Genomic DNA, 72,089 nt, shown 5'->3' on the forward strand with positions numbered 1-72,089 from the left:
CAAAATTAGAGGGGGGTCTCAACATTCTTAGATGGCTTATAACTTTGGTGCCTTTTGAAAAGTTTTCAAATGATTGTAGACCCAACCTTGAACGTTTGTGCAAAGTTTGAATGGATTTTGTAAGTTGTATGTGAAATGTCCACTTTTTGAAGACCACATTTAAAAAAGACTGATTTATTTCGGGTCATTTTGTGCAGCCCCCAAAAAGCTGAAATAACATGAGATCAGAGGGTTTCACTACCTGATCTCCCCTTTCCCCCTTGCTCACACACCCTACTGTCTCCTCTTACCCCAAGCATACTCACTCGATCCTCCACCACATTCACACACACACGCAAACATGCAACGAGTTACATTTTCCCCTCATTTACATACCTGCCCCTCACCCTCTCCATTCACAAACATTCCTTTTACATACACACACACACTCACACACAGACAGTCACTCACACACTCACCTCTGACTGCTGTGACCCCTCCTTTGCGTCCCGCCGGGCCTGTCAGCCCCTGTGCGCACCCGTGTGCATCACAGGGCTCACAGTTTGATTAAAAAAGTCTGCTCTGTCATTTTTTTTAGTCAATTTAAAAAAAAAATGTATTCACTTTGTACCATTTTGTCAAGTGAGGGCGAAGTTTTATCACTATTTTTTGCACATACACTTTGACACTTTTCAAAAAATAAAACATGGACAGATTTGTTGCGAGGAGCATTGACAAGGACCCAAAAGCATAGTTTTGCAAATGTGTCAGTGTTTAATTTTTTGAAAAGTCCCATAATGTAGGTACACAAAATAGTGATACACCTTTGGTGACTGAGGTATAGCTTGTGGTCATGGCCAGTGGCCAGATTGTCTGTGTCATGGCCATGACTCGGACAATCTGGCCACTGTCCATAGTCATGAGGGCCTGGTAATAGGTCTAAAGTGGGCATGACCACCAGGGACTGGCTAAGTGATAAAGTTTTTGAAATCGGGATAGGTTTGAATGGGAAAAGAAATTCTGGTTGTTTCTACAGCCCAAAGTTCTGGACGGGATTGGAGAAAATTTGCGCGAGATGGTTTTGCAAAAGTGTCCTGTGCTTTATTTTTTCGGTAGTGTGAAAATGTAAGTGCAAAAAATAGTGATATAACTTTGGTGCCTGCGCAGTGGGCCTGGCCCTCGGCAAGAACAAATGTCTACTCTAATTTGCTTGTTGGGGCATGCAGCATGGCCAAGGCCCATGTCTGAATGGGAAAAATGATTCTGCTTGTGGCTGCAGCCGAAGTGCTAGACAGGATTGCAGCAAGCTTGCAAGTGGAGCACCAACAAGGACCTGAATGCATGCTTTTGCAAATCTGTCCTGTGTTTTACTTTTTTTGAAAGTTTCAAAATGTAAGTTCAAAAATAGTGAAAAAGGTTTGGTGCCTGGGCAGTGGGCCTTTTCCTTGGCAAGGAAAAATGTCTACTCTGATTTGCATATTGGGGCATGCAGCACGGCCGAAGCCCGGTTCTATGTGATTTTACCAAAGACTTTTTATTCAATGCCATTTTTTACCAAAACAAATTTACCGAAAATTCTGTTTTATAATACATTTTATTTGGGGGGACTCACCCCTCCCCTCAGCCCCCTGTTTGTGCATATTTTTAACCCTCCTAACCCCCTTCTCCACCGGTTTTAATGCCTTACCCCTATATATATATATATATATATATATCTTTTAAAAAACTGTACTTGATTTGTAAATGTGTGTCGGTAAAAAATGCCTCGGATAAAAGGTTTTCAGTAACATGAATGGATACTCTGAAGCCCATTCCCCATAGATTTTGTTGTCTGGCCATGGCTGAAAGCTGTGGGGGATAACGGGTGTAATTTGGTGGGACTGGGGTCATGGTGGAGCCTCATGGCAATTCAACCATGACATACATCCCCTGTATGTGCTGCTGATAACGTGTAAGGGGGAAGCTGTGTTATAATAGGGGTGTATGTGAGGGTGTGTGATGAGCTAAAACCATAGGTATTGATGGATAGGGACTGCCAAGAGCAACTGAGTTATGAGAATGTTGGGAGGTCCAGGCTTCCTTATAGAGGTGTTTGGTTCTAGAAGAGGAAGCGGTTGGAGGAGAGAGAGAGTGAGAAAGTGCCAAGTTCATTGGTGTGCTCTGGGGGTGGGGTCTGTGAACCCATACTTGATTGAGCTCAGATGAATCTTTAATAAAAGAAGATAAGGAAGGTACCAACCTCTTCATGTAGTCATTCCAGAGGGCAAAGCAACTTTAATAGTTTGGTTCATGTTGTGTGATCCAATTCAAATGTGTCTAAGCCTATGCACACCTTTCTCTGTAAGTACATTTTGCGGTTGGAAAAGCCCCTGAGAAGAACTAAAGGAATTTATCCAAGAAATAGCCAAGAACTATTTGAAAATCACCTTTTAGGGCCGAACAACCTATCCAGGAGAAGGAAGTCATTCTCCTGGACTTTTGTTGGTTTCCCTTAGTGGTAGGGCCAGAATAGATTAGTTTTGAAACAGAAGAGACACTGTTTACTTTTCGAACTTCACAACTTATAATGAGCACACTAGTTAATTTTGTTAGGTAGGGAAACCCGTAGAATAGGGATAGATGGGCCATGTGTCTATTATTTCAATAAACCACTCTTTAAATATGACAAGCACTAGTCTGTCTCCTTCTTCTGACCTACCACAATATGTATACACCCATTGACCTGTCGTGGCCATGCTAGACCCTATGACTATTCTCAACCACTACCTGCCCCTCCTCATCTAAAGCACCATTCCCCCAGGATTGCTTTGAGCTATCTATCTGCTTTTAAGTGGAAGCAGGTGATATTTCTAAGCAATCATGGTAAGGTAATGGTGTGCTTGCAACTATAGACAAGCTGCTGGTGTAAGAAAATGTCTCAACCAAGTGTGCCCTCAGGAAGTTGACTTATAGTCAATCTGTGTGTCCTTGCACTGAAGTTCTGTTAATAATAAGTATTGGCATATGCAAAAGTTTTGGCTCTTCTTTAGGCATTACATAGGCACCTGCCAGATAGGCATTTTCCAGCCAACATCACACCATACTATTTGCCAGCTATTGCCATTTTATGGCCAAATAGAAAATGACTCTTCTATTCCATACCAACATAAAAGCTAAAACCGCTTGCTTTGACAATGCTGGTTTAACCTTCAACACTATACTTGACTTGCATGAAGCAAACGTAAACACTGTCTTTTGGAATCATTTTTTAACCTTTCCTGCACACAGGTAGTTCTTATGACATTAGCTTTGTTTACAGTACATTTAGACGTTCATGAGAGATGATGTGCTGTAATGATACGTCACATGATTAGTGTAGAAATGCTGTAATATAACTTTGTATTTTTCAGATAGTGTAAAGTGCACAACTCAGGAATCCCAAAATGGATGCCCAAAGACTCACAACAGGAAAACAAGCCATTCACATGATATTCATATCCCCACATCAACCACAGCCTTAACTGTTAGTGGAGGGATCTGCATCCTATGGCTGCCTGATGTTATGGACCTCTTAGCATTGACAGTGCTGGATATTGCTGATGGGAGCTATAGTCCAAAACATCTTTACCAGCAGCACATAAACATGGACAAGAAAGGTGCTAATGTTAAGCTACTGCTCTGATGGTTTCAGGTTTGCTGTCTCAGTCTATGAGTGCTGCAATTTGAAGAATTAGTGTTTTCTGCTATGTGGCATCTATACATTTAGTGTTGCTGTAGGCTTTCATTTTGAATCTTGCTGTTGTTAGTGTCACTACGCTGCATCTTTTTCCACAGGGATAGTGTTGTAGGTCCGCATTTGAATCTTGCTGTTGTTTGTGCCACTACCCTGCATCTTTTTCCACAGGGATAGTGTTGTAGGTTTGTATTTTGAATCTCGCTGTTGTTAGTGTCACTATGCTGCAACTTTTTCCACAGGGATAGTGTTGTAGGTCCGCATTTGAATCTTTCTAGTGTTTGTGCCACTGCTCTGCATCTTTTTCCACAGGGATGGTGTTGTAGGTCCGCATTTGAATCTTTCTAGTGTTTGTGCCACCGCTCTGCATCTTTTTCCACAGGGATAGTGTTGTAGGTTTGCATTTTGAATCTCGCTGTTGTTTTGTGCTACTACTCTGCATCTTTTTCCACAGGGATAGTGTTGTAGGTTTGCATTTTGAATCTTGCTGCTGTTTTCTGCCACTGTTCTGCATCTTTTTTCACAGGGATAGTGTTGTAGATTTGCATTTTGAATCTCACTGTTTTTTGTGTCACTACGCTGCATCTTTTTCCACAGGGATAGTGTGTCACATCCCCGGTCACACATCGCACTACCACCATGTCCCCATGTAATTCCCGATGGCGGTTGGACTACAGCTCATGTTGGCATAGCAAACGACTCAAGAGAAACTCCTTTCCGACACGAGCCCCTTACCTCCAGTGGCGGTTACCATGGAGACTGTCCACGCCATTTCATGGTTTCCGGATTGGTGTTGGTCCCCGTCGTGTTAAGCGGCACGTGATCAGGAAGTAACAGGCTCGATTGGTTACACGAGACGTGAAGCACGCATCATGTGATCAGGAAGGAAGCGTAACACGTGACGCGCTCACGTGACTTTTATGCTTTTCAAAAGGTTCGAGCAAACGCTCACACTTCGCTTCACAGCTGCTTACGGAATGTTTTGTAGAGCGTTTTCCTGCTTCTTGTTCCTTGGATTCCTTGATCATGGACTGCTTTCACGGACCTGCTCTGCTTCTCCTCGATACCTTTACTTTGGCGATCTTTCCCGGATCAAGATACAAACTAGTTTTTTTCCTTCGGATTTGTTTTTGGATCATCCATTGTTATTGTCATGACCGGCTGGTTTTCTAACCACGGACTTCATCTTGGACTGATTATGGATTTCCTATCGCAGTACTTTGTTCATGTTTCTTGGTAAAATCAGGTGTTTCTTTCTATCAAGAGTGCCACATTACCATCTGCTGCCTACCACCGTCGATAATCATAGAATCCTGCCCAATACTTCACCCAGGTTATCTGACCACTGCCATTGGGGTAAGAAAGATTGTGACTTGTCCTTGTAACCATTCACTGTCTTGTCTTGCTTTCTCTAATCAAGTTGCTTGCCTTACAGTGGTCAGGGGGTTCACTTCCGGCGTTCCTGGTTCCAGGCTGACGACACTCCACACATGTGGCCCCAAAGATTGCACGGGCAGTTATATTCTATACTTGTCCGTGTGGTACTTGGGGACAGAGGTTTCATCATCTACACGGCGACCATCAAGTCTTGACATAGTGATTCTCCCGTACGTATAGCACTCCATCTCAATGGAACATAGCTGTATCCTCCGGGGGCACAGCCACCCACCTGCATACATCTGCATCTATTCACTATTCGACTACATATCGCACATCACCTCTGCCATTCGAATGCAGCTGAGTCCCAAGAAATATACTTTGGCCCAACTGGGTATATAATCAGTCTCCTTTTCTCGCCTGCTCTACTGACTGTCTATCACAGCACTCATCCACTAACCCGATCTCATGGCCACCGCTTCCTACATTTGTTTGGCTAAAATGCACACATGCATTCTAAGAATCCTCCTTTCATTTCTCATACCTCAGTCCTCCAGGGGCGTTCACCCCACAGCACTTTCAGGTTTCAGGCTATACCAATGGCATCAGGTGCTATGCAAATGCCATATAACATAAATCTGCCAATCAGCAAGACCATGCTCATCTTGCTTTTCAAAGCAACAACTCCCATGTTCCCAGGAGCTCAGCTGGTGCTTATCACTAAATCAATGTTCTGGATAGGATTTTCTACAGCAAGACATGTTTCTATGTATTACTAGGGGTAAGGTATAATTAAAACCTCCCATACATTTCTGAAATCACTATTCACACACTGTTGAGCCAGAGGTCTCTTTTGTATTTTAGACTTTAAGGGTTTGTCCTTATCACAGTATTAATGAGCCACTTTGCTGTAAGAGCAGTCAGAGACAGATAGGTGGGAGAATTCAAGTGTGGGCTGCATCGGTGGCAGGGGGCTAAAGTGTGCAGTGAGAGTGAAGTGATTAGAGACAAAAAGTGAGTTCAACTTCCTCTGCCATGCTGTAAGTAAAGAGCACAAGAGCAGTGTGACTTTGTTGCTGGTGGTGGGATGTGCGGGTGTACCATAACATGTAGCACTGGGAAAATGGTGCTGCTAGTATTACCCTAAATACAAATACTGCTGTAGGTCTATGTTAATGATATTTGAAATAATGTCCCACACACAATGTGTCCTTTGTCACAGCGAGTAACCTTTGGTTTTTGGCCAAAGTCAGCACATGCAGGTGTGGGCGCTAGGAAATGAAGGTCAACTCAGTTACATGTCCCTTCATCGATGTACATTTTTTCGAAGTAAAATTTTGATGACAAAAAATTACTTTGAAAAAAATCATCGATTTTTTATTTTTTTTATTTTGGAAGGCCCCCAGCCACCCCTTTCCCTATACTCTCACCACTACCCCAAGCACCACCCATTTGAACCCTTACCCGCCTCCCCAATATATTTCGATGTGTTTTTCAAAACACTTTTGTACGAGCCTGATACAAATAAAATATCAATATCAATAGAATGCATACTAAAGTGTGTAATAATGTGTGCAGTATAACAACAGTTGAAATAGTACTGCATCCGCAAGAATTTATAACTCGAAAAAATATGAAGTAATAAAGACAGCAATATCAATATGACCCCAAAAGCATTTTAGGGTCACCTGGTTGACGATCGCCGGTAGGCTTGCAACCCTGCTGCAATTGCTGTTACAGAGAGCAACCGGCACATGAGTGGCTGTTAACTTGAGAGGACGTCTATGTCACACTCTCCTTCCCCTTACAGCACACTTGTGCCCAGGGATAGCAAACACATGTGTGGGTGCTTCAACCCCTGTTGAATGGCAAGGACCGATCTAGTGATAAAAAAGATAAACAGCACCTCGAAAGGCTTTGTACGTCCGTAGTGAAGATAAATTGGCGTCACAATAGTGCCAATATGTGTAGACGATATCCTGATAGAAAAAGCAATATGCAAAAATGACGCTCTCAGGTACACCAGTCTTATTTCTGCTGCAGCTGTTCCCCTGCAGGAGTGTTTCTCTTATTTCAGCTGTCTTGACCTTTCTTCTGCAAACTCTTTGTTCTATATTAATCAGGCCTTGAGCTGGGTAGTAATCATGACTTTAATGGTGCAAACACATAACAACATATATATACAGTCAATTTCCAGTGACAGTTTACTGCAATGTGTTAGCTGTCCAAGTCTCTTGGGTTTTATACAGTCTCTGGGTGCTGGGGAAGGTCGCCAGTTCCTAATGGAGAAGGTGTGCCAGGAGCTGCTTCTGCTCTGTCGCTCTGTAGCCCTTCTTGTCAGGGCTCCCGCTTCCGGTGGCTTGCTCACTTCTCACTCCAGATCTCATGAGAGCTCAGCGTTGCCGATTCTTGCGAGTGGTTCTACATACCTCCCCTTGATAACCACAACAAATGTTTTATTGCATCATATGGTCATTATACTTCACCGGTCTTCTGCGCTTTCTCCTCGGCCAGTCCTCCTTCTCGGCCTCACCAACCGGCATGCGGGTTGCTTCAAACATTACCTACGGCAGCTCGGTCTCTGTCTCACTTTCTCTGGTGGGTACCCTCTGTGCATCCGCCTCTGGTTCCCCAGCTGTCTCATGGTCATGGTGTTCTCGAGTGCTTGTCTCCTCTTGTGCCTTCTTGGTTGGCTGATGCCTCCCAAACCTTGCCACTCGTTCCATGTTCCATGTGTGGCAATCTTGGGTGTGAACATGGTTGGTTCCTCTGTGTACTACCTTGATTGGCCGGCTGAACTTGGATCCTGTCACTTGATCTTTGATCGGCATCCATAGTTTGATCCAGTTCTCCTCTCTGACCTCTTGACTTTGGGTTGCTCTTTGCTGATCACTCCATTTAGTCATCTGAGCCTTGCTGTTCTTTATCCTCCATACTACATATTCCATATTCACCTCTTCATCCTCCCTTGTGCTAGCCAACCATGGAGGTACCAGCGTGGATGCTGCTCTCCTCTCTCTCAGCATGCGGAAGGGTGACACTTGGGTGATGCCATTGGATGTCGAACGGTGAGCTGCTGTGGCTTCTTTGACTGTTTTCACCGGATCCATTCTGGATGTCATTGCCAACTGTATAGCTCCTTTGATAAACCAGTTCGCTCTTTCCACTAGCCCGTTGGCCTGGGGGTGGTACAGCACAGCTTTTATCTGTCGTATTTTTTTTTTCTTCATGAATGTCTCCATTTCTTCTGAGATTAATTGGACTCTGTTGTCAGTAACAATGTCCTTGGGTAGCCCTTCCCTCTGAAACATGGATGTCAATACCTCTATAACAGTCGAAGTGGTGATATTTGGTACAAATTCCGCTTCTACCCACTTTGATAAATAGTTGATCATGACCACTCCGTATCGATGTTCATAAGACATTGCTTCCAGGAGACCAATAAAGTCGAATCTCAACTTTTGCCAAACTCCTTCCGGATCTTCAGTGGATACAAGTGGCGCCTATCTTGTCTTTAACCTCTTATCGCTGTTCAGAGACTCGTGCCACCTGTCGATCATTGTACGAATGTTCTCATCCATGGATGGCCTCCAGTAGGCCTCTCTCACAGAATGTCACATCATGGTATTCCCTAAATGTCCAGAGTGGACCCTACACAGGATTACTTTCCTCATGCCCACTGACGGAATCACCTGATCACTCTTGATTACCAGTCCTTCCGCCTCAAATATCTCTTCCACCACTTTCCAATATGGCCTCATGCCTTCTGTGATGACCCTTTCCTCCGGACATCCTCTCCTGACCCATTCAGTGAGCCTCACCATTGTGTGATATTTGCAAGCTTCCTCGTTCCAATGCCCCTCGCTCATTTTCATGAATTTTGTACTCTTCAGATCCAGAATTGACGCTACTACGCATTCGTCCTCCAGGAACGTGGTAGCCTTCTCTCTGCTCCCTGGTAACCTGGACAGAGAGTCTGCTTGGGCGTTCTTCAACCCTGCTATGTGCGCTATATCATAGGTATTCTCCTGGAGCTTCACTGCAATGTGCGCTAGCCGAGGCATGGATGTTTTTGCCTCTCCGGGGCACAACATGTGGATCAAGGGTTTATGATCCCTGACTAGCTTGAATGCGGTGCCCCAGATGTAAGTTCTGAAGTATTCCACTGTCATTGCGTAGACTAATATCTAATTTTCCTCTGTCAAGAAGTTTCTTTCAGCCTTGGATAATGCCTTTGTCACAAATGCCTCTATGTGTTCAGTGTCTCCCCTCTTTTGGGTCAGCACGGCTCCCAACCCATACGCACTGGCATCGGTGGTGATGATCGTGTCCCAAGCGGGATTGAACATTTGTAAGCAGGGGCTTTCACAATCCTTCCCTTTATGGCTTTGAATGCTTCCTTCTGCCCCTGTGACCATGTAAGCTTGGCTACTTTCTTGAGCAGATCTCTCACTGGTGTAGTGACCTCTGAGAAATTTGGAAGAAACTTTGCGCAATATTCAGCAATCCCCAAAAAGGATCTTAACTCATCCTTGTTAGCCGGTTTCGGGGTTTTTACAATGGCCTGTACAAGGTTTTGCTTTGGACTGATGCCCTGACAGGATATCTTGTGCCCTAGGTATTCCACCTCATTGGCCCACAGCACACATTTATCATACCTCAGCTTCACCCCTGCAACTTGTAATTTGGTGAGGACTTTCCTCAGCACCGAATCATGCGTACGTTCATCTTCAGCATTCAACAAGATATTGGGCCTCATTACGACCCTGGCGGAGTGGGTTTGCGCCAGCGGTATTCGCGGCGGACCCGTCCGCCCTACTACGAGTTCCCGTAGCGCCATGGAGCGTTTTCCGCCTGGTTTTTCCGGGCGGAGAAATCCATGGCGCTACGGGACCTTGTTGTTAATTACGCCACCGTATTTTACGGTGGCGTAATTAACGCCTTCCCCACTCCCATTATACCCTATGGGGCAAAAATGGGAATGGGGAAGGGTAAAATGGGGAATGGGGAATTACCGCCCCGCCAAGGTCGGAATGGGGCGGAAAATCCGCCAACCCCCATGGCGCTATCGGCAGCTTTCCGCCGTGCTCCATGGTGCATTTTGCACCACGATTTCCGCCAGGGTCGTAATGAGGGCCATTGTCTTGGAAATATGAGACATTTCCCATGTCCCATGGCAACAAATCCATCATCTGCTGGAACGCAGAGGCCGCTGATGATAGACCGAATGGCATTCTGGTGAACTGATAGGTGCCAAACAGGGTAATTAACACAGTTATAGGGCTTGAATCTTTATGCAAGTGTGTTTGGTGATAGGCTTCCCTCATGTCCAGCTTGGAAAATACTTTGGCTTCCTTCATCATTAATATCCGTTTGTTTATGCTGGGGAGAGGATTGCTGTCTATAATGACTTCTTAATTAAGGGTGCAGAGGTCTATGCATACCCTCAAGTCTTCTGAATTCAGTTTTTTTATTAGGACCACCGGACTTAACAACTCGGATGCTCCCACCTCCTCGATGATGCCTTCTTTCACCATGTTTTCAACTTTCGACTTCAGCATGTTTCTCGCCGTCGCTGTCACCGGACGCACATTATTCTTTACAGGGACTTTGTTGGTTTTAAACACTATCTTGTGAACGTAATTCTTGATTCTTTCCGGCCCTTCAGAAAACAACTTGGGGAAATCTTCTTTCGACACTGGCACTCCTCCTGCATTGATTGCTAATACCTGAGCTTTCATGTTGGGATCCAGCTTAATCTTCAGTCTGGCTTCATCGTCTCACTGCAAGACCACTGGACCTTCCTTGGCCAAATAAACCCTGGTCCTGGTTTCTCTTCCTTTAACCTCAAGAAAGCTGTTGATATAGCCTAACAAACTTACTGAGGCACCTCCAAAGATGGTGGGCTTGTGTTTGGTGTTTGGTGCTGGCTCTCGAGCTGTTGACCATTATGCAGCTGGGTCTTCCTTCCTCTTCAGACGAACTGTCGTCTTACTCCCCTTCTTCCGCTTGTATGGTGGCCACCTTTTGTTACGCCACATACTTGCGATTGCAAAATGCCCGATCCTCTTGCAGACAAAGCACTCCTTCTCGGTCATTGGCCAAATTGTTTGTACTGGTGCATCTGTGACATTTGAGGGGCCCCTTTCTCACCATCTTCCTTCTCTGGGTTCAGCTAGTTGCTTCTTCTTCCTCCCTATAAACGCAACAGCCTGGACGTCCACCACTACCGAGGCGCCGGCAAACTCTTTGCACCTGCCTACAGTTTCATCGATGGGTCTCGCAATTTCAATGGCTTTATCCAACTAAAGTTCCTTCTCTATGATGAACGTGTCCTGCACCTTCCTGCGATTTGTGTTCACTGTAAGAATGGCGCAAATCATACTCTCAGCATTATCCCCACAATTGCGAAGGGCAGCTAACTCACGTCCACGGGTTCAGAAAGCTCTTGTTTGCCAACGTAGAACCTAATCCTATGTATTATGGTGTTCTCCTTGCTGGCAAATCTTCTTACAATTCTCCTCACAGCTTCCTTGTACACATTATCATCTTGCCCCACCACCACTTCCGGCGTAAGGCTGGCAAGCAAACACTCTTTCTCTCTCTCTCTACTCCCAATGTATTTAGGAGTATCGCTCTGCACCTCGCAGCCGTTCAGCCTGCACCTCCCAGCGCATCCACATATGTCATAAACAAGGGCTCTCATTGAGGCCATGGAGTCGTCGGTCTACCTGGAGTTTGCAGAAAAGGTGGGGGTGGCGTCACACCTTGCATGGTGGGTCACGGTGTATCCATAAATCCTTGTCACAATTATGTTGTATATTAATCAGGCCTTGAGCTGGGTAGTAATCTTAACTTTAATGGTTCAAACACATGACAGCATATATACAGTAAATTCCCAGTGACAGTCTACTCCACTGTCTTAGCTGTCCAAGTCTCTGGGGGTTTATACAGTCTCTGGGTGGTGGGGGAAGTCGCCAGTTCCTAATGCAGAAGGAGCGCCAGGTGCTGCTTCTGCTCCATCGCTCTCTAGCCCTTCTTGCCGCGGCTTCCGCTTCCGGATGCTTCCGCACTTCTCACTCCATATCTCGCGAGAGCTCGGCATTGCCGAGTCTCACAAGTGGTTCTACACTCTTCTTCTTGAAGTTCTGTTCATCTGCAATCTAGATGCACTGAACCGTCTCTCATTTACTTCAGCTGTTCCTCGTTGCCCACCAATCACTTTTTCAAGTGCATTGGTCCACCTCTACGGAGTCTGTCTCCTGATTCAGACTATGCGCCCGATGGCGTGGACTCTACTACCATGTCATGTGCTCTTTCTTTGTCTCACTTGCGCTTACCAGCCTCCTACTGCCCTTATAGTCCCTCAGTATAAGACACTGTGCACTGTGACGCTTCTGTGAATTCGGCCCTCTGTCTCTGATTCATTCTGTGACTCGCCTGCAGTCTCGCTCTTTCTCCTGTAGTGTATCTCTTTTGTTCATGCAAAATTCTCCCTTGCAGCAGCTTATTTTACCCTGCCATCACACCTCTACAGCATACGCCTCCCTGGTTGGCACTTTTTTATTTTGGACTGACACTTGCTTCTTTGTATCTGAGCTCTTGTCCCTAACACCCTTAAGAGCTTGCAAGGAGGGCAGAGGGGCTGATGACTACCCTATTGAATGTGATACTCAATCACACACATTTTTCACACATATGAAAAAACATAGCATTTGGCTCAGCACATGTCAGGCTTGAAACACTTTGTAGGTTCTCCCTTTTGGCTCTTCAGCATTGTTGTGGTTTTATTTTCCAACTTGTAATGCAGGACTGCAAGTACCAGAATGTAAAGTGATGGGAGCTTGAAGGCTGAAGCAGGCGAGCATCTCACATCTGACACAGGACAGGGTGAGCTCTCTGTATACTCTCCACGACTTGGTAAACCCCTTACTTTTAGTCATTTATTTAGCAATGTAATTTGCTGTTACGTATAATGTACTGAAAAGGTGCAGTCCCTAAAAAACCAAAAAACAACCAATGTATAAACAGATAGCTCTGATGTGGGACTGTGTTGTCGGAAGTGGTTGCAGTTACTTTCTCTTGTGGCTGCAGTGGGGCTTGATGGCTGGAATAAGCACGGCCGTCACGCTTCTAGGTTCTTTCCTCTAACCTGGAAGTGATAGATCGGCTCCACTTACTGCGCTGTGTGTTCTTCACTTCACCGCCGTGGCCCATGCTGTTGTGCCTTTGGGACTTGTGCCTCTGCGCCCCACACCTCATGAGACATCTCCGAAGAGGCAGTTGAGAACCATTGATGATCCCTGAAGGCAACAGTGTTAAGTTGGCTGAGGCCTCTGGTAATCGCAATAAGGGACATTTGGAGAGGGTGGGGTCACAGGATACTACTACAGATTATACTGTGCGATACCAGTCCTTTGAGTGACATTATTTTAGTCTGGTTAAGATTTGCCAGTTTGTTTTGCCTTTGTGGTTGTAACTTGTCTAGTGTTTGTGCTATGCCCAACTAGAGTGTTTGCCTTACAAATTAGGTCCTGTCCGTTAAGTGAAACTGGCCTCCAAGCTAATATGGTTGAAAGGTGTGGGATGTCTTGACCCACTTTTGCTCTGCCATGCGGCATCCCTGTGTTCCCGATGTTGCCAGAATTATAAAAATGGCCGCCAAACGCTTGTGCGCGCCAAAACCTTTGAAAATCGCACTTTGCAACATGAAAAGATGGCTGCCAAATCTACCATGCATGTTGTCAGTGGTGGAACAGAGATCTCACTCCTGAAACATGTCACTGGGCTTCACAACAAGTGAAAATGGAGCACAGAGGAAAAAGCAGTGCTTTGCTGAAAGAAATCCAAAATCTTGCTTTTAAATCCCTTTTTCTTGGTTGCTGAAACTGCAGAATGCTGGTACAAAACACCCTCAAACATCCAATATTCTTGCTGGGTTCTACAATTCACTTAGTTCAAGAAATCATTACAAACTTACAATATCCTGAAAAGCTGAATTTGTCATAAAAACATCCACAGCAAAAGTTGCCTGCCTGTGGAATCTGTCAAAATCTGGGCTCAGTACACGCGGCCGCCTGATTGACAGCTGACAGAAGCCTGCATGTTAAAGCTTAAACTTGTACAAACTGAAATCAAATGGTTGAAAACTAAGTGACCTGTTACTGAGAGTAACCAATGTTGTAACTGTTTAATCCCATGGTTTGCAATCTGGAATGCGTTTTCTACCTGCTTGTTTTGAAATTACAAGTTTGTTTTAAGCATGGAAAAAATGCAACAGAATGACATTGAATTTAAGCCTGACTAAAAGCAACCAAACCAGTATAACAGCTTCCCCCACAGAGGCCAGGCCTCTCTCTTCTGCTTCCCTCCACCAGGAAATCACACCTAAGTGATGATTATAAGGTGGGAGGAGAATGTGGGCTGCAGTGGGAAGGAGACAATGGACATCCTCTAGCTACAGGAAACTGCCAAGGGTGAAGGGTCATGAAATGGCCTCTGCCCAGGAGGAACTTGGAGGAGACTGCTTCTGAACTGCAGGGAGATAGAAGAAGGCAGAGAAAAACAACAATTTGTTGCTTACAAGGACCAAAGACACATTTTAAAAAGACTGATAACTTATGTGTAAAATTGTTAAAAACACAAAAATAACAGCGTTGTTAATGTAAATATCGACTGCACACTTTAAAAGGCACCAGAACTCTGACATGTTCTAGGAAGAAACGGCAGAAAATGTGATATTACACAAAATGTATTTTTGATAGAAGCATGGAACTTCATAAACTTATGCCCATGTTTAATGCGCAGATTTGTAGAAATTTGCTCCGAAATTGGACATTGTGTTCTGGACAAAAAGGGCAAAATTCTGTAAAAAGCAGACACAAGATCTTACAGCGACAGGGTTTGGAGGAGTATCTGCTACACAAAATATGTAATCTGTATATATGATTGTTATAGAGGTCATACATGTGGAAATATGTATTATACCAAAAGTAGATTTTGTGTTCAAGAGGCTAGGGGTGGACTCTAGGCCTCATAAATTCACACCATTAAGGTGACACCCTGTTTTTCTCCTCCTACCAAGGCAGAGAGGAGACCCTGACCAATCCCTGGCAAAGGGGCGCGCTTAGGATAAACCAGCCCATACACCCCTTTATCATAAGCATAAATAGAGAGAGCTCAGCACTGGAAAAAACACAGACGGATTCACCCACTAACCGATTGCTGGCTGAGCACCCTGGAGCAGAACCATCCATCTTCCTTGCTCCAGACTCCAGAAACTTGGCAAAGCAGAAAGGCCCATTCCATTAGCCGAACCATTTTCAGGTAGGCCTTAAATTTCCAGAACCATATCCAACCCCAGAAATCTAAGGGGAACAAAAGAAACAGCCGGACTGCGCTGTACTGCTTGCCTGCTAAAAGAATTATCATCAGAACCAAAAGATCCAGTCCAGTTGTGCCGTGCGGTGTCCAGATCGCCTTGATGTGTCCAAATCGCCTTGACGCTGCCAGTCTGTCCTGACCAGAATCCCTGACCAGAATCCCTGACGGTTCCATTTGAAACACATATGAAAAACGACCTCCACTAAAACGTCCATAACATCTTCAGTTATGATGCTAGAAACAAAATTTCTGCTTGTAGGTAACATCCACAGCTTTAATTCGCATCCAGAACTGCATTCCAAATCCATATAGTTCTCCCGTAATCGTGATTATCGCGCACACAAAGGTTTGCTGCAAATTTCAGTTTAGGGAATTTTTGACACGTGTAAAACAGCTTTTGATTGCTCCCAACCTCAGTTTTAAGATTTTACATTGCTTCTTAGTATTAAATCATTGCTAGTGTTTGTCTGTAACTATCCAAAGTGGCTCCCATAAGAATTTAAACAATTTCAGCAATTTAAAACATATTTAGTGTTTTACCCAATCCTTTCCCAAGATAACTTTAAAAACCCTTTTTGACAGCTTGCCAATCAATTCCGTTTTCTCTTGTATTGCTGGGGGGAAATTGGGATTGATATTTTGTTTGAATTCTGCCATTCCTGAATACCTGCTATCTCTTCTCATCTCTTTAGATTGCCTGTTGGCGGGTTGAGGGGTGTGAAGGGGGAAATAGTAACCACACTGTTATTTGATCTGAACACACACACAAAAGTATTATTTCTGTGCTGAATTGTTTTGCTCACTATTACTCCTTGTGTATTAAAGAGATTATTTAGTGTTACATCACCCCATTAGTGATTATTGTATACCCATTAAACATAGTGTGATTGAATTGTAACTACATAAATAAATATTTTAACTTTGCAAACCAGCCTGATTCTTGGTTCAATGTGACCAGGGGGGTTCCAGGAGAGGGGCGTGATATGAGTGGTACATCGTTCAGAATAAAAGAACTTTTAGACACAAATAAATAAGGATTTCAGTTGTGCATTACATGCTAGGCGTTGACTTAGGTGAAGTGCCGGATTGAAATCACTTAAAGATTGGGGGCTCGTCACGAGATCCTGAATTAGACATACCACTTGTGACAGTCTAACTCAGCGTGCTAACTGACGGGGTACATACACCTTGTTGGGCTACCACACTGTGCTACACTGTAAAAACACCCTTCAATAGAAACACTCATAGGAGTTTGGCCTGTTTTGCAAAGGTAAAAGTAACCCAGAGATAAGTCAGAAGGAATTAATATTTCCGGAATGGTGACCCCAGTGGAAATCAATATGGCAAAAGAACACCTACTGCACAAATTGTTTGTCATGGGTGAATGGACAGAGCAGGATGAGAATGTTTGGTTGCAGGAAATCAAACAACAAGCCACTGACACAGGATTAGATACATGGCAGGACCAGGGTCCATTACACTATGGCCCCAAGGGTAAAAGAAGAGCAATGTAAAATTGCCGAAATAGCGGCGTACCTGTACCTCCACATTGGAGAAATACAGGAAAAATATGCCGAAAACCTAGACCTGGCAAAAAGGCAAGTACAATCCCTAGATAAAGCCCAAACTCATCTGGACTCTGCAGAGCAAAGGCTACAAGAATCAGAGAGTGAAACCAGACAGTACCTGACAAAAGTAAAAGAACATTTGGATCTCCTGCAGCAAGAGAGGGTAGAGCAAGACACCAAATTACTGATACTGCAAAAAGAGTGTCAGGAAAGATTGGACTCTCTACAACAGTGCCAACAAAAACTGGCACAACAATTAATTTTTAATAGAGTTTGCGCAGAACAGATGGTCATCTTACAAGAGTAGATAGACCAAGCAAAAGAAGAAAAAAATAAATTAATTCTTAAAGACCTTGAATCCCAAACAGAATTTGATGAAGAGCGCCAGAAAGCTGGTGCATTAAAAAAACAAAGGGATGACCTGGCTGCACAGAGGGGTACTCTAATTCAGGAAAGGGAAGCCATAGGCCAGGAAGTCAACTATTTGAAACCAAGGTGGAAGAAAATCACCTGGCCCTTTAGGGACTGGGTGAACTCAAAATGGAATATGAAAAACTGTTAGAGCACACCAGGAGGGTGGAAGATGCTCTGGCAAAGAATGACCAGGCCAGCAAGGATCAGACTCAGAAGGTGACCCTCCTGCAGCAAAAATTGGCCCAATACTCCAAAATTAGGCAAGAAGCACAGAGAGACAATGAGGCTCTCTGTGAGAAAAATGACAGGCTCCCTAGACAAGTAGCCATGCAGGAACAATTAATAGAGACCACTAAGGCCTTAATAGAAGAACAAAAGGGTCAGATTCTTGCAGGCCAACAGGGAGTAGGGGCTGAGAGAGATGAGGTCAGATGGGAGAGGGAAACCCCTGAGCATAACCTCAGGAACCCTGGCACCAGAGACCTCAATCTCTTCAATTCCATGGACTCTGCCACCCCCATGTCCACTGGCCCACCTGAGCCAAGGGCCATGGGGATGGTAGACTTCACCCAACGAGGAATATGGGGCTTATAGGTCAGCGCCTCCCAGAAATGGATGGGCGGGCATCTATGTATAGGTTCCCAAGTGCTAGAGCCATCTTCTCTGGGGGATGATCAGAGAAATGGATCCTCAGAAATATAACTTACCCAGAGATCAGACGGTAAAATTTAGTGGGGAATTCCATGAGAGTAGGCCCACGAAGAGCATACTAAAAACCTCTTCCCTGCTAAGACAGTGGTGGGGGGGGGATACTCAGCCAATCCTGGCAGCAAGGAAGAGTCAGAAGACTTGTCTGAGCGCCACAGGTCCCAAGAAACTAGGCCCCCACATTCTGCCAGACATTCCTAAGCTTGCAGAATCCAGGAGAGCCTAGAAGACCAGACAGCCACCTCTGGTAGCAGTGCCTCTGAGTCAGAGGATGAGTGGACCAGGGTGACCCGAACTAAAGAAGCCAACAAAGTCAAGAGGGCTTTATTCAAGGATCCCCTAAAACAAATAAAAAGCTATTAGGAGCGTCATCACGCCCTACCACAAGAAAGCAAAATATTTGGTTTGGGAGCACCTTGAGTTATTTGAACAGATGATGGAAACTTTCCATCTGAAGGACAGCCAAAGCTGTATACAGTGGTGGTCGGTCAAAATATCGAAAAAAAACCTCGAATGACAAAAAGGTCGAAAAAAAATCTCGAAAAAAAAAAGTCGAATTTCTCTTTTTTTAATTATATATTTATTTTGGGGTCCGGGATTTAAAAAAAAAAGGTAAAAAAAAATAAAATAAAAAAGGGGGTTTGGGGGGGAACCCCCCCATTTCGAATAAAAAACGTCATAAAAAAAAATGTGCCTTTTTTTTTCGGCCTTTTTTTCGAGATTTTTTTTCGAGATTTTTTTTTTCGGTCTTATGACCATAAACCGTATACAGTATCTAAAGTGGACATTTTCTCCTGAGTACTCCAGCTTCTTTGCGGGGCTGGAGGATCAGAACCATTCTAGGTGGTCCACCTATAGGGCGCCATCCTAAAACATTTTTCCATTCATACGAACCCTCAAGAGGCTCGCAAGGCAGCCTAGAACTTACAATGTGGGGAAGACCAGGCCCCGCAAGAATTTGTTCAGGAATTAAAACGTGCTTTCGCGCAGACTACTACTAGAAGGGTGCGCACTGACAGTAAAGAATTTGTGAACACCTTCTTTCATGCTCTCCCTAAGTATATTATGACCCAGCTAGTGAGGGACTTCCACAAGAAAAGATCACTAGACTGGGTCATTGAACAAGCAACGCGCATCTATGAGGTGCAGAAGCCGTTGGAAAATAAAAATAGTAGCAAAAGCCCCAAAACAACCAACACCCCTGCTGCTGCTAAAGTGGCAGAGGTGAAGGTTGCCCCCATATTAGATCGGGAGATGGGGGGCCTAAAAACCTTCCAGCACAGAATCCAAACAACCCCAAACCCAGAAAGCCCTCGGGCCAATCCCAAACAGGGAACCAGGGAAGTAACCCCACAAATGGGACCCCTAACTCCCCTGACTACATCAGCCCACACTACAAGGGAAATAGACCCATCCTGGGTTATGTGTGGACTCCTTCAGCCCAAGGAGGGGGGAGTCCAACCAGACAGCAGGAAACCCAGGGAACTTCCCTCCTCACTTTCCCCAGGAGGGCAGTAATCCCCCAAATGTCAGACCAAATTTCTTTCCCAGGTACCCGCAAAATTTCAACCCCCAAAACAACCCATCCTTCTTTCCCCACTTTCCTGAGCCCAGACAGCCCAATCCGGGAGAGGGGAGGCCAAGGGTGGAGGGGTACCCAAACCTCCTTAACCATGGGTATTTTGCAAGAAGGGATAGCTACCCTTCCCGGGATCAACCCAGGGGAGACCTGAAGACCCCGTACCAGCCAGAGCGGGTGTCCCAACTAGAGCGCCAGGTCCAGAACATGGCACAGGATCTGGGTCGCATGCTGAGGGCTCAACAGAACCCTCCGATGAGCATGGCGGCTCAGAATGCCTCAAATCCAGGGTCTGGTGCTCCAGAACAATGACTGGGGAAGATCCCCAACAACCCACCGGTTCCCAGGGAGGAGGCACAAGGGCTAGGGTGGTGTAAAGCCTTGGAGGAAGCTTCCTTCCCGACTTGTGAAAAGCCCCTGGAAACCCAGGAACCGGAACCAAAATTTCCTGTCCCCGAAAGTCTGAAACCCAAGGAGCAGAGGGCAGGTAGGAGAAATAAAGAGCCCATGAAAGACCAATTTTGAGGAGGAGGTGCACATCTTCTAGTTTGAAGGAGAGGGATCCTCAGAGGATCCTGGGAAAAGGATCTTCTCCTTCAGGGATGGGGGAACTCCTCCCAAAGAAAAATGAGTCCCAAAAGATCCAAATCCAGACTGGGTAGATGTGGGGACCGAGTTGAAACCACCCATCATCAGTACCCAGAATGACCAGCACGAAAAAAAAAAAAAAACCTTCCCACATATCTAGCTGTCACCTTTTTCTTACAGATTCACAATATCCCAAACAGAATCCTGCCCAAATCACCTCTCTGTCAGTATCCAAAGCAAGGAAATTAACCCACCAGTTCTCCAAAAATGTACATTATCTTTGCCCCTTTGAGGAAAAGGAGGGAAGATTTTATGCCCCGGTCCAAATACAGAGGCAATGTACAATTTTGGCACTGGTGGACACTGGATCCCAAGCCACCCTTATGTCAAAAAGGGCCTTTGATCAACTGAATTCGGGAAGGAAGGTAGAAGTACCAAATTCCTCTCACCCCTCTTCCTGGACAACTTCAGAACTTTTACAGGAAGGAAATTTCCGTCAAGGCGACTGCGGATTTGGGCATTAAAATTGGTTGACACAAGGTGAAGCACCCAGTCATAGTTGTGCTCCAGAGGGCATACCTTGTTTACTAGAAAATGACATCCTGTGTAGGTTGTCTCCCCTCTTGATTGTGTAAACAAGGTCCTCTGGACCCAGACTAACCAACCAATAAAACTGAAACAGAGCGTCAACCATGTTAGTTTAAACGGCACATGCCACATGGTTGAACAAAAACCTGACCAAATAGAATTTCACTTTCTGAATAATCAAATCCCATACGTGACAGTAATTGCAGCAGGACAACAAACTGGTGATGGGGAGACCTCTCTTTTTCTGAAAATCAACCTTCCTTCCAATCTAAGGTGGCATTCCACACTGGAAGAAAACACTCTGAAATTCTATACAAATTCACAATCAGAAAATTCCATTCCTATAGCCCAAAAAGATGAGAAATCAGCTCAAAGCTTGGCTGATATTCAGAAAATTGGAGAGCAGTTGTTCATCCCTATTCAGTTAAATGAAGGGAAGGACTCTGTTCTCACCAGAGTATGTGTGAACAACGTTAAGAGCTTCATCAGCGAGGCCATGTTCCGCAAACTCCCAAAAGATCCAGCCATTCCCACATTTATACTGTTAGACAAATGGGAAATGGACCTGGAAACACCCAATTCCAAACATCTCCTGCCTAGCAGGTGTATGCTCAAAATTTCCATAGGCAACCAGAGCATAGTCCATAATTGTTGGGTCGTGCGAGATGTCCCTGCTGCATTTCATTAAGGCAGTGACATTCTCAATCGCTTTGCCATTAGTTTGGACCTAATAAACTTCAAAGCGTGGTCCCGATTAGCGGGTAATCCCATGGACTTTGATGACCCAGAGAAAGCATTTCGGTCAGCTCAACTGCTGCCATATGCAGTTGAAATTCAGATTGGAGAGGAAGTCACCATCCCAGAACGGACCCGACAATTCTCACTGGAAGTAAAAATTAAAAGAGGACAGAAACTGAAAAACACTGACGCCTATGTCCATCTCAATGCTCATTTCCAACAGCAAGGGTTGGGGGTAAACCCAACACCACTAGTCAACATAGAACACAACACCATTCCAATAGAGATGGATAACCGCGACCTAAAGAGTATCACTCTGGCCGCAAGCACCATTATTGGAATGGCGGTTGATGACTGACATTTTTCCATAGATCTAGGTAATGAACTGTTAGGACCAATCCCCAAGGACTGTTTTGACAGTGATAATGACGATGACACAACAGCAGACAGGATCTTCACCCGGCATGGGGGGAATTTCCTGGTGTACCCTATCTGCCCTTATAGTAAGGAAAATGTGACCTGTGACTTCAGAAGGGATGAGGTGATCTTTCAAGTCCACGAGGACTGCCTTCCCCACCTGAAGCTATCAGTCCAAGTCAGCACTTTGACCCGGGACTTCTCCACCCAGCTGGAGGAGGCCGCTGAGATAGCCAAACCGGAAGTCTTTCCAGGCTTCAGGCAGATGGTTGAAGAGAGAGTCAACCTAGTTGATGCCTGTGAGACTATGGCGCAAAAGCAAAAATTGAAACAAGTTTTCTTAGATTTTCAAGATCTCTTTGCGGTGGACTCATATGACTGTGGTCGCACAGACATCCACACAACAATTCCCACGGACCATGGCATGACTCCAGTATTTGTGAGGCAATATCGCTTGCCTCTCGCATCAATGGAGTCCCTTACTGAAATAATTAAGAACCTTGAGTCCCGTGGGATAATTTTTCCAGTCCACAGCACCTTCAATAATCCATTGCTGGGAATTTTGAAACCAAACGGCCAGTGGAGATTCTGTGCCGACCTAAGGGAGCTCAACAAACGGGTCCATACTTCCCGATGGCCTCCTCCCTACATTGACCAAGGGCTGGCCCAGATCCAGGGGTCACAGGTATTCACTACAATTGACCTGACCAATGGGTACTGGACTGTACCTGTCAGTAGGGAGGGCCAATACAAGCTGGCCTTTACCTTCGGGGGGCAGCAGTACACGTGGACCCGGACTCCCTTTGGATACATCAACTCCGGCAATTAATTTAACAACTTTCTACACAAGGCCATGCCAGACCTGGGTGAGAGGGGTAACCTTGCCTATGTAGATGATGTCCTGGGAGGATAGCTCAGCGGCAACCTGTTCGCCTTGGAAGCAAGACGACACAAAGCAACACAGGTTTGATCCCAGGGTCCATGCTTAGAAACCTCTGGGTGTTTAAGCGCGTTATAAATACGCAACTAAAGACAAAAAAAAACAATTACGCAAAACAATGTAACAGCACCTTGATGCCCCGGGCTGTGTGAGCACTTTAAAAAAAGGCAAATAAATAAACTAAAACAAATAAATAAATAAATGTTCTAGTGAAAAAGCTCAACTATGGAGGAACACATAGCGGAGCTCCCATATGTTCTGACACAGTTGAGGGCTGCCGGAGCAAAACTCTCCTTTCAAAAGGCACTGTGGTGCAGAACCAGTGTCAATTTCTTGGGGCATGAGATAACTCCTCAAGGTCTCTGTCCCCAGGAAAAGAAAGTGGAAGCACTCCAGAAATTAAAAGACCCCACAACTCTGCGGGAACTAAGGAGTCTCCTTGGACTAACTAATTACAGCAGAAAGTTCATTGAGGATTACGCAGAGATCACAACACCCCTGATCCACCTTATGAAGGGGGGGGGTCAAGTGGGAGTGGGATCCAGAACAAGCCGAGGCAGTAAGACAACTCAAAAGAAGCCTCTCACAAGCGCCTTGCCTAGCTTATCCTGTCAAAAACAAGGAGTTCTTCTTGGAGACAGGGTTCTCAAATACATGCTTGACTGCAGTATTACACCAAAAGCATGACAAGGTCAATAAAGTAATCTCCTATGCGAGTAAGATTTTATCCTCGGTGAAGGAACAATTCAACGATTGTGAGAAGGCACTCCTGGCAACGGTGTGGGCATTGAAGAATTACAGCTCGTTTATCCAGGGGGAACACATCATAGTGGAGACTCCACACAAGCCTTTGCAATGTCTTCAGAGTGTCAGAATCCGGGCCGGAAATGTAAGTAATTCCCGAATTACTTCCTGGATTCTGTCAATGCAATGCTTTTCTGTGGAGGACAGATATGGCCAAAACAAGAAGAGTCCCCTTGCGCAAGGTCTGGCTGACTTGCATGATTGTGCCAGAGAAAACTGTCTCGAGGACGAAAGTCTTAAAATCAAGGACAACATGGAGGCATACCTTAATTCCCCACACAAAGTCTATGAAGAAGACCAGTGTGAGGGAATGCCCACTGTCTATGTGGATGGATGCTCCTACCATATTCATAACAACAGGGAAAAAGAACTTGTGGCCGGCGTAGGGAATGCATTGGTGAATGATGCCCAGAACCCTCCGCTGGGTACAAAATCGGTCCCCGAAGTAGTCAAGTGGCAGAGTTGATGGCTGTGCATCAAGCCATCCTCATTGCTGTCCAACACCAACTCCACAAACTGGTCATAATCACAGATTCGGATTATGTAGGGAACGGGTTCGTGGAGCACCAGGTTAACTGGAAAACGAGAGGCATGCTACGTGCTAATAATAAACCATTGAAACATGGAAAATTAATCCAAAATATTGATGATCTGGTCTCCTCGAATGGGACCATCTACTGGAAAAAGATTAAGGGTCATTCTAAAGTAGAGGGACCAGACAAAACTGGAAATTACCTAGCTGATCAGCTGGCCAAAACCACAGCCATCCAAGGGGATCTACTTGAGGTCGAGTCCCTGTTGGGGAAAATCCAGGTCACTGCTATCACTAGGTCCCTGACAAATGCTCAAAATGAACTCTCAACTGCACAATGGAGTAAGGAGACCCCAGATGCTGATTTGATTACGGCTCAAAAAGGGGATCCAATAACTGGTAAGTTTTATCAACACATTGAGGATCCTGAGAACTTTCCCCTGACGAATACCGATTACATAGGGAAAGAGGACCTCAGAGTGTTGATGGCATGTCCAGAAATGTTCTGAATCCAAGACGGTTTGTTGGTAAGGTGATCCATAGCTGGCCATGACCAGTGGGTGGTCCCCACCTCATTCCGAAGCCTTATGCTAAGTCACGCCCATGATGCAGCCACAGCCGGTCATCGGGGGTTTCATACAACACAAGAAATCTTGTGAGAGGTTGCATACTGGCCACACATGGGGCTGGACCTCGACCAATACTTGAAGGGGTGTCTTGTGTGTGCACAATTTCAGCCAACATCACTCACACATTGTGCTCCCCTCCAAAAGAGGGAGATGACACTGCCTTGGGCAGATTTACAAGTCAATTTTATCAGGCCTGTGATTCGCTCCTCTATGGGGAACAAGTACATGTTTACCGTGACATGCTTATTCAATAAATGGGTGGAATGTCTCCCGGCCCCAAATTGCAAGGCAGAAACAGCAGCTGCCCTGATGATCAATCACATCTTCTCATGTTTTGGACTACCCCAAAGGATTGAGTCAGACCGAGGTAGTCTGGACCGAGGTAGCCACTTCACTAGCGAAGTGATGACAAAGATGTGGGAGATACTTAGGGTCAAAAGGAAACTACACATTGCCTACCGGCAAGCCTCTAGTGGTGGAGTTAAGAGATACACCAAGACGATTGTGAGCATATCAAAAAAGTTTGTGGCAGATTCTGGCCCAAGTTGGGACATTTGACTACCTCTTGTCCTGATGGCCATCAGAACTACCCCTTCTTGTGCAATAAAAATGTTGCCGTTTGAGCTGATGACTGTACGAAGGATGGTGCTTCCCCATCATAAGCTCTACAGAACCCAAGAGCAGACCTTGATAAATGCCTCCACAACTCATGAGTATGTTGAGAATCTGAGAAAACACCTTCAACATGCTTTTGCCCATGCTCAGCGGAATCTAGAAAGATCTGCAGACTTTATGAAGACCCACTATGACCTCAAGACAACTAAAAAAGAATACCAAGTAGGAGACCGGGTCAACTTGTAAAATTTCCAAAGGAACCAAGCCAAACAGCGCAAATTCCTACCTAGCTGGGGGGTTCCTTTTGAAATTGTAGACAGAATCTCACCAGTCGCCTACAAAATCTGCATCCACAAGAGCAGTTTGGCAGAAGGGGAAGACAAGTGGGTCCACATCAACCAGCTGAAGTGGTGAGATCCTAGGCATACTCTGCAGCAAATGGAGGAGCCATCCGGAAACCCAGAGGGGGACATTCCGGATCCCTAGAAAATTCCAACTGTTAAAACCATTCCACCTGTTAAAATCAGTATTAATTACAGGTGGGAAATATTGTCAAGTGTATGTCAAATGTATGCATCTGCCCCACTACATGAATAGTGGTGGGGAAATGTTCATAACCATGCTCTGTTCTGTCTTATAGTACATAAACCATGGATTCTAAGCACCAAGGAGGACCACTCGGGGACCGGGAGGAAAGACCCAAAGGGCCCAGAGTATCACTCCATACTCCCACCCGGAACCAGCAAGGAGAACCTGTCGATCCAGCACAGATGGGAGAAGCAGACAACATTCTCCATCTGGACCAAAAAGAAAGAAAGAACCTCCCAATCTTGTGACATCCCCTTGTTGATGGGCGGTCAAACTTAAGTCGACAGGGGGGGCTCTGTGGGATGTCTTGACCCACTTTTGCTCTGCCATGCGGCATCCCTGTGTTGTGATGGTGCCAGAATTATCAAAATGGCCACAAAACCCTTGTATGCGCCAAAACCTTTGAAAATCGCACTTTGCAACACGAAAAGATGGCTGCCAAATCTACCATGCATGCAGTGGTGGAACAGAGATCTCACTCCTGAAACATATCAGTCGGCTTCACAACAAGTGAAAATGGAGTGCAAAATGGAAAAGCAGTGCTTTGCTGAAAGAAATCCAAAATCATGCTTTTAAATCCTTTTTTCTTGGTTGCTGAAACTGCAGAACGCCTGTTAAAAACACCCTCAAACATCCAATATTGTTGCTGGGTTCTACAATTCACTTAGTTCAAGAAATCATTTCAAACTTACAATATCCTGAAAAGCTGAATTTGTCATAAAAACATCCACACCAAAAGTTGCCTGCCTGTGGAATCTGTCAAAATCTGGGTGCAGTACCCACGGCCGCCTGAATGACAGCTATCAGAAGCCTGCATGATAAACCTTAAACTTGTACAAACTGAAATCAAATGGTTGAACAGAGTGACCTGTTACTGAGAGTAACCTATGTTGTAACTGTTTAATCCCATGGTTTAGAATCTGGAATAAGTGTTCTAGCTGCTTGTTTTGAAATTACAAGTTTGTTTTAAGCAAGGAAAAAATGTAACAGAATGACATTGAATTTAAGCTTAGCTAAAAGCAACCAAACCAGTAAAACAACTTCCCCCATAGAAGCCAGGCCTCTCCCTTCTGCTTCCCTCCACCAGGAAATCACACCTAAGTGATGATTATAAGGTGGGAGGAGAATCTGGGCTGCAGTGGGAAGGAGACAATGGACATCCTCTAGCTACAGGAAACTGCCAAAGGTGAAGGGTCGTAAAATGGCCTCAGCCCAGGAGGAACTGGGAGGAGACTGCTTCTGAACTGCAGAGAGATAGAAGGAGGTGGAGACAAACAAACATTTGTTGCTTAAAAAGGACCAAAGACACATTTTAAAAAGACTGATAACTTACTGTGTAAAATTGTTAAAAACACAAAAATAACAGCATTGTTATTGTAAATATTGACTGCACATTTTAAAAGGTGCCAGAACTCTGTGACATGTTCTAGGAAGAAACAGCGGAAAATGTGATATTACACAAAATGTATTTTTGATAGAAGCATGAAACTTCATACACTTATGCCCATGTTTAATGCGCACATTTGTAGAAATTTGCTCCAAAATTGGACATTGTGTTCCGGTCAACAAGGGCAAAATTCTGTAAAAAGCAAACACAAGATCTTACAGCGACAGGGTTTGGAGGAGTATCTGCTACACAAAATATGTAATCTGTATATTTGATTGTTATAGAGATCACACATGTGGAAATATGTATTGTACCAAAAGTAGATTTTGTGTTCAAGAGGCTAGGGGTGGACTTGAGGCCTCATAATTTCACACCATTAAGGTGACACCCTGTTTTTCTCCTCCTATGAAGGCAGAGAGGAGACCCTGACCAATCCCTGGCAAAGGGGCATGCTTAGGATAAAGCAGCACATACACCCCTTTATCAGAAGCATAAATAGAGACAGCTCAGCACTGAAAAAAACACAGACCGATTCACCCACTAACCGATTGTTGGTGGAGCACGCTGGAGCAGAACCATCATCTTCCTTGCTCCAGACTCCAGAAACTTGGTAAAGCAGAAATGCCCATTCCATTAGCTGAACCATTTTCAGCTAGGCCTTATTTCCAGAACCAGAACCAACCCCAGAAATCTAAGGGGAACAAAAGAAACAGCCGGGCTGTGCTGTACTGCCTGCCTGCTAAAAGAATTTTTATCAGAACCAAAAGATCCAGTCCAGTTGTGCTGTGCAGTGTCCAGATCGCCTTGACGCTGCCAGTCTATCCTGACCAGAATCCCTGACCAGAATCCCTGACGGTTCCATTTGAAACACATATCTAGTGAGTATCTATAGAATAGAACTGTGTCACTAGCCTATATACCTGGCATAGTCAATCCCTATCTTAAATCCATCCTATATTGTCTTCAGATCCTGCATTGTTAGAAATCTTTTTGAATTGCCTGAACTCTCTACCTTATCCCTCCTATCTTCTTCCTGTACTAGTATTGTTAAAACTATCTTTGCGCTGATATATTTCTTCTGAAGAAGGCAAGCTCCTCGGCAGGCAGTCGCCCTGATCCAGTGGCTGTGCTTTCGTGTGGTATTTGTTTCTTCATAGTTATCCTCTAGTGTAAGAAATCCTTTTTGTCATTTTAAAGTGCGTTCCTGCTTCCCATTCTTGCGCCTATCTCAGAAAAACGACCTCCACTAAAACGTCCATAACTTCTTCAGTTTTTATGCTAGAAACAAAATGTCTGCTTGTAGCTAACATCCACAGCTTTAATTTGCATCCAGAACCGCATTCCAAATCCATATAGTTCTCCCGTAATCGCGATTATCGCGCACACAAAAGTTTGCTGCAAATTTTCGTTTAGGGAATTTTTGACACGTGTAAAACAGCTTTTGATTGCTCCCGACCTCAGTTTTAAGATTTTACATTTCTTCTTAGTATTAAATCATTGCTAGTGTTTGTCTGTAACTATCCAAAGCGGCTCCGATAAGAATTTAAACAATTTCAGCAATTTAAACCATATTTAGTGTTTTACCCAATCCATTCCCAAGATAACTTTAAAAACCCTTTTTGGCAGCTTGTCAATCAATTCTGTTTTCTCATGTGTTGCTGGGGGGAAATTGGGATTGATATTTTGTTTGAATTCTGCCATTCCTGAATACCTGCTATCTCTTCTCATTTCTTTGCATTGGCTGTTGGCGGGTTGAGGGGTGTGAAGGGGGAAATAGTAACCACACTGTTATTTGATCTGAACACATACACAAAAGTATTATTTCTGTGCTGAATTGTTTTGCTCACTATTACTCCTTGTGTATTAAAGAGATTATTTAGTGTTACATCACCCCATTAGTGATTATTGTATAGCCATTAAACATAGTGTGATTGAATTGTAACTACATAAATAAATATTTTAACTTTGCAAACCAGCCTGATTCCTGGTTCAGTGTGACCGGGGGTTCCAAGAGAGGGGTGTGATATGAGTGGTACATCGTTCAGAATAAAAGAACTTTTAGACACAAATAAATAAGGATTTCAGTTGTGCATTACACGCTAGGCGTTGACTTAGGTGAAGTGCCGGATTGAAATCACTTACAAAGGGAAGACCCTCCTACTTGTGTGGCCTTGGGCAATAATTGCATAAGGGAGGGTTATGGCTGGGAGTGCTTTGAGAAGACAGCATCTCTGCAAAAACAGCTGGGACTCAGGGGAGACAGAGGGTGGTGCTGTTGTAGATGATCCAGGAATATATTCAGTGGAGCTGGAAGTAGTAACAATCAGAAGGATCTTGGTGGTTTATTTGATGAAGTCTCTTGTCCGAGTCAACTGGGTAACTCTGACCAGATGCCATTGGCTTTTAGCAAGGTGTTGCATTCCCCGTCTAAATGCATGGACGTTGTGATTGTTCAGACTACGAAGCAGTTATGTCCAGAAAATTCAGGAGCCTAGTGGAAGTGTAAATTGGCATTATATTAAAGACAAGATCATCTATGATTTGGATTAATGTAAAAGTTATCAGGATTTTGGCAATTGGGTGGCTTCCTTTGACGAGATTATCTCACAGGCCTCCTTGAGCAAGATTGATAAAGCTGTCAATGTGATTTGAGAGAGCCAGAGGTCGACAGGATGGAGACAGCATGTCGAACCAATATGTCTATGAGTACTTGTGAGGAAAACTCAGTAAATGAGGTCAAGGCATCTCAGTCCAATAGCAGGTCCTATATGTGGACTCTACTATGGTAGAAATGGTGAGAGGGGCCTTTGTACCCGCACATAAGACTAGAAAGCGGGCCAATCCTTCGCCAAGAATGGTTATGGCTTCTCATGATGGGGATGTTCGCATCATGAAATCGAGAATGCCTGTAATATCGGATGTCTCTCAAAGAGATCTGGCTGTGACTGTAGGAACATTACCATCAGTCAAAAAGGTGGAGAGAGTGGAAACTAGGGAGGCGCTCAGGAACAGCTCTAAAGTTGGTCCTGGGTGTGTAAGAGGATGGGATTTTAGACTATTGCGAAGGATACATATTAAAGAGTGGTGCATTGGTACCGACACTGATGGCATTGTTATAGGCTGTGGTTAGAGCAGCCTTTCTTCATTTCTGAGCCTGTGCAATAACCTGACCAACGCACCATATACTTCTAATTTAAGTATTGTGTTTAATTACTTTGAGTCATTAGTTAACTGGTGTCCTTTAATGCAGATCTAAGATGTATTTGTTTGAATTAATTGTTTCTTTCAAATAACTCACTTCTGATGATGAGCCCCTTTTGTGTTATCCATTGTATGTTTTTGTCAGCGCTATTATGCCTAAAGGGCTTTGTTCCAGCGTGTTATAAAGGATCTAGGTGATCCGACCGTGGCTCATTTTGTCATGGCCGGAAAGTTCGCATGAGAAAGGTGCGAACCACCAAAAGTTTGCACCTTTCTCATGCGAACACTCGTACATACCCACACCCCCACCTACACCCACAACACACCTATGACACACTCCCACTTCCGTGACCGGGAACCGGTGCCGCAGGGTACTTTTCTTTTTTTTTCTTTTACGGGGGCTGTAAAGTATAGTCAGCGGGGTTTTGCGGGGGACACCCCGCTGCCCCTGTTTTTTTCCTTTTCTTATTTTTTCGGGGGTGTGCTGCAGGGGTGTCCCTCGCAACACCCCTCTCACTATACCACACAGTATATTTTTTTCTTACTTACCTGCAATGCTACCACCAAAGGTTCAAACTTTTTGTGTTCGAACCTTTGCTGGTAGCATTTTTAGAACTTTTTGTTCATGTAACCATTTAGATACAGTCTTTCTGTACAATACCGTTATAAATACATTAAAAGAATTAAAAAATAGAAAGATCACAAATCTTTTTACATGTTTTTTTAAAGTGTGATCAAAATAGTTTTATATTTAACTGAATCCTACTTATATTGACCCAAGCATTCACTGTTCTGGCTAATTGTGTCTTCAATAATTGAGCACTCAAAAGAAAGAGACTATGTAAAAGTGCAACTGCCAGGCCAGGCTAAGGGTGAAAATAGATTTTTTACATTGCGCTTCATGCCGGTCTCCAGCTTCTAAGCTTAAGACTGGGAATAGGTTGTGAAGACGTGCTACAGAGTGTAGTCTTGTTTGCCAGACCAGGCATTGGGCCTCACTACAAGTCAGGCGGTAAGGTGTTAACAGCGCTGGTAAATGTGCCGGCGCCGTCAACCCCGTACCACCTGATTACGAGGTCCCCTCGCAGGACCCGGTCTGCATGTCTGGTTTCACCAGACGTGCAGAGCGAGTCCCGCGAGGGGAAGAGGGAGCAAAAAACGGGGCGCTCGTAATCGGCCCATTGTTAGCTCCCTCTCCCGTTCCAATTCAGCCCTAAAAGGGCTGAAATGGGAATGGGGAAGGCCCGGGTCTTCGTTCCCAGAGGGAGGAATTACGGGCCCCTCCGAACTCAGAATGACCCGGTAATTCCTCATTGCTACCGTCAAAATCGTAATGAGGCCCATTGTCTTTTAGCCATCCTCCCAGCTAGGATGCAGATACAAAAGAACATTGCCCTGAAGTACCACAGGAGTTCCCCTCCTTGAGTTGGTTACATATGGCTGTAATGGGGTTTAAGCCGGTTAACACGTAAGAGCAGATGTGTCTGCCTCAGGGTCTTTACATCAATGAGGTAGTTCCCCTCCTTGACTTGGAGTCCACAATGAGTGTGAGAAAGAGGAATGAGCATCCGGGAAGCAGGTACGTGATCTCAAAGGCCAATTGCAGAGATGTATGCTTCCTCAGACAAATTGCCATTTGGTTGCCCCCTCTTTTGATTCAACCATATTTGATGTTTTTAGGATCAATAAGACATCCCTTTAGTTACAAGTGGCACCAAAAGTGGCTGCCGAGAATGGATTAATTGTACAGCTAGCTCTTTTAAAAAACAAGATGAGTGCAGTCAATTGATATCATTATTTCAGGAAGATCTTGATATACCGTACACCCCTCTCTCGTGCCCCCTACAAGACATATAAAGGGGCACACACAGAGAGAAAGGGTACCCCCGTTTTGCCACGCAAAGCATATCCTGTAAAATACTTAAAGGGCCCAACTTCAAATCACTTAACTATCTGCAGGTATAATGTGCCACCAGTCTGATTCTTCCATTCATTTTCACACTACTCAAGTGTCCTGAAACTTGGGGACCTCTCCTTGCCCCATGTGCTGAATGGTCTCTCCTTGTTTCTCCCTCCTCTTCTGGGCAACTGGAACAGCTTGGCTCATGATCCAACCCACACCGATGCTTCGGAAGTCGTAGGGAGCATTTCATTGTTACATTTTTTAATTGTGTTTTTTATAATGAAACGTTCACAATCATTTTCACAAAACATTAAATCTAAAAAGGAGAAAAACTAAATACAAAGCATTTATGTAATTGTAATTGGTTATTTATTTACCATTATAAACCTGAAAGCTTCTTATTAGCAAAATACAGAAGACAATAACAAAACATTTAATAATGTCCCCTTAACCCACCTGTTTAAATATATGATCTAAACATCTACATAATATTAATATCAATGACACACTATTGCCCTCCAATAGACTGTTTCAGAGACTAACGTTGGCATCTTCAAAATTCATATAAGTAACATCAGTAAAGTGACTTGCTCATGCAGTGTGGAAACAATGGGCAATATATCGGAAGGTGCTTTAGCGACACGTCTCTAGTTTTGTAACTTGTCTACACAATCTACAATATCTAGTGTTTGCCGGAATGTCTGGCCTGGGGCCTCAAATCTCCAATGTTGGTAGTAGGTTAAGCTTAAACTTCAGATATAGTTCATAGGCCTCATTACGAGGTGGGCGGTAAGGGATTACCGGCACCGGTAAGGGCACCGGTGCCGGTAATCCCTTACTGCCCTCCTACGAGTTCCCTTTGCGGGTCCTCTCTTAATGCCTGGTTTTACCAGGCATTAAGGACAGGACCCGCAAAGGGACTTTAGAGCTAATAACGGTACTGCAATTTGCGGTACCGTTATTAGCGCCTTCCCCATTCTCATTGAGCCCTATGGGGGCTCAAATGGGAATGGGGAAGGGCCCTGGTGAATGAGGAATTACCGACCCCGCCAAACTTGGAATGGGGCGGTAATAGCTCCATTCACCAGGGCGGAGTCGGTAAGGTTTTGGAGGCAGCCATGGCGCTAATAGCGCCATGGTTACCTCCAACCTCATAATGAGGCCCCATGTCTTTTCTGACAGGGGAAACACACAAAGAATTTCGATAGGGACCCTCTTGTCTCTATTTTTGAATACGTCCAGGAAAAGTTCTCCCAATATGTACTTTCACGTGCCCTCTGATCTCATTCTGCTCTACTGCTATCAGTGCCCCGTATCAGGCTGGCTAGGGTTGGGGAGTCGGAATAGAAATAATATTATGCCTCCTATTATAATAGTTATATGTGTATTGGCCTACGCCAAGGTGTCTAAACATCATGCGTGAACAAACTCCACGGCAAGGTCTTGACCTCAGAGAAATCAATGTAAGCCACCATCTTGAATCAAGCCGCCATTTTAGGTTCTCTTGTTATGTAGAAGTCACCCTGAACATCATAATGGAGGCCAAATGACATTTCGAATAGATTCTGGCCGTTGTGACCTCTGTACAGCTGAATGATTAATATGCCTGCAGGCCACTTGTTGGGGTCGTGAACTGAGACCTTGTCCTACTGTTGACCTATATGTAAATGTACTACTTATATCAGCGAAACTAATCAAAATGCATATATTAAAGGTTGACCTGGCAAGGAACCCTAGACCAGTATTGTATTTCGCAGAATGGTTAACCCGCAAGAGGGTTGGCCAAGGGCTGGACAAATTGTATAAATGGCCCGGGTATTCCAATGTGCGGTCTCTCACTGAACTCATCGAACCCTCGTTGAAGTTTGTTATGTTATACTGAGAGCCGAATAGCTATCCGTTTGTCAATCGACTTGGTAACTGTTGTAGCTTGAAATAAAGTACTTGTATGTTTCTTTGTAACCTGTGTTGGTGTGTTTCCTTTTGGGCTTCCCGGCCTCATATTATTTTTCTGTTTTCACAGTTGGCGCCCAAATAGGGACCCTCAAGATTGATGCCGGATCATTGAAGGTTGACGCAGGCTATCGAACTGGGATCGGACAGTGTGATACTGCGGGCCCGACCGAACGAGACGCGATACCTCGGCAGCGCTGCATGATCCGATCCTTGGACGATAGTCGTGTGGTCTGAAACGGCATCTTGACGACGGTCCATTTTTTGAGGCGGGCAGATTTGTTGAAACCACCAAACACAAGGTAAAAATTCGTTAGGTAAGTTCTTTGGTAAACCGTACGGTCCTCCTTAGGTTTGGTCAGGTGTAGTCGTGACCCGACTCTTAATTTAACCCTGACAATTTGAATTTGGCGTATTGTATCTGCAGACACAATTATTGACCAGGTAACACCAATTTTTTGTGAAATGCCTGGGAAATTGTCTAGTTGCTTTAGGGCACTGTTCCGCAGCGATCGACAATCTTTGGAATTTAGCCGCCCGGCACCACAGGAGGGGTCGCCGGCGTATACTATGTACTGTAAGCATGGCATTGGAAGTATAGTATTTAATGATATTTGGCACAGACAAACCAGATATGCCTCCGAATTTCAGTGGCCAATCAATGGTAGTTTCGAGATCCCCCGTATTGAATACCTAGAATCGGTCTTGTTAAAGAAGAAGGCCAGACCTGCAGCATTTGATGTTTTGCAGAATTGGAAAAAAGAAGCGTTGCAGCAGCTTAAAAGTAGGGATAAACATGCACGCCGTCATAAAACGAATGCTGAAAAGGCGTTGTTATATGATAAGGAAAAACATTCAGAGTCAGTCAAGAATATGGATAGGGCTTTCTCACTCGGTATCCAGAAAATCTATCCCTCTAAAGATTTTCATGTTTCCGAAGAATTTATTGACAAATTGTTAAACGAACGAAGGCCTGGTGCCTCTGCGCCACCTCCGTATGATCCTCTCCCTGGTGCTCTGCCTATTCCTGCTGTCATTCCTGCTGTTATTCCTGTTCCCCCTGTACAACCTATTGTTCCTATTCCTCCAGTTGTTGTTCCTCCACCTACTCTACCTCCTCTTCCCCTTGCGCCAATAGTCACACGTCCATTGAATTTGCCCTCACCTCCGCTCCCGAGTGCTTCTGTACCGACTGTAGTTAATCAGGGTGCGGGGTCAAAGATTTTCACTCGAAATGCTGTCTCTGCAGAAAAGAAACAGGAATTATTTGCATGGGCTAAGCATTATATGGAGAAAGATGATCGAGCTAATGTTTTTTCCACATTATCAAATATGGGCAATTTTCCCGAGAAAAATGTTTTTATTGAAGGTTTGGGGACTCATCTATGTGTAATGTGGGGTAGATTGCATAATGCAGATCTCCCACAAGGGTTGAGGGATCTGAATACTCTAGCGCTTTCAAGGGACACTGAAGAGAAAGTACATGGTCATGTCGAGAGGTTATTTGAGTATAGGAGGGACTTAGAAAAATTGCGGGATGAGGATGATGAAGACGACAGTATGTATGTGCAGAAGCGATTCCTTCTGTGTCGTAAATCGGCATCTGAGGAAGTACAAATCTGTACAAAAGATGCGATTCGATGGATCTCGGATTCATCGATACCGCTAGATGAAGTGTATGACACGTATAGTCAGTATACAGTAGAAATTCAGAGGAAGGTGATTCAGGTAATGGTGCAGTACCTGCAGGATGAATGTGTAAGGAAGAAGGTTAGTTGTCCTACAGAGTTATTGGGTATTTGTAGGAGGGCTTTTTCGCCCGACACTTCTTCGACTGCCTTAGCGCTCGACCTGGCTCTGTTTCTTAGTAAGCGATCGGAATTACCTATATCTCAGTTGCCTATGAGAGAGGTTCCTCCGACATTTGTCCCAAAGGTTGAGATTCCTGCTAACGTTGGGACAGGTGCACCCGCTGTGGATATTCCCGCACATTATGTATCACAATTTGTTCACGTCCCGTTTTCGCGACCGGAAGTGAACACTATTAGACAATCAATTCCTGATATTAGGAAAAATCCAACAGGATTCTACAAAGAAATAGAGTCCGTTTTGCAGTCCTCTGTGTTCACCCTAAGTGATATCGACTTGTTATTCCCTGTACTCCTGCCCGTAGATTTATGGAAGCAGGTTCGAACAATAGACAATGTGCCTAGGTTGGGAGATACGTGGGCTAACATAACTAGGCTTGATGGGGAAAGACCAGCTGGTGAGAAACCACCTCAGGTAATACTCACTTTGCCTGATAGAATTGTTGCAAAATTGAAAACCATAATTCCTGAGAAAAGAATTATTTGGGACAAGCTTACGGCCTGTGTTCAAGGAAAATCTGAGGGTGCTACCAAATTCTTTAATCGATTCGAACAGGTATTCTCTGACTTCAGTGGACAGGACTTGGGCACAGAGTCTGGGAAAAGGTTGTTGGTGGACAAATTTGTGCGTGGATTGCTGCCTGACATCCAGTCACAGATTATGTCCTCTGAGAGCGCTTGGCAGGTGAAATCCCAATCTGAAGTTTTGCACATGGCTCAGTATTACGAGAACCGTGTCAATAATGAAAAAGATAGAGTCGAGAAGAGGAAAGGAGATTTGAAGACTAAAGTATTGTTACAGCAAATTGTTAGAAATCCCAGAGGAGGTAATTCACAGACCAGAGGTCAGTATGTTCCGCAAGGGAACGTCCCCTTGGGTCCTGTGAATATTAATCAATGTGCCTATTGTCGCCAAGAAGGTCATTGGCGTGCACAGTGCCCCGTCCTTCGACAGAGGTTAAACAACACATTTGGGAGTATGGGGAGACAACCTAGAGGTCGCCTCAGAGTGGGGGGCCCTGATAGAGGTCAGTTCTCACAAGATCCTCAGCAACCTTTTTCACAGGATAATCAGACTTCGAGTGTGGACACAAGAAACATATTTGAACACCCTTCTGCTGCCTACCTTTCTGAAGAGCTTCCTTTCGATGACATTTTGTTTCGTTAGGATTGCCCGAAGCAGGGTTTGGAACCTTCACCTATTCCCGTTAGTCAAAAAGGTCCCTACGTTGAACTGTTAGTGGGGAATAGGAAACATCAGTTCTTGATAGACACTGGAGCACAGAAGTGCTCCATTGATCATTCTCGGGTTCCAAACATTCCACTGTCAGGGCAAACTAATGTTTCTGTAGGGTTTTTTGGCATGCCAGTGTTTGTCCGGTTTCTTCGCTGGTGTCTGTTTCTTTGGGTCCCTTTACGGACCACTGTCCATTCCTCTTGACTTCAAACTGTGGAGAGAATTTGCTGGGGTTAAATCTGCTGAAGAAATTAAATGCAGTGATTCATTGTTCCCCTGACGGAGTGCGACTGACGATTTCACCACAGCAACTTCCCAGTTCTCAGTTTCTGACTCGACCATTGCTTCCTGAATTTAGCGTTGTCCCGGAATGTTTGTGGGCGGTTGACGACAATGATGTCGGGGTATTACAGGTTGAACCCATTAAAATAGTTTTGAAACATGGAGTTAAACTACCACGCATTCCGCAATATAAAATCTCAGTTGAGGGCGAGCGTGCTTTGAAGTGCATTGTTTCCGATTTTGTGCATCGAGGGGTGATTGAAGAGATTGCAGGTAGTTTATGTAACAGTCCGATTTTACCCGTGTACAAGAAAGGCGACAATGCAATCCCATTCCGTTTCATAATTGATCTACGTGCTATTAATAAAATTGTCGCCCCACAATTTCCAATTGTGCCTGATGTGACAACGATATTAACCATGATCCCTGCTACAGCTACTCACTTTAGTGTTGTGGATCTGAAGAATGCTTTCTTCAGTATTCCTATACACAAGGATAGTAGATATTTGTTCGCGTTCACCTTGGGGGGACGTTCGTTCACATTTACTCGTGCACCTCAAGGTTATACTGAAAGTCCAAGCATTTATAGTAGGGCTTTGAAAGAGCAGCTTGACACCCTTGAATTGCCATCTACTTGTACACTGCTTCAGTATGTCGATGATTTGCTTTTAGCTGCAGATTCTGAAAGTGCTTGTAAAGAAGGCACTGTATTGTTGCTTAATCATTTGGCTAAACATGGTCATAAAGCTTCGCTTAAGAAATGTCAATATTGTTGTCAGGAGGTCGCCTATTTAGGCCATCTCCTGTCAAAGGAGGGGAGAAGATTGATACCTGAAAGAATAAAACACATTTCTGGCATGTCTGTCCCAAATACACAGAAGGAAGTCAGAGCCTTAATAGGTATGGCTTCTTACTGTAGGCTGTGAATCCCGAACTTCTCACTAGTGATAAAACCGATGTTGGCCTTGACGAAGAAGGGCATTTTCGCTGCCATGGAAGTCGGAACATCAACGATCATTTGAGCTTCTCAAAACCGCGTTATGCTCTGCACCGGTTCTGGGTACTCCAAATTACAATAAGGCCTTTGTGTTGTTTGTGCATGAATGTGATGGATGTGCTTAGGCTGTATTAACACAGGAACACGGAGGGAAGAATAGACCGTGCGGCTACTACTCTTCCGCCCTTGATCCTGTCGCATGTGCTTTGCCAAGATGTTTGCGAGCTGTCGCTGCTGCTGCCGCGTCTGTAAAACAGAGTGAAGGAATGGTCCTAGGCCATGATTTAACCCTAATGCTACCTCACTCTGTAGATGCCCTATTGAACAAAACCCAAACACAGCACCTCACCTCTGCACGGCTGACGAGGTATGAATTGACTTTGTTTGCCCCTCACATTCAAATTAGGAGGTGTTGTGTTCTTAATCCGGCTGAACTCTTACCTTTCCCACAAAATACTGTTTGCGGTGACGAAGAATCACATGACTGCCTGTATACTACTGAACAGGAAACAAAGGGCAGGATAGACCTTATAGATAATCCTTTGGATAATGCGGAAGGGGAGCTGTTTTGTGATGGCTCCTGCTTCAAACTTCCGTATGGTACATCTACAGCTGCTTATGCAGTCACTACATTGGGTACAGTTGTTGAAACTAAGAGAATTCCGCATAACTCCGCGCAGGCCGCAGAGATTATAGCGTTGACCTGAGCTTGTGAACTCTCCGAAGGGCGTACAGTAAATATATATGCTGATAGCCAGTATGCCTTTGGGGTTGCTCACAACTTTGGGAGGCTTTGGTCGGAAAGAGGGTTCCTAACCTCACATGGGACCAAGATTCAGCATGGCCCCCTGATAGTGCAATTGCTCTCGGCACTCGCGCTCCCTAGTCAGTTAGCGATCATAAAGTGCGCAGCGCATCGCAAGGTCATAGATGATGTGGGGAAAGGGAACGCTTTTGCTGACCAGATAGCCAGGCAAACGGCCATAGACCTTAGTACAGACATGTATGCTCTAAGAGAAACAAGAGATGCCTATGTAATGGATGCGGGTATTGGGTCTGTACGAGATATCCATGCTGATGCCACAATAGAAGAGTCTAAAAAGTGGGCCGAAGGGATGGGGAAACTAGATGAAGATGGGTGTTGGGTGGACACATCTGAAGGGAAATGGTTGCTCCCTAATTCATATGTGCTGATGATGGTGACGATGGCACACGGTCCTACGCATGTTTGTGCTCAGCAGATCACGAAAATGTTAGAAAAAGTCTGGGTAAATGATAAAATTTTGAAAATCGCTCAGCATTATGTCCAAAATTGCATGATTTGCTTGCAGCACAATGTGGGGAAGGGGACAGCAACTCCAAGGGGTAGTTCTGGGCCTCCTTCTGTTCCCTTCGAGGTCATCCACTTTGATTTTATTGAGATGGAACGGTGTAACAATCTAAAATACGTCCTTGTGATCATTTGTGCCTTTAGTAAATGGGTTGAGGCTTTCCCCGTTAAGGATGCTACTGCCATGACCACTGCGAAGACTATGGTAAAGGAATTCTTCCCACGATTTGGGTTGCCAAGAGTAATTTGGTCGGACAACAGTCCACATTTTGTTGCAGCAGTAATCTTGCAGATATGCACAGCATTACACATCGAAAAACAATTTCATTCGGCTAGACATCCTCAAAGTGCTGGGTTGGTAGAGAGACATAACTGTATCCTAAAGAATAAGCTCGCTAAAACATGTGCCGGCACCACCTGAAATGGCTGGATGCCTTACCTATTGTGTTGTTAGCCATGCGTACCACGCCTCAAACTAAGACTGGGCTCTCTCCATTCGAGGTGGTGATGGGGAGGCCTGCTAATATTTGGGGTCTCCCGAAGCCTAAAGCGCTGAGAGATGTTGAAAATATATTGCTTGCAGACTATTGTGACCAGTTGACTAAAAATCTGTATTTCATTTATCATCAGGTTCGATCAGCTTTACCTGTACGGTTTACGGGCCCAGGACACAATATTCAGCCTGGAAGTTGGGTCCTGGTAAGGGCCTACGAAAGGTCCTCCTGCCTCACGCCTCGCTGGCGGGGACCCTACCAGGTGCTGTTGGTCACCCAGACAGCACTGCGGGTGCCTGGAAAGAAGCATTGGATCCACGCGACGCATGTCAAGAAACTTCCTCACCCGATGCCACACGTTACAGAAGAAGCAGAACCCCTTGCTGATGCTACAATCTCTGATCCTGGAGTAGCAAATAGCGCTGTGAGTGTGTCGGAGAATCCCTCTGAGCCCGTGGAGATTGGGGAACCGTCCATTTTGTCTCTGCACTCTTCGGAAAAGTCACTTCCGGAAAACGTTGTTTCAAGTTCTGAGACTTCCGTCGCCTCTGATACGTTGCTTCCCTCAGGAGGTGATGTTACCTTATTTCCGGATCAAGCAGTACCGGGAACCACCAGGTACGACCTTCGCCGAAGAAAATAGAACTACGGCACGGGTTTTGCCTGTGCATCTGGGAAAAAAAAGAGTCATTGAGAGTTTTGTTCTTGCAAGGAAAATTTTGGAAAAAAAAGGGGGATTCTGCTGGCTAGGGTTGGGGAAGGACTAAGAAGCCGCGCGACCGTAGTGTCGCCAGCAACGAACATTGGGGTCGTCGATTGAAAAACTACGATGGCTGCCACCTATACCGCTACTGCTCGTATTGGACTTGTAAATAAGGGGGTGACCAACTCGGACAATGAACAATGTGCCTGGGCCCCGAAAACGTATTGCTGTGTTGTGATGATAATAATTGGAATTTGTATAGTTACTGCCGCGGGACTCTGGTACTTTGAAGAAATGTATCCTCTAGAGCCTCTTTTGCCAATTGAAATTGTACCTACTGCTCTGACTCCCTCTGTACACCTTCATACTCTGTCACCTAGGGACTCCCAGCATAGACGAAAGTATCATAATAACACTTTAATGATAATAATGAATTCAACGCATGCTATTTTTAATAAGAGCAACTGCTGGATCTGCACCCATTTACCGCAACATGGGAACAAGGGGCATGGATGGTATATACAACCTTTACCTTTAACGACTGCTTGCTATGCTTCTCTTAGAGCACTATTCTTTGGCCGTTGGAATGATAGCATCTCAGGGAACTTTGATGGAACTAATTTAAATGATTTTGAGAAACGTGTACTGACTCCCCTGGGATGCTCGCTTTTTGCAAATAGAAGTAAGCCTAATGTTGCTTCTATTAGGTCATCTGATAAACTGTCTCTTCCTTTCCAAACTCTAATTTCCTTTAAAATGGCTCTGATAGGCAATAAGGATGCCGTGCCTCCTTCCTACTCTATTAACCATAGCCCCGATTCAGTTCCCTTCTGTGTACAAAGGAATGGCACCCGGTCAATGGGAGATTTTGAAGGTTGTGCGAACGTTGTAAATTTGACCGGGGAGAACAGGCCTTTGTATGTAGGGGGGCCTGTCTATTTCGTTTGTGGTAGTACACCATTTGCCTGGTTGCCCAAGGATTGGCAGGGAACCTGTTATTTAGGGATCCTGTTACCTGGGGTATTTATAGCTAGTATATTGGAAGTTTCTAAGGCTCGTCCACGACGGGACGAGAATGGAGATACCCCTGGGCAAATCTTGGGAGATATAGCAAAATCAGTTGTGCCATTTTGGGGACAGATAGCAAATTATGAAAATATTAGGGGGCTAGCAAGAGTACTGGAGAGAACAATCAACCGGACCACGGATATACTCTATAATATGACACTGGAACATAAATCAATAAAATCGGTAGCGCTCCAAAACCGGATGGCATTAGATGTCATTCTGGCAGAGCGTGGTGGAGTATGTAAATTAGTGGGGTCCGCTTGTTGTGTTTTCATACCAGATTCCTCCCTGACAATTTTCAAGGCAATCCAGAACTTGCACGTCCTTAGTTCAGAAGTGCATGTTCCTGTGGGAGATTGGAGTATTAGTACTTGGCTCTGGGACTCCTTACGATCCTGGGGTTGGAAGGTGCTTTCCGTCATACTGGTTATTTTGGGGATTTTGCTATTCCTTTGTTGCTGTATTCAAAGTCTACCTAGTATATGTGCAATGCTAGGGGGATGTTGCGCTCAGGCGGTGAGCACGATAGGACATAAAGTGTATGCCCCAGATACAGCATCTAAAGAGTTCATGTTGCAGGAGGTTCTGGTGAACGACCTAATGGCTATAGATATTACAGATAACGATTCAGGATGTATGGACGACAATGCATGGAGTTATTTGCAAAGACATCAGAAATAGTCTTAGCACTTGGCATAGGCCAAAAGGAGGGTTTGTCAGAATAGAAATAATATTATGCCTCCTATTGTAATAGTTATATGTTTATTGGCCTACGCCAAGTTGTCTAAACATCATGCGCGAACAAACTCCACGGCAAGGTCTTGACCTCAGAGAAATCAATGTAAGCCGTCATCTTGAATCAAGCCGCCATTTTAGGTTCTCTTGTTATGTAGAAGTCACCCTGAACATCAAAATGGAGGCCAAATGACATTTCGAATAGATTCTGGCCGTTGTGACCTCTGTACAGCTGAATGATTAATATGCCTGCAGGCCACTTGTTGGGGTCGTGAACTGAGACCTTGTCCTACTGTTGACCTATATGTAAATGTACTACTTATATCAGCGAAACTAATCAAAATGCATATATTAAAGGTTGACCTGGCAAGGAACCCTAGACCAGTATTGTATTTCGCAGAATGGTTAACCCGCAAGAGGGTTGGCCAAGTGCTGGACAAATTGTATAAATGGCCCGGGTATTCCAATGTGCGGTCTCTCACTGAACACATCGAACACTCGTTGAAGTTCGTTATGTTATACTGAGAGCCGAATAGCTATCCGTTTGTCAATCGACTTGGTAACTGTTGTAGCTTGAAATAAAGTACTTGTATGTTTCTTTGTAACCTGTGTTGGTGTGTTTCCTTTTGGGCTCCCCGGCCTCATATTATTTTTCTGTTTTCACAGGGGGACCTGCTTTCTCTGTGGTTTCCCATTTACGCTACGTGCCGCTACTGACCATCCCTCTTTTCGACGATTGCTCAAAACACTGCTTTTTTAGTCCCTTATGTTCTTCCTCCTCTCTCAGCGCCATGGTGCCCTTGGGTGTACGTGTGCTTTATAAATCTGCGTAACATAACATAACATATTTGTATGCGTGTCTGAGTGCTGTCTCCAGACAGCACTCAGACACGCATTGAAGCGGCTAATGAGAAGCAGCTACAGAACTGAAAATCGAATTGCAGCACGGAAGCGACAGTGCGTTATTCTTTGCAATATGCATTTAACCTGATTCTGTTGTTTGCTTTGAAAAAAGAAAAAGACACTCAGCTAACTAAGACATTTGATGAAGGGATCACTAACAGTGAATCCTAACTATCACCTATCTAAATGCCCTGAGGACGGCCCAGAGAGGCCTGAAACACGTGTTGGCATGTAGTGTTTGCGAATAAACCTCTAAAACTATCTGACGGAGACTATACTTATTTATATAGCTTCTGGTTACCTGTCTCTATAAACAGAAATTGGATGTATATGTATCTATGCTAAAACACCTCCAACATACACGTGGGGGAGAGCGCAACTTGTGAGACATTTTCTAATACACGTGTACACTTTTTTGGAAGGGATACCGGGAGAATTACCCTTCTTTGCCTCACTATTGCAGCTAACCTCTCAGACTAATCCAGTTTCACACTAACTATTCAAGCAGTGCGCAACCACCCATACTAGGGACTTCTTCCCGGTTTAGTTACTAACATTTTTGTATACCAAGAATAATGAGAGTCGGTTTTCATCTCCTCAATAGTATTACTCCAATCATTTTGGTCGAGTCTTTGCTTGGTTTTTCCGGATTAGTAATAAGCTCTATAATGTCAGTATCAATATTTAACAGGTCCTTTAACAGCTGTGTTACATAAACATTTATCGATGACTCACAGTGACCATCAAGTTCATTAAACTTAATATCACTGATCGGGTAACCCGCAAACGCTTAGCCATAGGGTCAGCTTTCAATGTATTAAGCAACAGACCCAATTGGCTCCACAAAACTATGTAACCTAGACATGTGATCCCAACGGCATAGGAAAGCAGAGTTGTCACAGACGCACCGGCACCGTTAGCATGGATTCCTATGGGGCTGTATGAGAATGGGAAAAAACATTTTCCGCTACCTGATATCCCGGGCTGCTGGGACTTGTAATGTCCCGGTGGCACCGGGATATCGGGCGGCAGAAATGGTGTTTCATTCCAGCGGCAACCCGACCGTAGCACCAGCGTGTTACCGCCAGACTTGTAATGAGGCCCATGGTATTCTTGTGAGTCTTCTCTTGCACTTAGCCACTTCCTTCAACATTGAGGATCACAGATTACTAGTGTCTCATCTTGCTACGGATCTATGGCCAAACGTCACTTGTGAAAGATTGACGTTGCAGAAGGTCGCCTGCTTAGGGCTGCCCCCGCAATGTCACTCTTTCACTTCCCCCTTTAACCCTTGTCGATTTCAGGGGTCCTCCCGCTTTCACGCCCTCACCCGCTGCACAACCTGCTCACTGCACAACTCGCTGCCTACTCCCCTCTTCCTCTGCTTTGCACCTCATGAACCCTCTTCTCCAACTTCTTTCTGTTCTCCAGACTACTTCTCGGGTGCGCGAGGTACTGCGCGTTGGCTGACGTGTTACGGCCTGTGTTACATTGCATTTTGGGGAAGCAATCTGGAGACAGCAAACGCTTGCCACATGTGCTCGGAACAGCACCATTGCCTTTGATTGGTTTGAATCCTTCATGAAGAATCAGTCTCATGACATCAGGCTTGCATCTTCCTATTCAAAATCGCGAGGATGTCCTGTTAGGTGCTGTATGAATCCCTTCTACCTATTTCTATAAACATAACTGTATCTCATTTGACCCCTATCGTAGAATCTCACACCACTGGATCTAGTGTGCATGTTGATGACACAATGCCACATCGAAGGGGGATCTGGGTACGTGTGATATGTTGGAGCATGCTCTTCATGGGTGCAAGAAAGGGTGCATTAAAACAAACTTTGCCCGAGCATACATGGATCTGACAAACACTATCAGCTCCTCCCTTAACTGGCTGGCATCCATTGCTGCCACTCTTCCTTTGCCCATTCAAAAATTGTGGGTGTTGAGGTTGACGACAGCCTACCAATCAACCCTCAAGCAACCAGGGTCACCAAATATGTCTTCCACTCCCCTGGACCTTTAGTCGAGAACCCTGCCCTTCTGCCCCTACTGTACCGAGCCACAATGATGGTTATCACCCAATATTGGACTTTTGCAGTGCCATGTATGCTGAGCCACTGGCCAAAACAGTTCGCAAACTCCAACAGGATCAGTACCACACCCGCCAAAACACAAATGAAAGTGTGTCCGGACCTGGTGCAATAACAGGGGGCATTTCCCAATTCATTGGCACTCATTTCATCAAATTTAGAAGGGGAAAATGCTCAATACCTTAATACCTTAAAATGGTATTGGGACGGGCAATGATGGCACTGCTGATAAGGCACCACCACACTGAGTTGAACGCTGATGTATGCAACACGTCCATTTACCCACTGAGCTATGCAGTCCGAATGGATCTCGATGTTTCTCACACCTGCTCTCTTTCAGAGTTCCTCTTGACTACCATTCAAATGCCCAGTTACCCCTAAAATCGGCCACCAGCCTCTTGCCATGCAACAAACACAATTAAAATGATGAATGCCTGCACAGTCTTAAGTTTCTTTATTGTACATTCTTTCAAATGCCTGACAGTTTGGCAGTTATGCCCTTTATGTACAAGCATGAACAAGTCTATTATGCATGCCGTGGTGTCGGGGAAGGCCTTGTGGTCCGGAAGGAGACAAGCGACTGGAAAACAACACTGAACAGAGCATGCTGAAGTTCAAATGGCGTTGAAAGGCAGGATTGTAGAGCGCTGCTCTTGGGCACTGCAGTAAAATTAACCTTTCCATATACAATGGAAATTGTATTTTCTCCTATTGCTTTATACATTCTCTGCATGGTTCACTAGGTGTTGAACACACTCTGGGCCCCAAAAGACAGCATTAAAGGATTTCCTAATGTACGAAATGGTTTCATAATTTATATATATTCTCTGAAATTGACCCAAGAGGCCTTTCATGAAAATTGATGCTTGCCTTTGCTGTCCCTCTAAGATGGCTTGGGGCCTCATCACGAGTTGGGTGGTAGCCCTTAAATGAGGTGGTAATAGTATTACCGCCGCATTTAAGGGCTGGCCCTGTCCTGAGTTGGGCGCTAAATGGGCTGTTTTACCTCCAGCTTTTTTTCTGGAGGGGAAAATCCCATGTAGCGCCCTGTATTACCGACAGCTGTATTACCGCGCGGTATTAGCAACGAAAATTCCCCATTGGGACCATTAGACCCAATGGGGAATGGGGATTTACCATTAACTCCCAACCCGTGATGCAGTGGTATTACCGCCGGACCGGTGGGTGCTAACGTTATTGCAGTTGGGCGGTACTACAGCTGGGATAGCGCTCAACTCGTGATAAGGTTTAATTTTTCCAAATCTTTGTTCACTGCTTTTATTTTTTTTTCTTCTCTCAGTTACCATGGTTACAGGCACACGCATGATGAGGTGCTTTCTCACCCTGCTCATTCGATTGCCGTAATCACATTCATAAAAGCCGCAGTTTATGCAGTAAGATTCTCAAAACGATTATAACAAGGCGATTGAACTTGGGCTAATTGGATCGAGTTTAAAATACATTTTCCCAAAAGCATGAAAAGCCAACTGTTTTGACTTTCATGTAGGCATGGGAAAGGCATTTGCCTGTCATAAAAGTACCACCTGGACATAACATACCACCAGCTGCAAATAGTGTGATTGCATGGGCAAATGATGACAGTGCCCGGTAAATGCCTATCTGATACCTACACACAAGCCAAAACTGTTGCCTTTGGTTTGGCAATGCTTGTTTTTAACAGGACCTCAGTGCAAGGAACCAATATAAACCAAGGGGCTGAAGGCATGCTTGGTTGAGACATTTTTATGACACCGGTAGTGCACTTGCAGCAGCATGTAAGCCATTAACTCCCAGCAGACTGCTTAGAAATAAAACTGACAGACCAACATTTTATGTTAGTGCTTGATAGAGCTAATTCAAAGAGATCCCAGGTGGATATGTTTTAGGCAGGGAGGGGTCAAGTAATTTTTGGGAAAGGCCATAGGGTTTAGAATGGCCGTGGTCTCTGAGTGGATGGTAGCATAACTCAATTAGAACCAACATTACACAAGCATTTTAAACAGTTCAGAAATATTTAAAATTAACTACTCAAGTTCCAGTTGGTAAATATTTTCCTTCTTTTGTGTCGTAAGACGTCTCTATTTGTAGACAATGGTTTTAACGTGTGCACTTTGTTCGTTCACTTTGGTCGAAATGGACCAATTACATATACATGTACGTCTATATGTAAATGTAGTGCAGGAAGTAGGCTACATGTGGGAGGGGAAGAGGGAGGTCGCATGGGGGCCCCATTTTAAAAAAAAATAACCTGTTGAAATCAGATTGTTGAAAACTTCACTAACAAAGTGCATACGTATAAGAAGGTGTCTATGGATACGGGTACAAACCCTTTTGTAGGCCACGTATTGCAGAAGATATTTTAGGTCTGGCTGGTTGAAGCATTAGCTCTCCCAGAGATCCTGTTGCAGCATGAAGAGAAGCTCTGGTGCCAATCATCTGCTTAGTGATCCAGAAACAGTGCATCATGATGAAAGCTCTGTTATAGTGTGGTCATTCTGTCGAAGCTGCTTCAACTGCATAAGTTCTGGAGGGAGAGTAATTGAATATTGCTTTTAATAGCTGCCATTATTTTCATGATGCTGCACTTTTGTGATGCATTACATGGTGTTTATGTTGGTAGAAACATTGCTTTTTTATTTGTTTGTTATCAGAACCTATCTTTATGCCTGCTATTGCTAGAGTTGTTAATGCCTATAATAGCGAGGCCCCCCAATGCATAACGATCAGCTATTCCATGAGGTACAGAATGTCTTTCGTTGCCCCAATGCACATCAACTGAAACTGTGTTTTCATTGGTTCCCTCTTGAACCAATGCGGCATGCCTAACAATGTTATTGTTTACATGTATGCGGATGTGTCAGCCCCATGATGTTTCCATTCACTGTGCATGTTCCTTGTGTGTGATACTTTTCAAACGCATCTTGTAATGTAATAATCCATTACAATGATTTCTCCATTATATTAGAGGAGAACCTTTTTTGATTACAGATCATTGTTTATTGCGATATAGGGACATTGGTATACAAAGTTTCTTATAGGGAGATGGCTGGGTGTGCATCACTTTTATTGAAGCATCATGTGATATTTCTTTTCGGGAAGAAAACTGCAGTGCCTTATGCAAACAACATGTATCATGGCTATGCAAAAGAAGCCCTGCCGATTCCCGGAACATCCATTATATTTCCTTCAGTTAAATTAATGAAAGAATAACCAGAGCCCGTCATGCTCAATAATCCCACTGTACTAATTGCAGCAACACTGTAACTCATGTATGCCACCCCCAGGAATGTATTAATATTGCCAAATGACTACTGGATGACTTAACATGTGAAGATTTCGCCTAAAGATGACTGTATGCCTGTAACCTGTGTAACAACTGTAATGTTTTATGTAAGCAAGCGCCCAGATGCCTTTGGGCATGGCGCGCTATATAACCAACAAACTACACAAATAAATAAATAAATAAATACATACATACATACATACATATATAAATAAGGCTGCAGTGCAAACTGTGACCTTCACAATGTGGCAAACATTATGAAGTGGAGGCGCTGAGAATTCAATTCGACTGCCTTTTTAAAATGGTGAAATTATGATCTTTGTTTCTTCTTTGTCACCTCAGATTCAAAGATATTTTCCCAGTTATCTCAAAGGATTCTTGCAATGAAATACCACATTTAGGATGGTATTAGCTGAAGACTTACAGGCATTTTCTGAAAAGCCACCATTTTCCGATCAGCAGTCCCTTGCCATCCATGGAACTGCTCATTCTGGTAGAAGGGTTGTCCAGTTCGAAATTGGCCGGGTATTTTGGGGCTGCAATGTAGCCACAAAGTGGAACAGGTGTGATTTAGAAGTACCCTGGTGGCTTCTTTCATAAGTAGTAGTGGTGATACTTTATTTTGGTTTGCACCATTTACAAACAAAGTTACAGTACAATACAAAATACAAAGATAAACCCCTATTAAAAAGAAAGTTATTAAAAAGATAAACAATGAGCATTTATAGCCATATGAAATGATAAAAGTGAGGTTACAATTTCCTTTACAGATGCTTAAAAGAGGCAACGATATATTTGCATAAATCATTAACAAAGCATGCATCAGCACAAGACGGAACACAATTAATTGCCTCCAAAACAGATCTAATATTATCACTAATAATTAAATTAAAATGTCTCTTGAGTGACTGGCATCTTAAATCTAATAATTCTGCACAAATAAACAGAAAATGCAGTAAATCCTTTAAACCACCACAAGTGCAGTGCTTAGACCTAAACTGCCGGGACATCTGTCCCCTTAATGGCAGAGAATGCGTCTATGAATGGGCGACCAAATAGCACTCATCGTGTAATTCTCCTCGTGTGAACATTGTGCCAACACCAAGTGCTACAATGATTGTAGAATTGTCAAACTATTCATGGCTTGATCAAATCCTAGCTTTCTTGCTTTCTTTTTCAACTATTGCATAGTCAACAGAGTTCCCTCCCTTAACAGCTTAAAATCAATATCCCACTTACTACATAACAAACAGCATTTCTTGTACCAACTGTAGTACCTTGGATTTCCCCTTTGTCTCTTTCTTCTTGGAAATAGAAGTTGGCTTTTCCTGTGGACTGGGTGTTATAGGTTGTGGGATGTTTTTACTCATGCATCCAAGCCCTACCATAAACTGTGCAGTACTGGCATGGAAAACATCATGATGGCCAGAACTCCCCAGAGAGTGCACAGGGAAAACATGAAGAATAGGCTGCCACCCATGTTTGCCTATGTTGTGAGCACAGGAGGGCACTGCCTAAAACCACCATTGGGCTACACACACAGTAGCCTGAAACCATTGGGAATGGCAATGCTGATTGCCAAAAAGCAACTCAGAACTGTGGGGAATTCATTTTCTTAATCCCAAAAATGGTTGCAATACCAGTACTCACCACTATCAGAAAGCCAGCGTTTTAAAACCACCAGACTTGTGTGTAAAACTGAACAGAGGAACCAAAACCAGGCCAAGGAAAGACTTGCTAAGAGGTGGACACAATGTAAAACTATATTCTGAAATGACTTGAAGGAAGTAATTATTTAATGTATATGTAAAAATTGTAAGTTTTGATTTAAACTGGGAACTAAAGTGACATTTAGCTGAATTCTGCCTGACAACTACCCCTGACATGAGTTGAAACTTGATCAAACTGCATTCCCAGGCCTGGCTGCCTCCCGCTTCCCCACCAAAAGGAGATCACACCTCCCTGATTGAATTAAGGGAGGGGACCTGCAGACTGCAGGAGGTTGAACAAAGCCTTGTCCTAGACTCAGGCAAATGTTATATTGGGGGGGCCGTAAAGTGGCTTCCTCTTGGGAGAACTGGGAGGGGCAGTGCCTCTGCTAGCAGCTGAGCTTGGGGGAAGTGGATAAACCAGTTATTCCACCCTGTGATGTGGGAAGCCACACCCCTTTTTGACCAGGGCATAATTTAAAAAAAAGATGGATAATTCATAGTACGGACTTGTCAGAATTATATAAGTAATATCATTATTCTTGTGATTTTTCTGTGCACTTTTTAAGAGGTGTTAGGATCCTGTGGTGTATTCTGGGGGGTTGCTAGCGGAAAATAGGGTCTCACTCCAAATGTATGCATGTTAAAAATCTGACACTTTATCATCTGAAACCCATCTCCCTAGTGCACATTTGTGTAAAATCTGGAAAGGTTTAGAGGTCGTTATCTGGATGAAAAGGGGAGAATTCTGTCATCAGTGGACACAACATCGTACAAAGACAGGGATCGGATGGTTTGGTGCTACAGAAAATATGTAAACTGGACCTATAATATGAGAAAAATGGTACATAGATAAATATGTATTTGGATCAGAAATAGATTTGTGTGCAATTTGACAAAGGGAGGTTCCTCTGACCATAAAACCTACAGCATCATTCTGACACTCCATTTCTTTCCCCCAATCAAGGGAGAGAGGAAAGCTTGGCCAATCATAAGTGAGAGGGGCAGGCTTAGCTAGGCCCAGGCACACACCCATTTTCAAAACACATAAAAAGAGACTGCTGGGACAGGTAGAGACATTCAATTCCATTTGCTGCGGAGCATGCTTACCGACGACTTCACATCCAGAGATCCAGACTTCAAATCCATCAATCTCCAGAACCTGTAGCAGAAATTAACTCCAGAATTTGTAGCAGAGAGGCCTGAATCCACCAACTGAATCCTCTTCATCAGGCCTCAAAACCAACCAAACTATTCAACCGCCGGGCGAGCTGTTTGAATTTTTGCCAAGAATTTTTGCAAGAACCTGTAGCAGTATCCAGAAAGCAGTGCTGCATCCGGAACCCGAGAGAACCACAAACCAGACCGTTGTAAACAGATCCGGTGCTTGACAGACCCAGAGAGCAGAGCTGACCCAGATAGCCGGGACTTCAGAACCACCCGCCGGAAGTCCCGTCCACCTGACCAGACCGTGACAAGGCCTATTTCAAATTGATATTGTGAGTACCTAGCAGAACTGTGCAAAACCAATCTCTTAGTTAAAATAATCCAATCCAAACTATTTTAACCTAAGTAGAACAGCCTCCTAGAAATCGTGTCATCTGTCATTTTTAAAGCTGCACAACTGTCACCTATCAATTCTGCAGCTGCAAGCTGTCACCTGTCATTTTGAGTTTTACTTTAAATCCGAAAATCTACCTTTATTAAATCGTCCGTATCGCTAGAACCTAGAACCGACTTCCTACTCCTTATACTTTTTCCGCAATCACCATTTACGCACTCGCAAAATTTACTGCGATTTGCGATTTTCGCTCAATTTCTCCACTTGTCAAAATAGCAGCTCCATTCTTTCTTTTGTTAAAATCCGTTTGCAACTTGGTAATAACTCATAGAGTATTGCTAAAGTGAGCCTGAACTAATACGAACACGCATCTCCCACTCACCCTGAATCTCTAGAGGGAATTAAAATCAGTTGGCACATTTTCCCATCCATTGCCATCACATTTAAAAGCATTTTGGGCCTGTGTTTCAAACTCCTACCTGTTTCCTCTGAGCTTGCTGGGGGGGAACTGAATTTCGTATTGTATTTGATTGCATTCCTGAGAACTGTGTGCTCCTCTTTCCATCTCCTTCCATGTCTTACATTGCATAGGGGAGGGGGGTGAATTGCCAGAGAAAAAGTGATTATCTTATCTTTTGCTAAAATCATATCAAGTATTTCTGTACTGCATTTTATTCCTCATTGCATTTCCTTGAAACCATAAAGCATTTTCGCTACCTCATCCTCTATACTACTCCTAAGTAATCAAGTGTACCACTGTAACATCACCCATTGTGGATCCACATCATATGTCTCAGTATACTATCAGACATTAATATATTATAAAAGTGTGATAGATATATATTGTTGAATTGTCCAAATAAACCTTTTAATTTGCAAAACAAACCTACTTCTTGGCTCAGTGGGGTCAGGGGGATTCTAAGAGGGGGGTGTTATACAAGGGTTGTCATCCAGAGTACTGAACTGGACATAAAAAATACATCAATAAGGGTTTTCCTCAGCATCCCAGACTAGGCATTGACTTAGCTGTAGTGTTGATTGAATATCGCTTACAAGGTTCTTCTGTAACAACCCACTGAGAGTCATTTAAAGTGAGCTCTCTGGCCTTCATAGTCTGCTTCTGCTTCCTTTTACTGGGAGGCCTAGGTGTGCTTGATACAACTCCGAGAGTTTTTAAGTCATTCCCCAGCAGCACTCTCCCAGGCACCTCACTTTGTACACTGACAGTTAGTCTTACAGTTTTATTGTTGCACTGGACGAGAGCTGGTAGTATTGTCCCCATATGGATAGCGCCTCCAGCACGCTTAGTGGGGCCTTTGTGTGCCTTAGCAACATCCTCAGGTTTGAAAAAGGTTTCATTCAACACTGTGATGCTGGCCCCAGTGTCTCTAATGGCAGGGGTCTCCTGGCCATTTACAAGTACACTGTCCTTGAGGTATTCTTTTGTGTTATCTGGTATAGAGTTATACACATCTACATTCTGCTGTTCCCACATACCCAGGGACACTAAAGAAACATTGGCAGACACTCCAATGGGGTCTTCAGCCAATAGTTGAAAGTTTCCATTTGTCATATGTACTTCTCCCTCAGGGATGAAGGCTAAGGAGGCAGTGTGGACGCCTGAAGGTTTACCCTTGCGTCTGGGATCTCCTTTCACATGGTCAGTTGACCCACAAGCATAACATTTTCCAAATGTTTTGACAAATGAGGGCTTTTGCAGAACTCCCTCTGGTTTGGGACCAGAGGTTTCACTAGACTGACCTGGTTTCCCATGTGGCTTACCCTTCTTATCGACAGAGAAGCCCCTGCAAGGACGACTTCTCCCCTTGAGTTGGTGGGACCAATCAACTCCAAAGTAAGCCACCTGGTCATCCATCTCGGAGCTGGTTGAATTTCCACAAAGTTGCTGTTGGAAACCATATAGCTAGGGAGAGGAACACCAGATTGTGTGCGTGCTTTTAAGCTGGCCAAAGGTCCAGGAAGATCCTCTGGACTCCCAGGAAGCAGGACTGATCGAGCCTGAACCCCACAACAGAGTGTAGGACCCCAGAAGAAAGGAAAGTCCATCTTGCCAGCCAGGAACCGCAGTGGTTCTATTTGCGGTAGACGCGAGGAGCTGAAACACTGAATAGCCACTGTAAGTGAAGTTTGCTGGTTGCAAGTTTTGACCATCCCAGTGCATTACAGGAGTCCCCGACGTCCTCCCTCTTGTCCCCACGACTGAGGCCCAGGAACAGCGAGACCTGCAGAGCTGCACAGGAACATGAGTCATCTGCTGCATCCTTTCTTCATTTTGAAAGGTACTGTACAAAGTTTAAGAGAACTTACCTCTTGCTGTAGAGTTGCTTGCATCTTCTACTACTCAAAAGTCTAATCAGCTTGTGGCCCTACAATGGATTTTTCTTTTCTTCAAAGACTTCTAAAACATTGTGCAAAGAAATTTCCATTTACCTACCAGAGGTGCTTCATCCTATATAGGACTTTTGCCCATTGACTTTGGCTTAGCCTATTGTACTGAATGAATCTTTCTGGGGGGACCCAAAAGTATTTGCCTGCTTAAGAATATTTGTGGTCTCTTGTATGTTCTAAATAATCTTTTCCTTTTGACTTATTACCATATGATTCTAAATGCAACAGTAGTATATTAATGTACCCAGCACCCTAACAATTGAAGTCACCTGAGGGTGTAGGTAGTGTCTGTGGGCCATCCCAAAAGGGTATCTACTGATTTACAGATATTAAGAGTGTGTATTTCATGAAGTGTATTGAGTGTTACTGTTATATTGTTCCCTTCTGAAGAAGGCTTATTCTAACTGACTGATAAATAAATGAATAATTGTTTATTCAAGAAACCTTGAGTGTAAGAGTTTATTTGAATACTTGTAACTGTAAATCTCTGTGTAACTCTACTACAGCTCACATTGACCCCTTTTAAGATAGGCCTGGCTGCTCAATACGCTACCAGAACTTCTGGATTTAGAAGACCCGAAAGAAAAAACACCAGGACCCATACCATATTCTGAACGACCACGAGCACGGTCGAGCAGTACCCTGTACTGTGCTGGGTACATTAATATATCACTGTTGCATTTAGAATCATATGGTAATAAGTTAAAAGGAAAAGATTATTTAGAACATACAAGAGACCACAAATATTCTTAAGCAGGCAAATATATGTCCCGCCTTATGCAAGCCGACAATGGTCACGGCCAGGAAGGGATCGAATGGGCAAAATTAGCCCCTCATGGAGGGCGTGGCTAGCGCGCAAGCGATGCGGACGTGAGCCGAGTGAGCTCCCGTAAGCGCCGACACAATCCTGTACTTTTATCCTGATTCCTGGGGACATCGAGCGACATCAACGCCACGATTGTGCCCGTGAAGCTGTGGGCTACGACCGGCTGAAATCCGGGCTGTCGTCTGCCCGTTTAGAGGGCCATAATCTGCAATTTACCGAAGGCCGGGGGCCCCGAACTGCGAAACCAAGATGGCCGCCGGAGCTTGAGGGCAGACCACCTCCTATCTGATTGGGGCTTGAAGCGGCCTGGTGTGGTACGGCACACGCAGTGGACACTGACTTTTCTTACAACCGGAGGTCGCCCGGACAAACGGCTCCTGCTCTTGGGCTGTCTCGACCAAGCCCCGAGTGGTGGAGGACGGCAGCGGCCTGGCCCGACGGTGCTAGAAGGTAGGTGGGATTAACTCTCCCCCCCCCCCTGCTCCATACAGACGGTGGATTCGTGGAACCTGCGTGTTGGAAAGTGCTTGGAGGACCCCGAGGCCTTCCACCTGGCCTGTTGCGGGGCTGCGACACGGTACACCGGAGTAGATCCGGAAGGGCGTAATTAGCACTGTTCGACCTACCGTGCCGGACGCCCCACGCCTCCCCGGAACTATGGGGAAAGAAAGGCAGAAGAAACCCTCCACACAGAGCAGCATGGACCAATTTGCCGTCGCCACCACCCCGGCCCCGGCGGCCCCAGCAACGCGACCGAACTCCCCTAATGGGGAGGGCCCTCTTTCTCTCCATGATGTAATGGCGGCCATTGCTAATTCCCGATCCTCCATGGAGACCAAAATAGATAGCATGGCGGCAGACGTCTCCTTCCTACGCCACGATCTACAGAAGCTAACCTCCAGAACGGGAGAGGCGGAACACCGTATTTCTGAAGTGGAAGACAACATAGGCGGGATTAACCGCCAACTGTCCCAGGCCTTAAACCGCCTTAAGACCCTTGAATCAAGAGTGGAGGATGGAGAGGGGCGATCCCGTCGCAATAATGTCCGTATCCTGGGTCTGCCAGAAGGGGAGGAGGGACAGTGTATGGAGCTGTTCTTGGAGCAGTGGCTTGTAGACATCTTCGAGGCCACATCCTTTTCAAAGTTCTTCTCAGTGGAGAGGGCTCACAGAATGCCGGCGGGTAGACCACCCCCGGGTGCCCCGCCACGTACTATCATCGCCCGCTTACTCAACTACCGAGATAGGGATGCCCTCCTGCAACTGTCGCGGGCACAAGGCTCGATTACCCATAACGGCTCCCGAATCGCCTTTTTCCCGGACTACACCCGAGAAGTGCAGCGGGCACGACAATCGTTTGAGCCACTCAAGAGACAGCTGGCCCAACTAAATGTGAAATATGGCCTGCTCTTCCCGGCCCAACTGAAGATATATCATGGTGGAACCACGGTTCATTTCAGCGACCCGCAAGAGGCATGGAAATGGGCGGAGGCCCATATAGAAGGTGATTGGACTGCGAGACCGAGGAGACCGAGAGGAAGACCGAGGCCCAGGCACGCCTCCCCGAGGGGAAACCCGGAGAGGAATGAACAGGGGGTCCTGGACCCCGATGCAGGTCAGCGAGAACATTGACCGGACTGTCGCCCCTCTGGCCTAGTAATAGCGCTCTGAAGTATTCTTTCTTTGTACTCTTAAGCCGGACGCATGAGTAGTCCACCATGGAAGATGTTGACATTGGCGCATGGGAGGGGACTCTGGAGGAGCCTCTGAAACCCCCCCCCCCTAGCCGAACTTCCTTCTTTCCTTCTCCTTTTCCCTTCCCCCCCCCCCCTCTTTCTTGTTCATCTAGACCCGGCTCTAGGGTCTGGGTTTTTGAGCTGCTACCTTAAGTTGAAGGTCCAGCTATGTTTGGGCGACAGGTACTTCGTGTTGGGGTGGAGTATAGGGTGGGGGTAAGTTGGGAATGTTTGAAAGTTTGTTACTTCAAGACTGTCATATGTTTATAAGGGACACGAACCACTGTCTTTGGTCGAAGTTACCACTCCACCATCTCTCACTGATTGCTACAACTGTACAGACCCCCATCATGTGTGATAGATATCCTGTGCACAGACTCACGAGACACCCATGCGACACACCAAATCCCTGAAGTTCCTCACCTGGAACGTGAATGGGATGGGGTCCGGGATTAAACGGCGCCTGGTTAGGCAATTTCTAAATAGACACTCCCCTGATGTGGCCCTTTTGACAGAAACGCACCTGGCCGGATCACACTGTACCTTTTTTCAGAGGACTTATTACCACCTTGCCCTTCAGGCGGGGTACACAATGGGCTCCAGGGGCACCCTCATCCTGATACACAAGCGCATTCCATTTACTCAGCAATTGGTTGAGCGCGACCCAAGGGGTCGATACGTGTTCGTCATGGGGACCATCTGGGGTCAGACGATGGCCATTGCCGCAATTTATTCCCCACCCGGGTTGGGACAGGAATTACTGGACGATCTTACTACCCTTATAGGGAAACACCATCCTGATACGTTCATTCTGGGGGGTGATTTTAATGATACCATGAATGATAACTTTGACCGTTCCCATCTCCGAAATCGCAACCCTGACACCTCGACTAGATTGGCCAATTTTGCATCGGCCCTTGGGCTCCGAGATGTATGGAGAGAGTTACACCCGACTGATAGGGAGTACTCCTTCCATTCCGGCGCTCACGGCTCCATGTCCAGACTGGACTACTTCTTCTTGCCACATACCGACCTCCATAGGGCAATGTCCGCAGATTTACTCCCCCGGGGCATTTCGGACCACTCCCCCCTCTTAGTTGAATTGCGTATGCAGGGTCCCCTTCCCCCTAGAACGTGGAGACTTAACAATTATTATCTGGGGTCCCCGGAACTGATAGATCGCCTGGAGGAAGTTTCTGGTGAATATTTCGAAATTAACGAGAAGTCGGTGGACAGCCCCGTGATATTATGGGAGGCCTATAAAACAGTGCTAAGGGGTGAAATCCTTTCTTGGACGACACATAAAAGAAACACCCGGTTCCGGGAAATATTAAAGGCCGAGGAGGAAGTGAGAAACAGGGAGATTGAGCATATATCCGATCCTACGCCCGAGACCCACCGATCCCTCCAGCGCGCCCAGGAGTGCCTCCGTAACAGAACGATGGATGACGCCAAGCAGGCCCATTGGCAGGCTAGGGCGAGGGTGTATGAACTTGGGGATAAGTCGGGTAAACTGCTTGCTTGGTTGCAGAGGAGAGACGAGGGGCAGTGCTATGTCCGGGAAATTGTCACGGCACAGGGCGACACCCAACATTCGGACTCTGGGATTGCCGAGGCCTTCACAGAGTTTTACGCAGATTTGTATCGGGCTCCGACCTCACCGCTAAACCCCTGCCTCCTAGAAGAGGTGACGCTGCCGACCCTCTCGGGGCAACAGAGGGACCAGCTGGACTCTGCTTTATCAGAGGCTGAGATTGCAGAGGCACTGTCTCAGCTCCAGTCGGGAAAGGCACCGGGCCCGAACGGATTCCCAGTTGAAACTTGGCAGAAGCTAGGAGTAGACAAAATGGCCGCTCCTCTACATAGGATGTTTCTTGCTGCCCGGGAACAGGGTACCCTCCCACCAGATCTTTGCAAGGCCACTATTGTGGTCATTCCCAAGCCTGGCAAACCTCCACATGATTGTGCTTCTTATAGACCTATATCGCTGATTAACGGGGAAGCTAAGGTCCTTGCTAAGCTATTAGCGAATCGGTTGCAGTTAGTCACATCCTCCTTGATCCATCCGGATCAATGTGGTTTTATGCCTGGCAAATCGACTCGGATGAATCTGCGCCGCCTCCATTTAGCATTGGAGAGATCCCCGATTATAAACGAACCCTTGGCCTTGTTGGCAATCGATTTTGAAAAGGCGTTCGACTCCGTTCGATGGGACTACCTTTGGGAAATAATGCGCCGCATGGGGTTCGGAGAGGCCTATTTAGGCTGGGTGCAGCTACTTTATACTAACATCAAGGCGGAAATGAGAGTGAATGGCTGGTCTTCTGGGTCCTTCCCCCTGGGCCGTGGTACGCGACAGGGATGCCCATTGTCCCCTCTTTTGTTCGCCCTTGCTATCGAGCCATTAGCTCTTTGGCTTCGCCAAAACACCGCCTGGAGAGGATTCAGATGGCCGGAGGGACACGAGGATCGTACATCCCTGTATGCGGACGACCTCCTTGTGTACCTGGGTGACCCACTAACATCCTCTGCCATTGTAACGCAAATGTTAGTCCGCTTTGGGGAACTCAGCGGACTCAGAATCAACTGGGGGAAATCAGTCCTCTTTCCGGTGAAGGGTGGGGAACAGGCAATCCCCCAGGACTGCCCATACCGGGTGGAACGACAGGGGTTTCGTTACCTGGGAATATGGATATCCGGGGATTTAACAAGCTATATAAGGAACAATCTCCGACCAATCACAGACCGCTTTATTATTGATGTCCGGCACTGGAAACTCCTCCCCCTGACACTTATGGGAAGAGCGGCACTTTTTAAAATGATGACCCTCCCTAGATTCCTCTATGTCCTTCAAAATGCCCCACTTAAAGTCCCCGACTCGGAGTTCCACCAAGTGGAGACACTTCTCAGAGACCTCATATGGGGGGGAGGCCAGTCACGAATTGCGTTAACTACACTCCAAAGATCTATTTGGGAGGGAGGAATAGGAGTTCCCCGCCTTCAAACGTATTACTGGGCATCACAACTGGTGGTGGTTAATGACCTTCTCCACGGGGACCGAGACCTGCCCCATATACGGGCTGAGATAGCCACTATGCGCAACACTGACCCGCTGCTTCTCCTCTATCAGCCCCTCTCGAGAACCTCTCCGCCCACAACCACTACGCATATGATCACAGTGTGGAGACAGGCACACCGATTCATTGGGTGGGAAAATAAAGCTACTAGAGCACAACCCCTCTGGCGGAACAACAACCTAGCTGAGACCCAGAAGTTGGAACCGTGGCCTAGGTGGGTGAACGCGGGGATTGCCAGGATTGGGGATATGCTTACACAGGAGTGTTTGGCCTCATTTGATGACCTACAATTGCGATTCCAGATTCCGAATACGGAACATTACCATTACATTCGCCTCGCCCATGCTCTGAGACCCTACCTGACAGCAGATACACAGTTACCGGACTATACCCCCATAGAGCGTAACATCCTTCCGGCGCATATCCCTACCAAATGCACTTCCATCCTTTACAATGCTATATCCTCCTTTGCTACCCCCGAACTGAATGAACTAAAGGCAAAGTGGGAAGTAGATGTGGGGGTGATAGATCCTGAGGATTGGATACAAGTCCTTATGCATCCCCGGGAAATCGCCATTTCCTCTAGGCTTCGACTAGTGCAGTTGAAAATACTACACCGGGTCTATTACCCTAGGACACGTCTATATGGCTGGAAACGGGCTTCTAACCCAAACTGTTTGCGGTGTGGGGATGGGGAGGGGACCTTTATTCACATTTTGTGGCTGTGTCCCCAGATACAAACTTTTTGGAACGCATGCTGTAGGGAACTCTCCCGAGTTCTGACTCGCACCATACCACTGGACCCAAGGGTTTTGCTTCTGGGCGTGCCCGATGAGATAGAAGCTAATAAGTGGGAAAGATTGCTCCTACACACGGCGATGGGGCTGATTAAGCGCAATATAGCGCAGAAATGGGGTGCCCCTGACCCCCCAACGCTGGAACAATGGAAATTGGATATGGACATATGCGCTATGATGGAGCGTAGGATTTACTCGGCACGAGGCTGTCCCAACAAAGCGTCGAAAATATGGGACAGGTGGGAGGAAGGTGTGGCCTGAGTGTCCCATGTACAGGCGGGGGAATGTGCACTGGGTGTTTTGTTTTGTGCTTGTACCATACTATACATTATTGAATGTGATGAGATGATCGCTCAACTGTTGATGTTCTGGGTACCTTTTCTGATTGTGAACGACTATGACAGTCTGGAGTTGTTTTTGTTTGCTTGTTGCTTTGTTATTATGACCACTGTATTATGTTAATAACAATAAAATACTGTATAAAAAAAAAAATTAGCCCCTCATGTAAGACGCAGAGTGTAGGAGGATATGAATTTGGAACAGGATTTACACAATTACTGCTATTAGAGAAAGGGGGACGACGACCACAAAATATCCCTTGGCCACAAATGGACAAGGACAATCTGAAATGTAAATTACCAAGTTTGACTGCACGGGTCGAGAAAATGGATTTATGAGTTAGAGAGGATGACAGTGGGAATGCTTTAGCAGTGGCTGACTTATAAACAGCCTTTTTGCAGTTATTCTAGAGGAGAGAGCTGACAACATTTGGAGACAAACAGGAGATGCATGTGTAACAGCACAAAACAGGACACTTGACGGAGCGACATTTAGTAATTGCAGGACAGACATATGGAGAGCGCTTAGAGTACAGAATGCAGACACATCAGACATGGGTGTGATTATGACTAGTTAAATGGGAGAGTATGAAGCACCTGTTGCTTTTATTCAGGAGATTCAGTAACATTGGCATCTCGAAACAAGTGAACTGTGGGGCAAAACATTGGCATTATTTTATCATATTTTATGTCAGGGACTGCCTGAGCCAGTGCAAAGACAGATGAAAAATCAGCTAGGGCTGGAAGCAAAGCCATGTCCAGAGATACAGTTGACTATTGTACACCATTGGCGATTGTTACAAGAGAAAATCAAGAAGAAAGCTGAGAATAGAAAGCAGGGGGAAGCATAGTAAGTTCAGAAGAAATTGTCAAAATGTACCATAGAACGAACAGTATTGACAAGTGGTGAAGGTGTGGCCAAACAAGACATACAGTCAGCACAGTAAAGCAATGTAGTCCATACTATGGATCAGAGTGGGTACAACTTTCGGCCATGAGGTAGAGAGATTGGACCTACAGGATGAGGGGGATTTCAAAACCATCAAGGGGGAGGAGAAGTTAATGGAGGACAGCCACAACAATGTTGGAACTGTGGGAAAATAGGAAATATAGCCCGAACAATCTTAAGTCAAGGCATTGTTTTTTTTAATTATTATTTTTTATTGTGATATGGTTTACAGCAAACCTTACACAAAATGTCCAGAAAGAGGAAAAAAAGACATTGACACACAAATCTATACACCGTAGAAAAAAAAATCCAGAAGCTCAATTAATCTAATATATTTCATAGAATTTAAAACTGCAAAAACTGTAAAAAAAAAACTATGAATTACTATTAAACTCATCCAATGTTCCTAAAACCACTGTTAAAAAATGGTACAAAGTAATAATAAGAGACACATTTTCCCCCCACATCAACCTGGACAAAAACAGGTTAGTCAAATAGTCCTTGTTTAAAGAGACTCCTTCCTTTAAAAATCATAAATCTGTAGCCATTGAGAGATGGACATGCCATGTCACAGTGGGGGTCATTCCGAGCATGGAGGTAAGGTCCAAACCATGCCGGCAATGATTTACTGGCATGGTTTTCCGCTCCATGCCATTCCAACCCCACAGACCGTAAATTACGGCACCGTAAATTACAATGCCGTAATTTACGTTCTTGGGTCGCGTGCGCGCCCCACCATGGCGAAATTAACGGCCTGGCGTAAACCGGAGCTGATTCCAAGTAAGGAGCACATGTAAATTACGGCCTCCTCAAGGCCGTAAAGTACCTTACCGGCATGGAGTACATACAGGCATCTCAGAGAAGGAGTAAAGAACCCTGAGCAGTGGGACCCAGAGCCACAGGTGCACACATGCAACACAGACAGAGGCCAGGAGTCTGCCACAGCAGAAAAGGAACACACCCACACACCACCCCCCTCCCACACCAAGACGACACCAATCGAACAAGCAAGGCCACAACCACACAAACCCCTACAACAACACCACACCCCCCCACTGAGGAGACACAGGGAATCGAAGGAGGGGGGAGACAGGCCCTGCATGCAGCACCAGTGCAGCCTCCGTTACCACCCCAGCAGCCCCCATGCACACGCAGCATGTCCGGCCGCTCTAGGAGAAGTCCTACCAGATAGGCACCCCTGACCACCTAGACTGTGACACCATCACCACCATATTGCGCCACAGACACAAGAAAAGCGAGCACTATACAAATGTACAGTGCCAACCCGGCACAAGTGATGGTGTTGCCTGTGCCCCACACCCATGCCAAAGGCACCCACCAGCACACAGTGGCATGTCACAACCGTCCTTCATGCGGCCACATATACAAGTGACGTTACACCTCCCCAAGCACACAAGGGTCCACCAATCCCCAACACGGACCACCCATGAGATACACAACAGTAAAGCTGGACCTAATGCAAATGGAGGCATGCCAAATGACAATGGTGCCCCTGACAGCACCCATAAGTCGTATGTGGACCAGCTTTGCATGCACGTTGCGGACAGCAACTGCAAACAATACCACTCCCCCTACGTGCAGATGGAATGCAACGCTACCAAGAACCGCACACATGGGTGGCCCTACACCAAACAACTACACATGACTGAAAGGGCCAGCTGATCACCACGCCACCGCGCAACATGGCCCAACATGCAGGACGACCTGTCTGGCTGGCTGTTGAGTCGTCTGACTGTGTCATGCAAGTGCGCTGGTGCCACGGGGTGGGTCCCTGCATGAACCAACTGCATTGAAACGATGAAGCCATTGTACGGTGTTCACCCCGACAACAAACCTGCCACAGAACCAGTGCACCGGCACATGTGAACAGATTCCCACTTTGCCAGAACAAGGCACCCACATCACACTACATCTCCACCAACTGACAAGGGCTAAGCACACTACACCAGCACCACTCATTGACGGACACCACAACCGTAAGCGCATATCGGAGGACACACTGCACATGCACAATGTGCCATCCCCCAGCCTTGCACCACATTGGAGACCCATCCCTGGGAGTGGAATTCACGGAGGGCAGCAGGGGTACGATAACACGTCACCGGCATGGCACCCCCATAGGAGTGCTGGTAATCACCATAGAATGGATCAGAGCAGGATGAATACCATGCTCCACAGACTACAGCCATCACACCAAAATAAGAATAAACACAGTACACAGCACCACAATGATCCGACGTCTGCCCGCGCCACTGGCACACGCATTGACAACCATCATGGACTACTTGGTACTCATTTATCGTCCTAATACTCCTTGAACAACTCCTTTCCACGCCTTGGTCTTTTACTTCCATTTGCTCAACTTTGGTTCTTTCTTATTTTATTCAATTAACTACATTTACCATTATGCACCTGGCTGCAGTCCTCAATTCCTGGCTATTCTCATTCATCGTTATTGGGACCACAATCCCCATAAGCCCTAGCGGACAGTGCTGCTTCCACCTGCTCAGGACCAGAGAGGGAGGAGGCAGATTGTCTTCAGGTGTGCTGCTACAGGTGCTGTCAATTAGCCTGCCTCAGAACAGGGCAGGGCTGTATGCCTTGACCCTTTACTTTGTATGCTGTTCCTGTTGCTGCTTTATCCTGTTTTGTTCCAATGCCCTTTCCGGGCTCCCTGCCTTGCAGCCGATCACGCTCCGCTGCCTTCTACCTACAGCCCTTGTCCTCTGGGCTTCCTGCCTTGCAGCCTATTACAGTCCTCTGCAGCCCTCTACAGTCAGCAGCCCTGCTCCTCTGGGCTCACTCCTTGCTGCCCTGCTCCTCTGGGCTCCTTGCTCTGCAGCCTGCCTCACTCCGGCTGCCTACCGTCCTTGTACTCTGGCCTCCCTGCCCTGCAGCCTGCCTCACTCCAGCTGGCTACCATCCTTGTCCTCTGGGCTCCCTGCCCTGCACCCTGCCTCACTCCGGCTGCCTACTGCACTGCTCCTCTGGGCTCCCTACCTAGTGACCCTATTCTTTTGTGCTCACTGTCTGTCGCCTACTACTAATCTCTCTCTGTCCTGTTCTTCTGGACTCCCTGCCTTTCAGCCTACTACAGCCCCCCGCAGTCCAATACAGTTTGCCTGCACCTAGTGCCACTCTTGACTGCAGACCTGCTTCCTACTTTGCAGCCTTCTGTTTTCCTGACTGCTGCTCCTTGTTCTCTTCCTTGAGTCCTCTGTACTCCACCTTAGGTTATCTATTTCAGTCTAACTGCCTTTCCTTCATTTCCTTCTGCTAGATTGCTCATTGACTTCCTTTTCGCTGGATATTTCTGTTCTTGTCTTCTCATGTGTTTTATGTAATCCCTTTGTACAGAGCTTGCCTGTTGGTTTCCGGCAGGCAACCTCTGCCCCTTCCCTTGTCCCGTTTTCAGTGTTACAGACACCCGCTGCTGTTGTTCCCAGCCATGAGCATACAGCGTGGGCCTCTGTTATAGCAATCTGTGCAGAAGGCTGGAGTTTCCTAAGGTTCGTGGAACACTCTTTCCCATTTCAGCATACACCCCAAGAGGGAATTCAGTTTTTTTGTACCTTTGTATCTTTTGCCCCTTTTGGCTCACAGCTACTGTTTCCAACTCTTCTTTCTTGTTGAACTTCCTGCTGTGTGTGCTTATCTGCTACCTTACCTCAGCACAGCCACCCAAACCCTACTTGGGTACCCTGTGCCACTCTTGACAGAGTGCCATTCCTGACACATGCAACAAAGGAACATGTACCTCAAGATGTCCAGACCATCGTTCACGGACCATCATGTAGACACAACACCCCACTGCATTACATTTCATCGTACACATATTTGTGTCCCTGACCGTGCCCAATACATCCATGGACATGTCCAGATGGCCATCATAGAAACCTTGCCATTACATCTGAGTACTGTCCTCCACCATGACAGTCCACACACCAACCTCATTTGGCGACACATGCAGCTGTTGTTGGCTGTCCCTTGACAGCAAGCCACATGACCCCTGTCATGAACCCCCTGAACAGGGCCATGGGGCAACCAGACTATGGCCATACACGTGCATGCGTGTAGATGAAGCAGTCACCAGGCTTGCGTGATGCACATATGTGCCGGCGAACCAGGACTGGTGGCTGACACCTCCAATGATATTTGGTGTCAAATGGGCCCATGCCATATGTGCAGATGGACAAAAAGTGCATCCCTACGTGAGCGGCTATCACCCCTGACATGGTACTGCTACAACCACAGCACGATGCGGTGAAGGCGGAGGGTGAAGTGCCAATAAAGGTCAATTGAGGCTGTGCACTTGAGGGCCATGTAATGCTCTGTACTTACAGAGGACAAGGTCTCCAGGACACAAGTCAGTAGAGGGTGTCATGACATGGGCACACAGGGCAACGGATTCGTGCATACTTGTACACCATGCACTGGCAGTAGTCAATGAACAAATGTGCAATGATGAATGTCCACAACGGTTGAACTTTGCAACACCAATTGTGTATTGTGATAAAAAAAGGAAAACAAAATAGTGCTTCCATCAGCAACTGTCCATGCCCCCTCCCCCCTCCCCCCAACTCCAGAACAAACCATCACCCACCTCCCCCCTCCCCCCAACTCCAGAACAAACCATCACCCACCTCCCCCCTCCCTCCCAACTCCAGAACAAACCATCACCCACCTCCCCCCTCCCCCCCAACTCCAGAACAAACCATCACCCACCTCCCCCCTGCCCCCCAACTCCAGTGCAGTCGTCCCATGTAGGGTGTGGGGCCCACATGTGGCAGGATTGGCAAATGGCTAATGTCTCTTGCCCCCTTGTCTGGGGGAGGCAAATCCCAGTGATGCAAGGAACGCTGAGTGCGTCTCTCCGGGCTGCATTGCGTGGCCTCACTTGTCGCGGATGTGCCCTCCTCGGTATTGTTTTGGCCTGCCTCAAGGGCATTTGCTATGCGATTCAGGACATGGCATAGCCGGGTCGTGTTGTCCGTCAGGGAGTCGCACAATCTGGTGGTGCAGTCAGTGAGGGACTGCCGCATTTGATTTAGTTCCTCATGTAGTTCAGCCCGGGCCTGGCGATTGTCCTCAATATAGTTCTCAATGAGATCGCTCAACTGGCGCACTTGGTGCTGGTCATGGGAAGGGGGACCATCTGAAGATCCACTGGCACCAGCATGCCCTGCAGGGGGTGGTATGGGTGGACTTGGGGGAACAACGTCATACCCCTGCGGTTCAAGTTCAACACTGTGCACAGGTGATTGTGCATCCCCGGAGTCACTGCATGACGCAAGGGTCACGGGGCATGGCTCCGGCATGTGCATGCTGTCCTGGTCGTCCTCCAACATGGGCCCCTGGATGGGTGGCGGGCTGGGCTCCCACTCATCCGGTGCGGTAGCAGCAGCCTCCCCTGAGACGCTCAACTGTGCTGAGCTAGGGGTTTGCACAGTTTCTGCCGCCGATGCTGTGTGGGTTGCTGGTCTGCCAGCTTCAAGTGGCCTTTACGTAGGCTGGGGGGTGGTTTTTTGGGCTGCTGGCTTCGGCCTGACCCTGCCAGTACCCGCAGAGGTGCTTGGGCGGCTTCCTTGGGCTCTGTGCTGTCATGGTCTGTGCCTGTGGGGTAGGAGAGAGGGACAACATTAGTGTATGTGCAATGTCCTATTTGCATACATGGTTGCATGGACATTTCGGTCATTTACGGTTTGTTCTGTTTGGGGGGTAGCTATAGCAGTGGTACATGTGCATGGTGATGACATATACACATGTCTGGGAGTAATTCATTGTGCCCTGTTCATGTACATTTTGGCTGCTACTATGCCTACCACGCTGGACAATGTGCATGATGGCCTGTGCAAGTCAATGCACTATGGTTGATGTGCGTAATGTACTCGCACTTGGCCCAGCATTAGGCGGCACTTGCCTCAACATTTGTTGGATGGGAGGAGGGCAACACGAGAGGGTGCCTTCGATGGCCCCTGGGTCAGTTTACATCATGCAATGGACATTGGCAGTGTACACTGTCGACACTCACCTCCTTCTCCAGAAGTTGTTCCCCCGCACTCCATGGTCCCCACGCCCTCAATGGATTCCGTGCCAATGAGCTCCGCACAGGTCTCCTCCCAGGGCTCGAGTTGTACTGCGGTGCTTGGACCACCTCCCGTCTGCAGGCCCTGGCTGCGGTTGCTGGATAGGAGGCCCCGCACCCACAGGTCGTCCCTCTGCTTGCGGCAGTCCTGGGGGCTCCGGGGGGTGTTGCCAACAGTGCTCACCCTCTGTGCCAGTTCCGCCCAGATGGTTTTCTTGCGGAGGCTCGATTCCCTCCGCATGTCGCCACTGAAGACTACATCAGCATGCTCTGCCAGGTGGTCTACCATGGCCTGGAGTTCATCGGGGCAGAATTTCTGCTTGCGGATTCGATCCGCCGCCCTTTTTGGTGCTTTCGGCATGTCCTGCGGTGCCTGGTCCGGTTCACAACTTTGTTTCCCTCACAGGGCTGCTGGCAGCTGTGGATGGCAATGGATTGTGTTTTTAAAGATGGCCGCCGCTCTCCTTCCCATTCCTGTGCGATGTCGTAATTTCCGGTTCCTTTTTTTTAGTTACCGTAATTTACGGTCAACGTAAATTACGGTCAGCGTAATTTACGATCACCGTTATACACTGACGCTAATGCTTACAGGGCGGTGTTGTACTTTACGTGTCGGGGGGTTTTGCGGCAGGTCGCGTGGTCCTTTTCCGGCATGGCGGAAAGCGCATGTCCGAGAGCCCGGAATGGGTCGTAATTTTCGACATACAACCAGCACGGTGTCGGACTTTACGCCATGCCGGAAAATTCCGATACTTACTGGCATGACTCGGAATGAGGCCCAGTGTTTCAGGTTTTCACTATGAATGGGACTAGTGCAAGATATACAACCCTCTAAAGTGCTTAGTGCCTTTGGTGCCTTTCCAATGTTTGGTCCTTACCCTGGAATGCAGTTCATTGAACCAGAAACACATGTAAATGGTACGAACCTTGCTGCAAGGCAACCTCCGCAAATACAAAAATACAAAGTTAAAAATGTTCTTTTAATGGGGGAATTTAGGATAATCAGCCCCACACGATTAGGAGCTCTTCTTCAGATGCACCAATCTCATATAAAAGGGCCCGCATCTTGTTCTTAAAACAAGCAATCAAATTAATATTTGCTTCCCTCATGATATGTTTTAAATCACTGTAAATTGAATTGTCCGACGAGTGCACAATTTATGAGTATATTAATAACTGTCTCAAGTAAAATTGTACCCTTAAAGAGGTCAAGCAATGCTCATGGCGCATAACACGATTGGGTATCGATAGTGACAGACCCGGTTTATAGTCATTTTTTCGAATACAAAAATTTCGATTTTTTTTAATTACATTTTTTATTCAAAATGGGGGGGTTGCCCCCCAACCACCCTTTTAAAAAATGTTTTTTGTTTTACCCATTTTTTTTTATTCCCGGACCCCAAAATAAATATATAATTTAAAAAAAAGAATTCAACATTTTTTTTTCGATATTATTTTTTCGACATTTTTGTCTTTCAACATATTTTTTTCCAAAATTATGACCGACCACTGACAGACCCAACACTTCCTTCCACATCTTCCCCTGGGTCACATTAAAAAAATGTCCCAGGTCAACTAAGCACATATCAAGTCCATATAATAAAATTGGCTCTATCTTCTGGAGATAAAATCGAAAGATAGGTAATTGAAAATGTGCACACCTTAAAAAAAGACATTACATTTGAGAGGTTAGCGGTTGAATCTTTATTAGTCAGATTGTACCCAAAGTATCTTAGTGGGGGAACCCACTCGATTTTCTCAGAGCCCAATGTCCAGATCATGGTCTTTGGCTTTTGCCCACTAGAGAAGACGACTGTAAAGACTGAAGGGGGGGGGGCTCTCTATATGGTAGAGGTGAAGCACAGAGGACCACAACCAAGATTCTCTATTATTGGTATTGCGGTTGAGCAATCAAGGCCTAGCTTCTCAGGAGGTGCTGCAGGCTGGTTCTTAAGTACAGTGTAGTCCCCAAGCCCCCACAAAGAAATGTCCACACACTGTATTAGTTAAAACACAGTCTTTATATAATTAATATTCAAGGTTATGTACACTATCACAATAACTCACTTTGCGCTCAGAAAATCAACAATGGTAAATATATAGTGTTCTAAGGTGGTACCACAATTATTATCAGATCTCATTAAAGGGCATCAACTGTACTCACGTTAAATGTCACACAAATCAATCAATAAAGGTAACCAACATTAGACATAGGAGGAAGGGCAGTTGGTTGGAACAATTGGCAGAATACTGGCACCTACCAACTAGGCACAATTCTGTGTGGAGATCCCCCCACCTGGGCAACCTGTAAATAAAGATATATCACAAGCCCAGTCCATATATTGTTCTAGAAGTCTTATTTCCTTCTAAAATAGTTCTACAACCCCAATGTACCTGGAATAGCAGAGTTCGTCGTCGGGTCGTCGACGGATCCTTCTTGAGCGGTTCCCCTTAAGGCAGGAGCCATGGATTGTCGAGATCCCATGAGGAAAAGGGTTGAACGACAACGGTGAGGTGGCAGCTTCGTTCCTAGCGGTGCTCGTTGACGACTGAGCATTGGCGTCCTGCAAGGAAGAGGTGTGCGGGTCACCTCAGTGATGATAGTTCAGGACCGCAAAGAGTTTGAATAACTGTGGCCCAGCAAGGGCGTCAAGTCGTTGGCGTCTCTGTGGCCTTTAGGTGGTGGTAAACCCACCGGCGGATGCTCCTCGGCACGTAGGCGGCCTCGGTTTTCTCCAGCGGGACAAAGCGGTCGACGGTGAAAAAGGGCAAAGGGAGCACGGCGGTTCCGGTCGGCGACGGCGGTCATCGAGGGTGATGGACAACAGTGTCCGGGCGATTCTCCTTGTGATTCCGCGGCAGTCCCCGTCTCCGGTCGGCAGACTGTCGTAGGTCTGTCTACCAGAGAGCGCTGGCAAAGATTAGCAGTGCACGATGGTCCCTCATAGCTCGGGAAGAGGGCGACTAACCAGGTCCTCTCTG

Source organism: Ambystoma mexicanum, chromosome 4p (assembly GCF_040938575.1).
Source record: "Ambystoma mexicanum isolate Mex_15411 chromosome 4p, UKY_AmexF1_1, whole genome shotgun sequence".
NCBI classification, from domain to species: domain Eukaryota; kingdom Metazoa; phylum Chordata; class Amphibia; order Caudata; family Ambystomatidae; genus Ambystoma; species Ambystoma mexicanum.